This window comes from Coffea arabica, chromosome 6c (assembly GCF_036785885.1).
Source record: "Coffea arabica cultivar ET-39 chromosome 6c, Coffea Arabica ET-39 HiFi, whole genome shotgun sequence".
NCBI lineage: Eukaryota > Viridiplantae > Streptophyta > Magnoliopsida > Gentianales > Rubiaceae > Coffea > Coffea arabica.
The window spans coordinates 57,981,011-58,053,099 of record NC_092320.1 but is presented as its reverse complement, the minus strand read 5'-3'; the positions used below and the strand labels follow the sequence as shown (position 1 = coordinate 58,053,099).

Below are 72,089 nucleotides of genomic sequence, written 5' to 3'. Positions count from 1 at the left end.
ATAGGCTTGTAACCATACAAGGCCTGAAAGGGAGACATTTGCAAACTATTATGATGGTTAGTGTTGTACCACCACTCTGCTGCAGGGAGCCATTTTCTCCATTTCCCTAGTTGATACATACATATACTTCTCAGGTAGTTTTCCACACACCTATTCACCCTCTCAGTCTGCCCATCAGACTGAGGGTGATATGCAGATGAAAGATTTAGTTCTGTGCCTAGCATTTTGAACAGTTCTTGCCAGAACACACTAGTAAAGGCCTTGTCTCTATCATAGACAATGTGTGTTGGTAGGCCATGCAACCTAAAAATTTGATCAAAGAATGCCTCTGTTACACTTTTAGCGGTGTAGTGAGAGGTCATTGGAATAAAATGGGCATACTTAGTAAATCTGTCCACCACCACATAGATCACATTACAACCAAAGGACTTGGGTAACCCCTCAATGAAATCCATAGAAATTTGTTGCCACGCTTGGTCAGGTATGACCAGTGGCTGCAGCAAACCTGGATAGGGGCAATTTTCATTTTTACTCCTCCTGCAGACCTCACGGCTCCGTACATATTGCTCTATTTCCTTCTTCATTCTAGGCCAGTATAGATAACTCCTAATCCTCTGATAAGTACCATGATTCCCAGAGTGTCCCCCAAGACAAGAATCATGAAAATAGGAGATCAGCCTTTGCCTTAATCTAGAATCGGCTCCTACCCACACCCTTCCCTTGAATCTTAGAATCCCTTGGTTATAAGAGTAATCTGTAATGCATCAGCTCCCATAGCCAACTTCAGCAGAACTTCATTGGCCATCTCATCACCATTGTAGCTCTCAGCTACCATTGTCAACCACTGGGGCTTGATGGTAGTGATAGTATGCACAGGCATTTCTGCTGTATTCTCCAATTCTCCCATCCTTGATAAGGCATCAGCAACCACATTATCCTTCCCCCTTTTGTATTGAATCTCATAGTCCATCCCCATAAGTTTAACCAGCCATTTTTGTTGAGGAGAAGTGTTAATTTTCTGATCCAACAAGTATTTGAGACTCTCATGATCAGTCTTTATAATGAAATGGTGTCCCATCAAGTAATGTTTCCATTTGTGAAATGCAGTGATGAGTGATGGAAGTTCCTTCTCATAGGTAGATCTGGCCTGATTATTCTGTCCCAATACTTGACTGTAGTAGGCTATTGGCCTCCCTTGTTGCATTAGAACAACACCAATGGCTATCTGACTGGCATCAGTTGCCAACAGGAATGGCTTTTAGAAGTCAGGTAATGCCAACACTGGTGCTGCACTTATTGCCTGCTTCAATTGTTGAAATGCAGATTCTGCAGTAGTACTCCATGCAAATTGATCCTTTTTTAGCAATTCAGTAAGAGGCTTAGCAATCTCCCCATACCCCTTAACAAACCTCCTATAGTAACCTGTCAAGCCCAAGAATCCTCTAAGAGCCTTTAAACAGGTGGGAGTTGGCCAGGACAGCATTGCTTCCATCTTGGATGGATCAGTTTTCACCCCTTCACTAGTAATTATATGTCCAAGATACTCTACTTGGTTTTGACCAAAAGAGCATTTTGACATCTTTGCATACCGGGAGTGTTTTCTCTGGGTGTTCAAAGCTATGGATAAGTGGTGAAGGTGAGTCTTGTAGTCTGGACTATAGATTAAAATGTCATCAAAAAACACAAGGACAAATTTTATGATATAAGGCTCAAAGACCGAGTTCATGAGGGCTTGAAAGGTAGCTAGGGCGTTTGTTAGACCAAATGGCATTACTAGGTACTCATATAGACCAGAATGAGTTCTAAAAGCAGTTTTATGGATGTCATCAGGTTTCATTCTGATTTGATGATAGCCTGATCTTAGATCAATTTTAGACAAGATTCTGGCTCCATGTAACTCATCCAATAAATCATCTATAATAGGGATTGAAAATTTATCTTTAACAGTGAGGTTGTTCAGTTGCCTATAGTCAATACAAAGCCTCCAGCTCCCATCTTTCTTTTTCACTAAAACAGCAGGTGATGCAAAAGGGCTATGGCTAACTTGTATAAGGCCAGAGTTCAACATATCTTTCACTTGCCTGTCAATCTCATTTTTTTGTATATCGGGGTACCTGTAGGGAGAAATTTTGAAAGGTTGGGCACCTGGTTTAAGAGGGATTTGTTGATCATGGCATCTGTTTGGGGGAAGGGTGTTTGGTTCTGCAAAGACATCATCATAGTTGGCCAACAACTCAGTAAGAGAATCTGGTTCAGAAATTCCCTGTGAGTTGTGAATCTTCACCATGCAGGATTGCTGCAATGCCTTCCTGATCTTATGTCTGACATACTTGTGAGCTGAGGGACCTTGCTACATCCTTACGTTTGCATTGTTGGAGTCTCCTTTTAGCACCACTTGCTCCTCTCCTTTTTCAAATGACAGGTTCAACTTCTTGAAATCAAAAGTAATGGGACTATAGGACTTCATCCAATCGACTCCAAGGATCAGATCATAAGGCTCCAGCTCCAATACAAATACATCATGTGCAAATCTGTGGTCCTGCATGTTCCACCGCATCCCTAGAATCCACTGGTCACATGTCAACTCCTTGCCATCAGCTATCTTGACCTTGAAGGGCCTGTGGTTTTGTACAGTTTCTGGGTATTGCTGAGCCACAGTCCTCTTGATAAAGCAATTAGTACTTCCCTCATCTAACAGGATTGTCAAGTGATGGTTCTTATACTCCCCTTGCATTTTGATGATGCTTGAGGATAATTCCCTTGACATTGCATGCAAGGTTAGCATCACATCATGCTCTTGCTGGTTCCCCATGTATTCAATAACTTTCTTCTCTTCTGCTGTGTGATTTTCCTCGCCTTTTTCCTCCTCTCCTACTATCATTATGTGGATCCCCTTGCTTTTACAATTGTGTCCTGGACTAAATCTTTCCCCACACCTGAAACATAGGTTGTGATCCCTCCTGTACTGGAATTCAGTAGGGGAGATTTTCTTGAAAACTTGCTGTGAATTGGACTTCCTGCTAAGATCTGTTGGTGATGTTCCAACTTGTCTTACTCCCGAATCCTGAGCTCCATTCCCCCTCCTGTTAAGACCAAATGAGGTTGAGTGCAAGGCATTCTTGAGTATAGGCCTACTGGACTTGTGGACCAGCTCCAAGTGGTGTTCCTGCCATCTGGCCATCTCAAAGGCAGATTGTAGACTGTCTGGCCTGTGCATCTTCAAGGCAAATTTAATTTCCCCCTTTAATCCACTTAGGAAACTAGCAATGTAGTAGGATTCAGTCAGTTCTGGCATCTGAATCATTACAATAGACCTCAATTCCTCAAACTTCTCCTGATATGCCAAAACAGAGGAGGTTTGATTGAGTTTGCTGAACTCTTCCACTGCATCAGCCTCTCCCATAGTGTTGAATCTCCTACACACTTCTGATCCAAAATCCTTCCATTGGACTATTCCTCTTTGTTTTTTGAAATTCTGAAACCAGAGATCTGCCTTTCCTTCTAAGTGCAGTTCCACAAGGTCCGTCTGTTGATCCTCGGAAGTGCAAAATAGTTGGAAGATTTTTTCACACTTCCTGACCCACTCCTTGGAATTGTGGCCATCAAATCTAGGAAAATCTAACCTGGGGAACTGCCAAATTCGGAACTGCCAAATTCACCATGTCTAGAATTCGGAATTCCAGCATTTCGATTGTTAGGAATCTTTTCTGCAGAGTCATTAGGATTTCCCAAAATTCCCTTGTCACCTTGCAAACTTCTCAAAATCGAGCTGATCTGTTTACTCACAAAGCTTTTCAGCTCTGTGCTATTGGCTTCCAGTAAGGACCGCATCTCCCTTTGATTAACTTCCAACTTTTTCTCCATGACTTGCTTGTCTGCTACCATGGAGTTGAGGACCGCTTGAATTCTGGCATCTTGTTTCCTAAGCTGCTCCTCAAAGCTTTTCCTGCGAGTACCTTCTGCCATGCTGGATTGTGGAGTGAACTTCCAATCCAAGGACCGCAAGCTCTGATACCACTGTTGAAGATTGAAATCGAGGAACTGAACTATATCAATAGAGGGAAGATAGAAGAAGGGGAAATGGGGGAGAAATGAGGAAGAACTCAGAGGAAGAAGAGAGAAAAGACAATGAGGGAGTCTGAGATATTATTGAGAGAAGAATTTTGTAACAATCAATCTGATGATTCCTCCAATTGCAGATGAAATTCTTATACAAATCCTAGCTTCTAACTCAAGTAACAGATTACTAGCAGTTAACTAACTTTCCCGCCCAATTTCTTCATTCTGTTAGGACTATGCTTGGCCACGTGATTCCTCCATGTGCCCCCCATTCTCTTTCTACCTTCCCTGCTGACTCTTTCTGGTAGTCTGTTTAATAGCTCCATTGAATCCAGGCCATAACATGTACGCTGTCAATCAAGTACTGAATCGGCACTTCATGTCTTCCTTGATGGCCCTGTAGCCATTGCTATTTGGGACCATTTTTTCAACGTTTTTGGTCCAAAAAAACTAAAATTCTCTTGTGTTTCGGCTTTGCTGCTTCTCTGGTTTCTTTCGTTGCCCAAGCTTAACAGGAATCACATACGAGTTGCTTGTCCGATTATAATTCTTTAGTTTATTTGGAAAGGATGCAATGCAGCAAGGTTTTAAGGGGTAAATCACTTAGCTGCTCAAGTCATCTGGGAGGTGGAGAGTTTCTTAAATCGACTTGGTACAGCAAAGGTATTCAAAAATTCTTTTTTCCAAGGAGATACAGACGTTATATGGCCATCTTTAGCTCCTTCATCAACAATTTTGCATCGGCATGTTGCCGTATCTTGGGGTAGACCATCTCCGGGTTCTCTAAAGCTTAATAGAGATACAAGTGACGTGCAAAATGTGGCCGCTGGGGGTGGGCTGGTTAGGAATCATAAGGGTGAGATAATTTTTGCCTTTCCCTTTTATTTGGTTTGATTTTGTGTGGAGGTCATCATGCTACTTATACATGTAGACAAGTACAAAATGTGGATAATTATGATGAATTTGGGCATTGCAATCTTTATCTTGATCAATATGGTCCTAATTGGGACAATTCTTGTGATTATGGTTGGGATAATCAATGTACTACTAGTGATTCTTCATGTTTTTATGATTACCAACTCGAATGTGTCCAAAATGAAGCAAAACCATCTTGGGAATTGACAATAGAAAGATTAGCTAATGCATCTTTACCTTGTGAATTAGAAAGTGAACCATTAGTTAATGATTCTAATGCATCTTAGGAGCTAGCTATAGAAAAATGTTCTAATCACTTTGATTTAGCCATAGAAAAGCTAGCTAACACGACCTTCGATCGTTTTGCTAGGATTGAGAAAAGGTTAGATGAATTAGCTTCTCACTTCGGTAGAATACAAAAACAATTGCATGAGTTGTGTGAAGTTATTTCTTCTATGAGATGCATTATGACCCTAACTTGGATGGTGAGCATGTTGCAAGTGAAAGTGGATTGCATTTTGATGAAAATGATGAATTTCAATTGTGTTTCAATGAGAAAATGTCCATTTTACAAGATAATACCTTCATAACTAATCTTGAATCTCAAGAGGTGAGCCTTAATATACGTTTTAAAAGTATTATTGTCCAAGAAAGGCAAATGGACATTCCTTTGGTAAGTACTCAAGTGACACGCATTCAAGGTAATATCTACGACTCATTTGAGATAGATAAGCTACTTCCATTTCTCACATCATTAGAATACGTGGCTTTTGCTATTGAGCTACCATTTAATGATCCACCACATCCAAAAATGGTAGATTATTCTTTAACAAAACCTCCTTGAAAAAAAAATGATGAGGTGATATAGTCAAACTAATGACTATAAAGAAGCGCTTGTTGGGAGGCAACCCAACGGTTTCTAGATTTTTAGTAGGTTTTAGTTATTTGATTAGCATTTTTGTGTGTTTTGTATGTAGCAATGACAAAAAGTCATGTGAATTATTTCAAGTGCAAAAGAGATTATAAGGAGTGGATACCGACGTGAAAAAAGGAAGCTTAACCTTTATTTTTGAGTTTACAATGCTTAATTTCACGATATGAGGTTAAGTCAGTCATTTGCATGAAGTTGAAGTGCATTCAAGTGATTAAATGTGTTCATGACCTATTTGCACTCTTTTGAACCATTTGAGCACTATCATGTGCATTAGAAGTGTCGAGGGGACTATTTGATCCAAGAACCTCAACCCTCAATTTGTATTCTACATGTTTTTTATTTGTTTTGAGATGTTGAGATTCATGTTTAAGTCACTTTCCATGTGCGTGAAGTGTTGAATTTTTGAAAATTTCATTGTAGAGCACGAATTGGAGAGTGTGTTTCGAATTGGGGTCAAATTGAAAATTGTAGAAAGTTCTGCAATAAGTGCAAATTCAATGGATCCGAGCTCAGATCCGTACAGATCCAAGGCCTCGAATCTACTTCTGCAATCAGAGAACAATTCGAAATTTTTGATCTGAGTTCAGTCATAAGGATCCGACCTCGGATCCTTTCAAAAATAATTCAAAAACGAAGGCTCGGTTCACTTTTCCTTATTCTTCCCCCTCTTTCTCCTTCATTTTGTACTTGAGGGGACTTGATCATTGATGACAAAATGTATGAATGGAACTTACTTTGTTCATGATGATGGGCTTATTTGTGATACTAATGCATATACTTATTTAGCGAAGATTAGCTCATTTCATATTTTTATCCCTTGAACATTGTATGGTTCCACATGCTTAATCACTTTTCCCTTTTCCCTTGATTTGCATGCTCACTTCTTGATCATTGCAAGTTTGTACTCAATTGTTTTATTTTGATTTTGTCATTTGAAATGGTGCATTAATTGAATTCTCCTTTCTTGGCAAATAAGGTTGGAAATTCATCACTTGGCCATGGATTTGGATAGCGCAAGTTCAATAGGGGTGTACTACTTTCTCTTACTTTCGTTATTTTTCCTTTCTCACATTGCGGACAATGTGAAGCTTAAGTGTGGAGGAGGGAAATATTTGAACTTTCTTTCTAGTGCCATGTGATGATATTTTGTGGATTTAAATGTTTTAGAAATATTGGAATTATACTTGAAAAATTTGCCATGTGGAAAATTTTCTTGAATTTGGGTTTGTTGGCAGAGAGTTTCATCCAGTTATAAGGGGAAACTCTATCAAAAATTTTTTACAATCTTTTTCAATATTTCACTATAGCCCAAAATTTTTTGCAATTTTTGTCTTTGTTTTAAAAAGGACCAATTTGTTCCAACTTTAAGTATCTAATTCTTCCACTTGGTGAAACTTTATATGTATTTTGGAAGATTTAGTCCTCATTTAACTTGGAAATGGTTATTATGCAATTAAAATTTTTGCATTTTAGAAAGTATATTCAGTAAAGTAGGAAGAATTATGCCTATAATTTTTTATGTTGAATAAGATTTCTCCTCTTTACTTAATTTTGCAAGTGATTGATATAGTCAATAAAGTCTATATTTTTCCTTTGGTTATTCTTGTGTATTCGTTATGAGAGAATGTCTATTTATTGTCCTATACTTTAAAAGAAAACAAAAAAGAGAAGAAAAAAAAGAAAAAAAAGGAAAAAGAAAAAGAAAAAAAGAAGAATAAGAGTTTTGGTCTACTCCAATGATTCTTGTATCGAGTACCGGGGGGTTGGCATCTACAAATGTCGACATTCGCGTAAAAAGGTACTTGAATTAAGAGTATGCATAGCAACTTAGATACGTGAAATGTTGAGTAACCGGGGATTTTCTCCCAAAAGTGTCGATTTTTGCGTCGAAAGGCATTTTCACTATTTGAGTAAAAATCAAGTATGAATAAGTCCCTCTTAGTCATGAAAATTGAGGAAGAGATGATTTTGGGAAAAGGAAAGCTATAAATTGACTATGTGATTTACTTGTTTGTGAAATTAGGTTAGAGTGGGAGATTAAGTTTAACTTGTTAAAATTAGGGCATAATTATCTTTCCTTTACTTGATATTATGAGTATTTAGTATAGATTGAACAATTGCATAATGATTGTTTGCCAAGTTATGAAGAATTGAAATCGAAAAAGTGCATATACTGTTTCACCTCTTGAATCATTGTTGTTGGAGATGTGTTGATTGCTTGAGGACAAGCAATGGTTCAAGTGTGGGGGAGTTTGATAAGTGCATAGTTTGCATGTTTTTAGTATCTTTTGTTAGTTAGTTTTGGTGTGTTTTATTTAGTTTTATATCCAATTAACTAAGATTCTAGTGAAAATATGCATTTTATGGTTTAAAGTGTGAAAATTGCATTTTTATGGATTTTAATGGTAAAAACTTCATGTTTTGTAGTTTTATGATTCAATCATTAAATGGAGTGATTTGAGAAGATATTTGGATGATTGATGATGGTTTAAAGTGATAAAAGGAGAATATGAAGTGCAAGAGAAGAAATGCAATCAAGAATAAAAGGAAGCAAGTTTTCACAGCTTTGACACATTTTCATATTTCAACTATAACTTGAGCTACACTAATCAGATTGAGGAGATTCTTATACCATTTGAAGCTAAGAGATAGATCCACATTTGGTATGAAGACATCGAAATCCAGTTCTGTCATTTTCATTGTCAAAATGTCGAAATACAGAAGTACATTTTCATGGTCAAAAGCTGAAATAGAGCACTGACCAGTCGAGAGTATTTTGGTCATTCTCGATCCACAGAGCTCCAAATTGGATGATTCTTGATGCATTGGAAAGCTAACTCAAAGAACTACAATTTTCATGTTTTACACAAGAGCTAGTTCAGCCTCTAAAATCGAGAAAATATTAGTTGAAATTGGACAGAAAACAATGCAAGTAAATCTGAGTTCGGATCTGTACTAGATCTGACCTCGGATAAACTTTTGCAATCAGAGGCTACATCCGAGGGGAGGATCTGAGCTCGGATCTCGATGTTACAGGCCTCAGATCCTAATGTGCAGTGAAGATAAAAACGAAGAAAAATGAGATCCGAGGGGTATTTTGAGCGATCCGACCTCGGATCTGGCCCTCGGATCACCAATTTCGGACCTACAACTGGTGCTCTATTCACACAAACTTTTTAACCAATTTATCTGCAAGAAATCAGGCTGGAACTGAGCAAGCTAGTATAGAGAATTCAAGAAGCATCTTTTGGTGATTCCAAAAAGCAATTTACTTCAACTTTAACAACTCACTATGAGCTTGAATTCCTCTATTAATAGAAGCCTTGGAGAATATTTTCAGAATTTTGGAAGGCTAGAGAAACTCACAAAAAATGTAGCTTTTACTAGATTTTCCTTCGTTCATTGTAAGAGTAGTATAGTATAGGTAGTGTAGTTTTTCCTTCATGTATTTGTAGTTAGATTTGGATGAAGATTGGAGGAGCATAGATGGAGAGTTAGAGCTCATGTGACAAGGGTGATTTCTCTCCTATCACTTTCTCTTTTGTATTTGAATTCATATTTATCTATAGTACAAGTTTGGATTTGTGTTTTTATATGTATTTCTAAAGTTTATGCCTAGAGTTATGGTTGAACTTGCTATATCTTGTTAGTGATGTTTATTTAGTTATGTGATGATATTATTTTGAGCAAGTTATTTATCACTTTTGCTTTTCTAGTCATAATTAACCGGCCATTAATTGTGATTATCTAAAGGTGTTAAGTTTGCAATGAGAATTGGAATTTAACACTAGTTCAAGGAAGTGATAAACCTAGGGAGTACACTCACGAGAGTATAGGTGCACCTATGTGGCTTTAGTGACTTGTTTCATGTAATTTCATACAAAAAATGAGCTTGTAGTTAATTTCATAACCACAAGAGTAGGTATGGTTTAGTTACAAGTATAGTGGATTCACTACGAGAGTAGGTTTCATATACATTAGGAAATTACGCCATAACTAGCCAAGATAATAGCATTCACTTAACCGGTAACTTCATTTGCAAGAGTAGTAAGGAATTCCATACCCCTAGGAGCTTTCTAGTGTTATTTTCATTACTTTTATATTGATAGTAGTCTAGATAATAAAGGAGTTCGAAAAATGCCGGTAATTGCAATTTTCCTGTGGGATTGACCCTTAATACCCTATACTCAGCTTGCGATTCATATACTTGCGATAAATCGCATGTGGGGTATTTAGGAATTTATAAATGTAAAACTTGATTGTGGATGAGCAAACTGTATATGTATACCCCGCGCACGTCAACAAGAACTTCCATGTTCAGTTAAAGCCATTGTAGCTTTAGACTCAACGTCGTTTTTCAATTTTAGGACACAAGTTGTAAGGGAGTAAGTACTCCTTATTTAATATTCATCGTTTGCTTCTAGAGGTAAGGTTTGGTCCCTCTTTAGAATATTGTATTTTTCTCTTCCTTTTTTAATAAAATTGGGGATGGTTTTTGTGGAAAATATATATATATATATATATATATATATATATACACATGGTCCAAATTTTATGCTCAGGATTGATACTGATACTTTAGCCCTATATCCCTCAAGTTTTCAATGCACGTTCTTGTGCTTTATTTTCTGCCAACCAAGACTAGCTTGTAAAGGAAGATGGAGTACAATTTTTTAGATTTTTTCTTTGAGTTCATCGACTAATTGTTGACATCTCATAGTATTATTTTCTCATACCTATGATCTATTTCAGTTTCCTTGACTATTTACATCATCAGAAGCAAGACATATTTAATTCACTACAGACTGCGTTTCGGCTCAGACAGTTGTTGCCAAAAGGAGGAAGCCAAGGAGGCTAGCAAATAATTAAAGTTGTGTAACTAAGTTGAGACTTTACCGCGTCCAATATTTGTATTTCATAAACTTCTGGAATTTCAAAAAAAAAAAGCCAACGATAACCTGATACGTTGACATTTGAATCATTCTGCGGCATTTGTTTAATAATTCTTTCATCGGCTAACCTATTGCGTGCACTCTACGAATCTAATCCTAAGCAATTGAAGATAAAATATTGATAATATAGCTCTGTTTTGTAGACTCTTGAGAAGCATATCTGTTGATTCTTTCTTTCTCCAAAAATAAAAGATTCTTTCTGTCTTTCTTTCTTATTTTAAAACACATCATAAAAGTTCATGAATGAAATTTGTATTAATGGATAAATTTACACAGATATAACAATCTGAAAACCAAGAGACACCGTATACTTGAAAAATTAATGAAATTTTCACTGTAAAATTTCAAGAATATCTATGAATCTCTCCACCCGCTGGAATACTATTCTTTTTTTTCCCGCTGGAATGCTGTTCATATGTACCAATTCTTGGATGGAGTAAATTGTTGTGAGAAGTTTGTAATTTCCCAACTTGGGCCATTCAACATAGATCAGCTTTACAGAGGTAGGTACGGCTTTGTAGTGGGATTTAATTTCTTTTCTTGTTCAGTCAAACGACTCTTTGGGATTTTGTTAATAACAATATTGACTTATGGCCACTCAAGCAACAAGTACAATTCAAGAATATCCGTACAACAAATGAATAACCAGCTATTGTTGTTTTCTCATTACACAAACACAGGATTGAATTCTTTACAAAAATTAATTTAGATTTCACACGTCATTAATTTTGGTGGAGATTAATTAATTTCATAAGTGTTCTTATCATTAATTCATAAGTCTGCTATTGTCATTTTCAGGATTCGTTTTCCTTCATTGGATGGGATATGATAATTTCAGCCTGGCCATAACAATTTCAATAATTTCATAAAGTCCCACATCTACACGGAATATATATGTGGGGAAGATTGCGTGTGTGTGTGTATATATATATATATATATATAATGCAAAACCAACATTATTAATAAATTGGATGGAAATCGTACGGCACAATTTATTTGACCAAGTCCAGGGGTAATTCCAAAAAGATTCAGTTAGATTGATAGATTTAGTGCAGTTTGCCAAAGTATGTGTAACCTTATTTGCTTCTCTAGGAATCCATTGAACATCAACATGAATTTGTTCTAATAAAACCAATCGCACATCTTCAATGTTACCTATTGTTTTGAGCTGATATTCACTTCAGATAAGCATATTTTTAGTGTGTAATTTAGAATCAAAACTTTATGGAGTCAGTTAAGATGTTTCATCTTTTATTCCCAATATAGAAATTTTTTCCGATCGCATTTTATTTGTTTGGTATTCATGCTTCTTTTAGCCTATTCTTGTTTGTTGTAAATTTTGCAAAAGTTGATCATAGAATGTAATTATAGAGAAAAAAATCAGAATCAATTAATTTAAGTCCTAGGTATATTCTAGATTTTGACCTTTTTTGGTTTTTTAAAAAATTCTAAAATCTAGATGTAAAAGAAAATGAGAACGGCCCCTATAACCAAGATAATACAATCTTTTAATTACAGAATAATTATACCTATTTATGGCTTTGATTAATTTTAATTTTGTATTTATTTAGCATGTAGCCGTATTTATTATTCCTTTACATTTTCACAACTTCCAGTTTAAAAAAAATTACACTTGGGAACCTTTAATAGTGGTGGATTTAAAGTGGGGGCCCGTGCCCCACCAAAAACTCCTACAAACTCACTCTTTGAAAAAATTATGAATTTTTATAATGTGTTCCACTAGTTTTAAAATTACGTGTTGCCCTATTGTTGTCAAACAATGGAAAACAAATAAAGTACATGGTCTTCGGTTTTCTATTTAACTAAACTAAAGGAAGCTAAGCCAGAGTCAATGGAAACTTTTAAAAAATAGAAAGGAAAATAAAACGGTAAAATAACAAAATAACTCAGCAACAATTAGTGTCATGTTTTCACCTTTTGGATTTTCCAAAGAAAGAGTCATCTTTTCAAAATCAACACAACTTCATAAGCTATTCCCTTTTACCATTTGAGAAAATTACTTCTTTTTTTTTTTGCGTGCCACTAGACTCAAAGAATTTAAATGTGAGGGCCCAATTTAAGGTTCGTCCAAAATCACACATTTTTTTCTTAAAAGGTTGGACTTCCAAAAACAAAAAATTTCAAATTATGGCAAATAGGAAGTGCAAGATTTTCATGGCCAATTTTTATATTTCAATTACTGTTTATTTTTTTTGTTTGTCATCGAGAATATTGGTTGTCCTTATGACTTTCTTTTTTTTTTTTCATCAGACTTCTTTTTTAGCATCCAATTCTTTAGCAGATTTTTTTGGTGTTTATCAGAGTCCAAACATAATAATCACATGTACTCATAACAATTTGAAATTCCATTCTAAAAAACAATTGGATGCTAAAATAACTTCGACAGAGGTAGTCCAAGCTGGAATAATCACATGTACTCATCCCATTCCTGTACTGGAATTCAGTGGGGGAGATTTTCTTGAAAACTTGCTGTGAATTGGACTTTCCGCTGAGATCTATTGGTGATGTTCCAGCTTGTCTTACTCCCGAATCCTGAGCTCCATTCCCCCTCCTGTTAAGACCAAATGAGGTTGAGTGCAAGGCATTCTTGAGTATAGGCCTACTGGACTTGTGGACCAGTTCCAAGTGGTGTTCCTGCCATCTGGCCATCTCAAAGGTAGATTGTAGACTGTCTGGCCTATGCATCTTCAAGGCAGATTTAATTTCCCCCTTAATCCACTTAAGAAACTAGCAATGTAGTAGGATTCAGTCAGTTCTAGCATCTGGATCATTACAATAGACCTCAATTCCTCAAACTTCTCCTGATGAGCCAAAATAGAGGAGGTTTGATTGAGTTTGCTGAACTTTTCCACTGAATCAGCCTTTCCCATAGTGTTGAATCTCCTACATACTTCTGATCCAAAATCCTTCCATTGGACTATTCCTCTATCTTTTTTGAAATTCTGATACCAGAGATCTGCCTTTCCTTCTAAGTGCAGTTCCACAAGGTCCATCTGCTGATCCTCAGATGTGCGAAATAGTTGGAAGAATTTTTCACACTTCCTGACCCATTCCTTGGAATTGTGGCCATCAAATCTTGGGAAATCTATCCTGGGGACCCCCATGGGCTAGTGTTGTCCCTCTCCTTTCGAGGAACTGCCAAATTCACCATGTCTAGTATTTGGAATTCCAGCATTTCAATTGTTAGGAGTCCTTTCTGCAGAGCCATTAGGATTTCCCAAAATTCCCTTGTCACCTTGCAAACTTCTCAAAATCGAGCTGATTTGATTACTCACAAAGTTTTTCAGCTCTGTGCTATTGGCTTCCAGTAAGGACCGCATCTCCCTTTGATTAACTTCCAACTTTTCCTCCATGACTTGCTTGTCTGCTACTATGGAGTCGAGGACCGCTTGAATTCTGGCATCTTGTTTCCTGAACTGCTCCTCAAAGCTTTTCATGCGAGTACCTTCTGCCATGCTGGATTGTGGAGTGAACTTGCAATCCAAGGACCGCAAGCTCTGATACCACTGTTGAAGATTGAAATCAAGGAACTAAACTATATCAGCAGAGGGAAGATAGAAGAAGGGGAAAAGGGGGAGAAATAAGGAAGAACTCAGAGGAAGAAGAGAGAAAAAACAATGAGGGAGTCTGAGATATTATTGAGAGAAGAATTTTGTTACAATCAATTTGATGATTCCTCCAATTGCAGATGTAATTCTTATACAAATCCTAGCTTCTAACTCAAGCAACAGATTACCAGCAATTAACTAACTTTCCCGCCCAATTTCTTCCTTCTGTTAGGACCTTGCTTGGCCACGTGATTCCTCCATGTGCCCCTATTTCTCTTGCTACTTTCCCTGCTGACTCTTTCTGGTAGTTTGTTTAATAGCTCCATTGAATCCAGGTCATAACATGTACGCTGTCAATCAAGTACTGAATCGGCACTTCATGTCTTCCTTGATGGCCCTGTAGCCATTGCTATTTGGGACCATTTTTCAACGTTTTTGGTCCAAAAAAACTGAAATTCTCTTGTGTTTCGGCTTTGCTGCTTCTCTGGTTTCTTTCGTTGCCCAAGCTTAACGGGAATCACATACGAGTTGCTCTTCCGATTATAATTCTTTGGTTTATTTGGAAAGGATGCAATGCAGCGAGGTTTTAAGGGGTAAATCACTTAGCCGCTCAAGTCATCTCGGAGGTGGAGATTTTCTTAAATCAACTTGCTACAGCAAAGGTATTCAAAAATTTTTTTCCAAGGAGATACAGACGTTATATGGCCATCTTTAGCTCCTTCATCTACAAGTTTGCATCGGCATGTTGCCTTATCTTGGGGTAGACCATCTCCGGGTTCTCTAAAGCTTAATACAGATACAAGTGACGTGCAAAATGTGGCCGCTAGGGGTGGGCTGGTTAGGAATCATCAGGGGGAGGTAATTTTTGCTTTTTACAAGGAATTTGGTGACGTGAACGTCTTGACGGCAGAGAGCCTTTCCCTTTTATTTGGTTTGATTTTGTGTGTACAAAAGGCATGTTTGGTTTTGCTGTGGAAGTTGATTCGGTGGTGTTGGTGAAGTTGATTCTATCGAATTCTCTTGCCAAATGGCCACTATGCAATACACTGCGTCATATCAGGAAAATAATATCTCAAGCTTCAGCTGGGATTTCGCATGTCTTTAGAAAGGCGAATGGTGCTTGAAATTAGGGTCACAACGAATTTTTAACTCATCACAAGTGATAAGTGCATAGTTTACATGTTTTTAGTATCTTTTGTTAGTTAGTTTTGGTGTGTTTTATTTAGTTTTATAGCGAATTAACTAAGATTCTAGTGAAAATATGCATTTTATGGTTTAAAGTGTAAAAATTGCATTTCTATGGATTTTAATGGTAAAAGCTTCATGTTTTTGTAGTTTTATGATTCAATCATCAAATAGAGTGATTTGAGAAGATATTTGAATAATTGATGATGGTTTAAAGTGGTAAAAAGAGAATATGAAGTGGAAGAGAAGAAATGCAATCAAGAATAAAAGAAAGCAAGTTTTCACTGCTATGACACATTTTCATATTTCGGCTATATCTTGAGTTACAATAATCAAATTGAGGAGATTGTTATACCATTTGAAGCTAAGATATAGATCCACATTTGTATGAAGACATCGAAATCCGGTTCAGTCATTTTCATTGTTAAAATGTCGAAATATAAAAGTACATTTTCATGATCAAAAGCTGAAACAGAGCCCTGACCAGTTGAGGGTATTTTGGTCATTTCTAATCCACAAAGCTCCAAATTGGATGATTATTGATGCATTGGAAAGTTAACTCAAAGAGCTACAACGTTCAGCCTCTAACATCGAGAAAATATCAGTTAAAATTAGATAAAAAATAGAGCATGTAAATCCGAGTTCGGATCTGTACTGGATCCGACCTCGGATAAACTTCTGCAATCAGAGGCTACATCCGAGGGAAGGATCCGAGCTTGGATCTCTATGTTACAGGGCTCGGATCCTAATGTGTGACGCCCCCACTTCTCCCTAAGGTGAACCAAAGGGTATCTGCGGAACGCCTGCCCAACTCTCGCCAGGACTCAAGCAATTACTATTCAAGCTTAAAGCGATACTAGAAGTCAACAATCAGAAAATATACATACAAATAATGCGGACGCGTTCAAGTTTAACAATCTATAACAATCACCCAAACCTTACATCGGGTTTCCATAATACAGCCCAAAATATATAATATACAAAAGTCTAGATAAAGGAGTTGGAACCCTATTACATGAGTACACAAAAGAGAAAATTCCTTCGAATCTCATTTCAAGCCCAAACCTGTTAAGGAAAACAAATCTACAGGGTGAGCAAAACGCTCGTGAGGCCAAGAACACACATGCAAGCACATAGTCCAAGTAACAAGCCCAAATAACAGGTCAATTGATAAAGTACAAGTAATTGATAATTCCAATAAAATGTAAACAGAAACAATTCAAGGATATGGTAGCTCTCAGGAGCTAAGTTCCACTTGCTTTGTCATGGTCATTCGTATACCTTCCGCAATGACACTCCGTCAACCGTGTTGGTATTTCCAATCCGTAGATCACTACTTACTTCCATCCGTCCACCGCACATACCCCCACGTCATTTATAAGGCGATACTTCAACGAGTATGCCAAGCAAGATCTCTCTAATAGATCAAGCTTATCATGTAATTCTCATGACTCGCTAAGATTCCCGACCAAACCCATGCCGGCTCGAGTCCAAGGTTTGCCTATGAGTTTGGGCGTTCCCCAGTTAACATTTATAAGTCGAGGAGATTCACTCTAGCGACGTATGCAGCCATAGCATACCAGTACATTTCATTCATTCATTCAATACATTTCAGTCATTCATTTAAATCAATCATAATTCATTCGTTTCATTTTAGTCATCGGTCATTCATTTCAAATAAGAACGAGTGCGGTAAAGTGCACACTCCCCTTCATTTTTAAAATCTCCAAACAATTATAACAATTAAGCATGTATCAAGTATTCATACACTTGACACTCACCAAATAACAAGAGCAAGTAGATTCAATTGAAGTTCAAGCGTCCACCGTGGGGTCCTCTGGAAGGTCCTCGCATGCGCCTGAGCAAATAATAATAGACTATCATTTTTAAACCCCTACAATTAAAGAAGATCGTACCATAGTACAATCTTACAAAGTCTCATGAAACGAGTCTTATTTATCCTAAATCAAGGCTCTCAAGTGGGATTTCAGAGTACAAGAGAAATTTAGTTTTCATCTTGGAAATCAAGTATAAAACATTCAAGTACTATCGAAGGAATAAAGAATACTTGAAAAACTCCATTTCCTTGAAATTCGAAAAATTTCAGTTTTGATACGATATTTTGAAAAATCGTATCTCACATTCCACAAGTCGAAAATTGGAAAACTTGGTACCGTTGAAAACCTCTTCCAAGGTACTAAAAGTTCCTAGAATACACTTTTCTAAGATTCCAAATAGAAAACATTCAAAAATAAGCTCAAAGTCGCTATTTTGGTTCATAAGGCAGATTTAAGTTGGTTTTTTGCCAAGTTTGAAAATTCGGCAAAATTCACTTGATTGGAACTAGCCTTTGAAATTAGGAACTTTGTTAGAGTCGCAATCCAAGTTTAACTTCAAAATGGTATAAATATCACCTCAATCCAATATGTGTAGCTCCAGATATAGTCAAAATACGAAAATGTGTCAAAGTTATTTTCATTTGCATTTTTTCAATTCACTTCATTTCTTCTTTATCACTTAAATTCATCACCAATTATCCACTTTCCTCCTTAATTGACATCCTTTGGTGATTGAATCATTAATCCTGCATGGAAATGAAGTTTTTACCATTAAAATCAATAGAAATACAATGTTAGCCACTTTAACTTAAAATGTAGATTTTTACCAAAACCTTAGTTATTTTAGTTATAAAACTAAATAATCAAACCAAAATTAACTAATAAAATGCACTTAAAAATATGTAAAATAAACCCTTATCAACCCCGAATATTCCAAAAAAAAAAAGAAATTAATCATCAGACAGTACAACAACAGAACTATTGGACAATTTTACTTTGGAGCGTAAAAACCGATCAGTAGGGAGTGGCACACGCATACCTCTGCGCTTGGGTTGAGCCATCATTTGACCTCCCTCCTCTCCTTGCACCTTTTCCTGAACTCGCTGTATAATAGGGTCTAAGTTAAAGATATCTACCACCAAAGAGCCTACCTCCCGTGGCACAGCGCCAATCTCCCCCCGTGGAGATAAATTTCCAACGCTTTGCTCTACAGTCACCAACTCATCTTTTCCTACCACAGCACCCAGCTCATCGCACGCTTCACCACCCACCTCAGGAACAGCAGCCATGTCCGTCAGGGGAGGAGACGCCAACCTGGTGCGCAATGGACAGGACGATCAACACCAGAACTGCGCCCTCGTTGCAGCTCCTGGCCATGCATGTCAACCGCCCCTGCAGTAGGCCCTGTCGACACCCCTACACCAGCACTCGAAAGTGCCCCATCTGACTAGTAGCCTCCTCCGCGTCGATATCAGCATGCTCGATTGTCTCTTCCTTCAACATCTCCACATCTGTACGGGCGGCCTAGTTGTCGTCTTCCAGCTTCTGGCCAAGTTCCAAATTATCCAAAGCTTCTGACTGAGACCCTGACACTCAAAAGCCAAATGCTCCTTGTTGCCTTCAAGGATCCCATCCTGGTTGTCGCTCTGCAACTACGACAGAGGTGCACAAACAGGTAGTGCTACCCCTTTGTACTGCTGTTGAGGCTTCGTGTTCTGCTCAGTCAAGACCTCGTCAGTCCCCCTCTGTTCCGTAGCTACACCAACACCCTCCAAAGGCGCCGCAAAACTCCCAGGAACTTCCTTGTTTGCTCGCGACACCTCTGGCTGCCCCTTTGGTCGGAACTCTCGGGTTGTCGTAATCCTCAGCCCACGCCCATTAGCAGCTGTGTCCCTGTCCACTGCCACTACTTCTCGGCTCTCCGGGTGCTTAACCCGACACTCTGCTTCCTCATGACCTTGCCGAAAACAGTACCTGCAATATTGCAGCATCTTTTCCGGCTCCAACGCCTGCCAAAACCCATCTTCCTCCCCAGAACCAAAACCCACCCAGACTCTTCTCGGCAACGGCTTCATCAGGTCAACTTCCACGCAAACCCTCACAACACTCGGCCGAGCAAGCGACCTCGTGGCCACATCCACAAAGAGTGGCCATCCCAAAGGCGAGACAATATGGAATAGACACTCCTTGTGGAATAGATGTAACTGGAGCTTTGGTAAAGAGAACCACACAGGGACGCTGGAAGGCTCCTTGTCTATATGGAAAAACGTCGTCCATTTAAAAACCCACATCGGACAGCCCGGAACGTACCAGATATGACGGCCCCATATTCTGTGAAAATCATGTTCATCATTCAAGCGGATAATCACATGGCGGTAATCCAATAGACCCACCGAGAACGCCGCATGTAGATCCAACGTGTTGATGAATTTTCGTATCTCTTCCATAGCCGGCCGCCCTCTGGAAAATTTGCCCACTAATGCCAAGTGGAACAGCGCTGCAGCCTTGGCCAAATCTGCCAGTGAGAACACTACCGCAGGTTCCCCCCTGCGCGTTGTCCTGTCAGCATGCACATGAAGAGTTGACGGCTCCCTAGACATAAAGAGTGAAGAAAATGACTTTGCTTGGAAAGACGGCGCCGAGGCTGCTGGGTGCCCTTCAACAGAAGGCTGAAGGGCGGCCATGGCCGCCAAGAAAAGCAGCGGAAACCCTAGTAAAGAAGAAACTCTAGTGAAAAGAAAGGGGATTATTGACCACTTACAATGAGGGTGACTTTTAAAAATATAGGATAATTTTCCTCTATTTCAAAAATGTTACTTCAATAATATTTCTTAATTAATAAATTATTAACTTAAAGTTTTTGCATTTTAAGATTGAGTAACATAACATAGATGCAGCGAATGCAAAGTGATGATTAATTATATGCTTGTCTATAAATGAATAAAAATTCATTGTGCAACTAATAAATATAGACAAGTTCTGCCAATTTCTATTACCTTATAACTAACTTTCAATTCCTCATGCAGACACACGAATTTTTTGAACTATACAAATCTATATATTCTTACGTCCTATTTGTGTGCCCTTTTATATATATTGATTTTCTGCTTAGTATATATATTGACAGAAATATATATTTTTTGGAAAATATATATATCGATGAAAATTTTGTGTATCTAATAAATATAATCAATTGTACGGCTTTGTATTAACTTACATTAATACAACCAATTATTTTTAAAAAATAACATGATTTCCCTTTGTTTAAAAAATGTTACTTCGATAATATTTCTTAATCACTGAATTATTAACTTAAAGCTTTTGCATTTTAGAATTGAGTAACATAACATAGATGCGGTGAAATACAAAGTGATCATTAATTAGATATTTGTTTATAAATGAATAAAAATTCACCATGCAACTAGTAAATATAAACAAGTTCTGTCAATTCCTATTAGCTCATGACTAACTGGTATGAGAACAAAACAGAGTTTCCCTCCTTTTCAAAAATCTTTATTTATTGAATAATGTTTCTTAATCACAGAATTACTAATATAAGACTTTTCATTTTAGAATTAAACAAATAGTTGTTTTTCTATAGTAAATAAAAAATAGTTTGGCTAATGGGTACCATTGGCAATCGATAAGAGGGGTTCAGGCATTAATTTTTTTGAAAAAGTATAGTTAATTTGAGAAAGTATCACCATTCTTTTTTTTCTTTTTTTATAAGCAAAATTATTTAACTTACTTCTACTCCTACTCTATTCGGAAGAGCCTAAAGAAATTTATGGGGGGTTTGGGAGGGTGAAACATTAGACCAAACAAGTGCACTATTGCACTCTTTGAATTTTTTAAGAACAAGAATTGATAAGTGCATATTTTTGAGTATTTTAAGTGTGTTTATTATTTAGTTTTAGTCTGTTTTAGTCATGTTTATAGCTATTGAACTAGGTTTCTAGTGAAAATATGTATTTTGTGTTTAAAGTAGTAAAAGTTGCATTTCTATGAATTTTAATGGTGAAAATTTCATGTTTTTATAGGTTGAATGATTTAATCATCAATTGGAGTGAATTGAGAAGATAATTAGATGATTATTGATGACTTCCAGTGATTTAAAGAAGACATGAAGTGTAAAATATTCAAAAGAAGAAATGCATGTGAAGATAACTTTGACACCTTTTCGTATTTTGGCTGTATCTTGAGCTAAAAGCATCGGATTGAGATGATTATTGAAACATTTTGAAGTAAGAGATAGATTTACATTTGTTATGAAGACATCGAAGTCCAATTCAGTCATTTTCATTGTAAAAAAGTTGAAATACAGAAGTGCAATTCTATTGTCGAAAGCTGAAATAGAGTTTTGACCAGGTGAGGGTTTTTTTTATCATTTCTCAGTCTGCAGAGTTTCAAATTGGATGATTCTTGATGCATTGGAAAGCTAACTCAAAAAGCTACAATTATCATGTTTTGCACAAGAATTAGTTCAACCTCTATCATCAAGAAAAGATCAGTGGAAATTGGGAAAAATAGAGCAAGTAAATCTGAGTTCGGATCTGTACTAAACCTGACCTCGGATAAACTTCTGTAATCATAGGCTACATCCGAGAGGAGGATCCGAGCTCAGATCCCCATGTTACAAGCCTTGGATCCTAGTGTGCAGTGAAGATAAAATTGAAGAAAAATGAGAACCGAGGGGTATTTTGTGCTTTGTTTACGCAAGCTTTTTGACTAATTTATCTGCAAGAAATCCGGCTGGAACAGAGCAAGCGAGTATAGAGAATTCAAGAAGCATCTTTTAGTGATTCCAGGGAGCAATTTACATAAACTTTAACAACTCACCTTGAGCTGGAATTCCTCTAGCTGCAATGCAAGTTTAAATCCGATTTTTATACCCGTTAGCTGCAAGTATACAGATCGAAACTGTAATGTAGGGTATGTATCGGGTTGATCCCACGAGGAGCAATTTAAACAAGTACTAGACCCTTATTTCTCTCTATTATTTAGACTTACAATAAATCTGAGCAAGAAAATTATAATGCTATTGTCTACAAATCTGGTTTAATCAATGTTAAAAACAAATGGAGAAATTTCACTAAAGATTGAATCTAGGGATGTAGATTCCACTTATGGCATAAATAACACAAATAAATAGATTTACCTCTTGTTATTATTCTTGTTTAACCAGAGATTCATTTCCAAATTTACCAAGTCTCATTCTCATGATGAAATGGCCGAGACTAGTTCAGTTTTCCCTATTTTCATGGTGAAATACTACTACTACTCTGTTTTCTTTCATGAAATGTTAAGTAATCCACTTAAGTGTATCTCTATTTTCATGAACATACAACTTAAGCTCTACTCATGTGTTTCCATTGTTACTACCAATTCTCATTGAATAATAACAACTATAAACATGCTATTGGTGATCAATCAATAACAAGTAATCACAGCTACACAAGTAGACAAGTTAATGCAAGATATAACAAGTGTAAATCACATTCAATTAGTATTATTTAGCCATAAGTTTCAACTACTCTCTAGATTAAGGAGTTTAGCTACTTATGAATTATTTAACAATCAAAATCACAAGTTTATTAATTCAAAACATCATGAAGTACAAGTACAAGAAAGATAAAAGAAAACTTAGCCAATTGATGGTGAAACTCTCAAATTCTGCTATGTTCTTGTACAAGATGATTACAAGTGAAAACTCCAAATGTTTCTTCAAGAACCCCTATCTAGAGAGAAAGTTGTTACAAGAAGGAAAACTAGCTACATATCCTCTTTGCTTCTTCCTTGTGTTTCTGCATAAAAAGTGGTAGAAAGTCTACTCCTCTCACTTCATAATTTCCTCCACTCAGATTTTGTAAAAAGAAGTCAAAGATATAATATTTCCTTTTGTCTACAACTCATTTGGTCTTCTCTTTTGTTGCAGAAGCATGTGCCACCGATTTTTGTCTCTCAAAATAGCTGGAAAAGTTGTGAAAAAGGTAAAGAAAAACGGCTGTGCCACTTGCTGAAGAGAGAGACAGATCCGAACCTCAGATTCAAGGGTAAAAATGGATCCGAGCTCGGATCTTTGTGATCCGAGGCCTTTCTCTTATGGATCCGAGTTCAGATCGTTTGTACTCGGATACACTGCTCCAGAAATACAGACGAGGGCTCGAATCACTCCTTTACTCACACGGATCTGAGCTCGGATCCGTGCTGGTGTTTTTCCAGTTTTTCACTTCTTCTTCTTTCTCTTCATTTTTTTTTTGCTCCTAATTTCTTGTGTACTTTATCCTCTAGACAATTCTTACACTTCTTTCAGCTTGTGCATGAATTTCATACATCGATATCCTTCATTATTTCACAAAATTAACGCATTAATCCACTCTTTTATCAAGCTTTGAACACTTAAACAATATTTAAGCAATTATCACCAGAAGAGTTCAAATATGGCTTTAATCTTCTCAAAACATACCAAAAGTTCATGCCAAACTTGTACAAAATATACGTTAAATATTCTCTTATCAAATTCCCCCACACTTGAATCATTGCTTGTCCTCAAGCAATTGCACACATAGCTACCACAATGATCCAAGAGATAAAACAATATATATACTTTTGTCAAATTTAATTCCTCAACACCTAGAAACCAATTATTGTGCCATTTCTCAAATTATATTAAATACTCATAATATTCAATTAAATAAAAATAATTATGCCTTAATTTCAACAAATTTAACTCAATCTCTCATTTTATCCTAATTCCATAAATAAATAAGTCATATAGTCATTTCTATGGCCTTCCTCATCCATAACCATCAAAATTTTCATAACTAAGAGGGATTTATTCATACTTCATTTTACTTAAATAGTAGAAATGTCTTTTTACGCGAAAATCGACACGTTTAGATGAAGATTCCCGATTATTCAACATTTCACTTATTCAAATTGCTAAGCATACTCTTAATTCTAATACATTTTTATGCAAATGTCGATATTTGTAAATGCCAACCCCCGGTTACTCAGTATGTGAATCATTGGAGTAGAATTTTTTTTTTTAACAATTAATCTTCTTTTCCCTCTAAGCATAATCAAAGGAAGAATCTGGCCTTGTCTTGACTATATCAATCACTTACTTATAAAATTAAGTAAAAATGAAAAATATCATTAAACATGCAAAATTCTAAACATAATTTTCCTTACTTAACTAAATATACTTTCTAAAATATAAAAATCCTAATTGCATAATGACTAATATGAAAATTACAAAGTTTAAACTGAACACAATAAAAGAAAAATAAAGCAATCAATGAAAATGAATATCTTCATGGTTGCTCGGAACGAGGGTCTACTGCCTCCTCAGTTCCTTGAGGACCCTGTGATGTACCAATATGCCCCTCCTCCTGTTGACGCGTCGGAGTAGGTGACCGGCGGATATGGAAATGATTCTCGATCGCACGAAGACAGCGATCATATCTGTCGAGTCGCTCCGTCATCATCCGCTCGGTCTGGTCAATGCGCTCGACAACTCATGTCTCCATACAACAAATGGCATTGAGGAGCTCTTGCCACTTGGATAGCGGCGGAGGTGGTGGTCGTGGAATGGGAGGGGGAAGAGTCTGCTGTGCCTCCGTATCTTGAGCTTCCGCTTGTGGTTCAGTGTGAGGCGGAGGCTGAACAGAAGTCGAAGCCTCTCTAGTGTCTCGAACCAGAGCAGCTCCAAAATCAGTAGGGATACCCAAGAATTTGAGTATCGAGACACTGACCTCCTCGGTTGACCTAGTGACAATGGCCCGCTCGGTTCCAAGAGGAATCTTGAGCTTCTCAAAAAGAAGGGAGAGCAGTCGAGGAAATCAGAAACAGGTCTCGCCGGCCCTCATACAAGCTGTGGTCTGCATATAGCTGATGATGATGCTGGGTAGAGGAATACCGATCAACTGCGCACCCACCCCTTGCATCATCTTATCCAAGAAATAGAGGTCACTATTGCGGAGCTCCCATTTTCCACTCCTTTTGGGTATCACATTGAAGGCGAAGAGATAGAATATCAAGTGGTATCTAGGCTCGAAGGAGTCGGCATATACGGTGAGCTTCTTTGAACTTCCTCACTGATGGTATTGACCCTTTAAGCGTGCTACTGCTTCTTCCACCTGCCAAGGGTCACGTGCCTTGAACTCCTTGGTCAATTTGACATCAACTCCATCGTCCTTGAGTTTGGCAAATTTGGCTATTGTATCCCGATTGAGAGCCACTTTCTTGCCTCGAACCCACGAGACGATAAGGTTGCCACTGTGACTCTGTTTGTTTTCTAAATTGGCGTAGAACTCCTGGACCAGATTGGGGTAGTAATGCTTTGGCAAATTAAGGATAGTTTCCCATCCAAGTCGTTGAATGCCGTGGAGACCTTGTAGTGGTCATCTACCTCCGATGCCAAATGTTTTTCAATAATGATTTCTTTGTCCAAACCGGCCTCGTACCACTGTTGATTCTCGAGCGAGGTGAAACGAGTGGTATCGTAGTCAGGAAGTGGCTCGTCACGGCTAGTGGATGCTGTCTTATGCTGTGAGCGTGGAGGCGACTCAAGTGAAAGGGATTCCTCCACTGGTGACTCCTCAGGTGAGGGAGTGCGTTTCTCGTTTGAAGAGGGGAAAGGAGTGCGAATAATAGCCCTTCTTGTGCGAACCATGGTGTCTATATCAAGAACAAGATCAATGCACATTAAAAGCAATCTAAGTTCCTTGAAAATACATTTCAAAAATTGTTGGAAAGTAATTTGAAAAAAATTTCGGCAGAGTTTCCCCTTGTAAAAGGACGAAACTCCCTGCCAACAATCAACAAATTGAAGCAAATACTCTGCTTAACACATTCTCAAATCCACTTTTAACATTGAGAAGATATATTTTAAATAATGAAATTAACTCTCACATGATAAATCCAAATGTGTGAGATTTAAAACCAATTACAAGCATAGAATATTATCTCAAAGTAAAATGGACTATCAAAGACAATGTGCTATTAAGTTAAGCCTTAATCATCATTTGAACACAACATCTCCTCATGCATTACGAAAAACATCCTCAATTCAAACAATTCTCAGCTTTTGTCTATTTCCCTCAAAGCAATGCATAACAATCCACTATATTTACTACAATTTATCATCACTCTGCATAAAATGAACTTCATTTCAAACAATCAAATGCCACATGTACAAAGAAACAGGAAATTGCAAACAAAAGTAGAATGCGCTTTCATGAGAAAAATTATACAAAATTTATCATCATATTAACAAATTTCTCAATTCTAAGCAAACAAACATTTCTAATGACATATACTAGCACAATGTAGCAAAATTATAGCATTAAAATCCAACATATATGCATTTCCCAAATTTATCGAAAAATACAAAAATTGAAGAATTGAGAAATGTAAAATTTCAAAAAAAGTTGAAAATAGTTACCTCGAATGTGTAGAGTGATGATGGAAGGTGATAATGATGCAAAAATGGAAGAGAAACAAGCCCAAATTCAACCTCAAATTTGGAAAAAAATAGGTGCGGCCCGAAATTGTTTTGACGATCAAAATCCTCAAAATTGATGTTTTTGATTCGAAATTGTTGAGGGTTAATACTCACAAGAGGTTAGGGAAGGTTTTTATTGTGAAAAATTGGAAGTTTTATGGATGAAATGGAAGATTGGAGGAAGGGATTAGGGTTTAGGTGAGAAGAGGGAAAAGGAAATCTGGAAAATGAGGAACCGAGCCCTCGGTTTCATACATATCGCGAACCAATCCGAGCTTGGATCGGTTCTGGAAGTCCTCGAATCCGACAAGGCTTGGATCTATCTCACCAGAAACACAGACGATCCCTCGGATCCATCTGGGTTGAGATGGATTCGAGCTCGTATCTTATGGATCCGTGGTCAGATCCTTCTGGTTTGAAATGGATCCGAGCTCGGATCTGTCTTTCTCTGCACTAATTGCAGAATCTGCAATTTTTCCAAACTTTTTCTCCCTTTTCCAGCCAATTGCAAAACACACTTTGGACAAACTTTTTATCAATTCCAACCTCCCATGCACATGTAATATACCATAAACACAATATCCAATCTTTCAAAATACATCAAACACATCTATATTGCAAATCGAGGGGTGAGGTTCTTTGATCATTTTTGCATTTTTACACCAAAATGGCACTTTTGGGCATTAAATGCACATCAAATGAGTCCATGAGCATTTATAACCATGTTATCGCCAAAACTCACTTGAATATACTAAAAATGGAACATTATATGTATGCTTGGGGATTCTAAACACTTAAAGCACAATTTGATAAGAAAACCTCCCTTTTTACACTTGTTCTTCAATTGTACCTCCAAAATGATGATGAAACTCCGGTACCTCTTACAAACAAGTGAAATACATCTAATTAGTCAATTAAATCACACCAAAATATAAGAAATACATAAAAACACACAAATACAATATTATTATTGGGTTGCTTCCCAACAAGCGCTTTTGTTTATAATCGTTGGCTCGACTCTCCTACAGCTCTTTTAACTCTCCATTGTGTTTCCTAAGGAGTAAATTACTCCTTTAGGAACCTTTTCTCCGGTCAAATAGGGTTTCAATCTTTGACCATTTACTTTGAATGGGGAACAATTTTCTCCTTTTATTTCCACTGCTCCATAAGGAAACATGCTAACCACTTCAAATGGTCCGAACCATCGAGACTTAAGCTTCCAGGAAATAATTTAAGTCTTGAGTTAAACAATAACACCTTTTGCCCCTCTTCAAAATGCTTAGGAAGAATCTGTTTGCCATGCCAAAATTTCACTTTTTTTTTGTAAATCTTGGCATTCTCATACGAGGTCAACCTCGATTCCTCCAACTCACTTAGCTCGAGCATTTTCTTTTCACCTGCAGATTTAAAATCAAAATTAATAGCTTTAATGGCCCAATAGGCTTTATGTTCAATCTCTACAGGTAAGTGACAAGCTTTTCCATAGACTAAACGATACGGCGACATCCCTAAAAGAGTCTTAAATGCCGTTTAGTAAGCCCATAGTGTATCATCTAGTTTTGTAGCCCAATCCTTGCGTGATTTATTCACAGTTTTCTCCAAAATGAGTTTTATCTCACGATTAGCTAGCTTCGCTTGTCCGTTGGCTTGAGGATGGTACGGGAGTGATGTCTTATGCCTACAGCCATATTTAAACAATAAGGAATCCAATTGTTTGTTACAAAAATGTTTCCCTTCATCACTTACTATGGCCTTTGGTATACCAAACCTGCAAAAAATATTCTTTTTAAGGAACCGGATTACAACCTTAGAGTCATTAGTAGGTGAAACAATTGCTTCTACCCATTTAGAAACATAATCCACTGCTACTAAGATGTACTTATTATTAAAAGAACTTCGAAATAGTCCCATAAAATCTATACCCCATATATCAAATAACTCAACTTTTAAGAAGGTAGTTAGGGGCATCTCATTCTTGCGAGATATACTTCCAGTTCTTTGGCATGCATCACAACTTTTAACATATTGCCGAAGATCTCGGTACATATATAGTTGGCCAATAAAACCCTGATTGCCATACCTTTGCCACAGTCTTTGAAGTGCTAAAATGACTACCTGTTTCAAGGTTATGACAATGATATAAAATATTATGTACCTCATTCTCGGGAATACATCTACATACCATACCATCGGCACAATGTTTATATAGCAATGGTTCCTCCCAAAAGTAACTTTTGACATCATGTAAGAATTTCTTCTTTTGATGGTAATTAAATCCTCTCGGAATCTCTCCACTTACCAAATAATTAGCAATATCTCCATACCATGGAGAATTGATAATTGTTAGGACAAACTCATCCGAAAAATTCTCTTGAATAGGAACTTGATCCTTGACTGGAATATATTCTAAGCGTGATAGATGATCCGCTTCTAGATTCTCCGTTCCCTTTTTATCTTTTATCTCCACATCAAATTGCTGCAATAAAAGAATCCACCGAATTAGTCTAGGTTTTGCATCTTTCTTATGTAACAAATATTTAAGAGCCACATGGTCCGTATATATAATAACTTTAGATCCTACTAAATAAGATCTAAATTTATCCAAAGCAAATATCACTGCCAATAGCTCTTTTTCTGTCGTTGCATAATTGAGTTGTGCCTCATTTAGCAACTTGCTAGCATAGTAAATGACGTGCAATCGTCCTTCTTTCTTTTGTCCCAAAACTGCTCCCACCGCATAATCACTTGCATCACACATCAATTCAAATGGTAGTGACCAATCGGGCGAAGTTATGATTGGGATCGAAATCAATTCCTTCTTCAACCTTTCAAATGCAACCAAACAATTGTCATCAAATTGAAAAGGGGTATCTTTACATAATAAATCACATAATGGCATTACTATTTTAGAAAAATCTTTAATAAAACGCCTATAAAAGCCAGCATGTCTTAAAAAACTCCTTATCCCCTTGACATTGCTTGGGGATGGCAATTTTTCGATAACTTCTATTTTGGCTTTATCCACCTCAATTCCCATGGAGGACATCTTGTGTCCTAAGACAATTCCTTCTTTTACCATAAAATGGCATTTCTCCCAATTCAGTACAAGATTTGTTTCCTCGCATCTCTGCAAACTCAATTCCAAATTATGAAGACAATGGTCAAAATATGAACCATATACAGAAAAATCATGCATAAATATCTCCATAATTTTCTCAATATAATCTGAAAATATAGCCATTATGCAATGTTGAAAAGTCGCAGGTGCATTGCATAAACCAAATGGCATCATTCTAAAGGCAAAAGTGCCATAAGAACATGTAAATGTGGTCTTCTCTTGATCCTCTGGAGCTATAACTATTTGATTATATCCTAAAAAATCATCAAGAAAACAGTAAAATTCATATCCGGCTATTCGCTCCAATAATTGATCAAGAAATGGTAGGGGAAAATGATATTTTCTTGTTACCGTATTTAACTTACAATAATCAATACACACTCTCCAACCAACCACAAGTCTAGATGGAATCAATTCACCATTTTTACCCACGATTGTAGTTATTCCACCTTTCTTTGGTACCACATGAATTGGACTAATTCAAACACTATCGGAGATAGGAAAGACTATATCTGCATCAAGCCACTTAAGAATTTCATTTCTTACCACCTCTTTTATGTTTGGATTGAGTCTTCTTTGTGTTTCCACCACTGGTTTGCAATTGTCCTCCAATAAAATACGATGCATGCATATAGAAGGACTTATACCTTTAATGTCTGCAATTGTTCATCCCATTGCCTTCTTATGCTTCCTTAGAACTCTTAGCAACTTTGTACACTGCTCATCATCAAGGTCAGCACTAACAATTACAGGTAAAGTACTATTTTCTCCAAGAAATTCATACCTTAGATGAGTTGGAAGTGGTTTGAGCTCTAGTTTTGGAGGTTCAATTTCTGAAGGTGGTGAGAGCCCCTTTTCTTGGCCAAGACTTTCATACAAATTACCCCTTTTATAAGGTACTTGAAAATTCAAATACTTGGCCAATTCTTCAATCTCTCCCCAATCACCTTCTTGTTTACCTAAACTCATTAAACAATATTCAAGAGGATCAAAGTCAAAATTGACTTGGCTCATTTCTTGAGTTAGTTTATCAATTGTGCCAATAGAATATACATGATCTGTAAAAGAAGGGTATTTTTCCATTTCATGCAAATTAAACTCTACATCTTCTTCACCTGCTTGAAACTTCAGTTTGCCATTTTTAACATCAATAATAGTACCTGCAGTAGCTAAAAATGGTCTACCAAGAATAATTGGCATAGATACATCTTCTTCCATATCTAACACCACAAAATCCACTGGAATGATAAATTTTTGAACTTTTATTAATACATTCTCCAACACTCCCAATGGATATCTAATAGACCTGTCCACTAGTTGCAAAGTAATATTAGTGCGTTTAAGCTCATTCAAACCCAATTGTCTTGCCACTGTTAGAGGAATCAATGATACACTAGCACCAAGATCACACAATGCTTTAGAAAAATCAATGTTACCTATGGTACAAGGTATAGAGAAATTTCCTGGATCCTTCAATTTCGGTGGTAACTTATTTTGTATAATTGCACTACACTTCTCCGTTAATGATATTGTTTCGCAGTCTTCCAACTTCTTTTTTCTGGTCATGATTTCCTTGAGAAACTTTGCATAAGATGGAATCTGCAAAATAGCATCGGCAAAAAGAATGTTAATGTGCAATTATTTGAAAAGTTTAATAAAATTTTCAAAATCTCTATCAAACTTATTCTGCTTTAATCTTTGTGGAAATGGAACCGCAGGAGGTATTGGAATGGTAGCGGAAGATGATGGTTGATTTTCTCTTGGTTTCTCCCGGCTATTTTCTTCCACTATCGCCTCTTGGTTCCTCTGCTTTTCTTCTTATTTTTCATTCTCATCATTCTCAACTTCCACCACTGGAGGATCTTCTAATTACTTACCACTACGAAGAGTAATTGCTTTGACATGCTCCTTAGGATTTACCTCCGTTTTGCTAGGTAATTCTCTTTGATTTCGATTATTCAAAGAACTAGCAATTTAACCAATTTGGACCTCTACATTCTTGTACATTGTAGTGAATTGGTCCAATCTTCCTTCTACTCGCTCAAATCTGTTCGAAGTAACTTTTGCAAGTTTTTCCACTGCCAACTCCCAACCAGGTTTAGTTTCAGCTTGTTGTTGCTTTGATTGAAATCCCGGTGGATTGGCTGGCCTTGGTTGATTTCCTTGGTCCTTCCATCCAAAGTTTGGATCATTTCTCCACCCCGGATTGTAAGTATTTGAGTAGGAGTTATTTTGAGCATTATGATTGTAATTATTGACGAATTGTACCTGCTCAGAATCAACACACTCATTAGTATCATATTCACCTCCACATATAGAACAACACGCTACATGTGCATTAAATGAACTTGGACCAACTCCACCTTATCTATTTAACAATTTCATCACATTATTCATTTAAGCACTCAGCATATTGAGAGTGTCCATTTCTATCATACCTGCGTACCTCTCTCATTGGTCCATTGGTAGTTATTTGCTGCCATTTCTTCTATCAAATTCTGAGCTTCTTTGGGTGATTTACCCATTAAAGCTCCACCTGCAGTTGCATCGATCATAGTTTTAGGAGAAAAAACTAAACCATTATAGAAGGTTTGTATGATTAACCACTCCGGCAGTCCATGATGTGGACATTTCCGAAGCAAATCTCTAAACCTTTCCCATGCCTCATATAATGATTCACCTTCCAATTGGCTAAAACTAGTGATATCCATTCTTAGTTTAGCTGTCTTACCTGGTGGAAAATACTTATTCAAGAATGTTCTTGATAAATCATCACATCCGGTGAAAGTATTAGGAGCATGAGAGTGTAGCCAAAGTTTGGTCTTATCTCTCAATGAAAATGAGAACAATCTTAGCCTTATAGCATCATCAGTAACTCCATTCATTTTAATTGCATCACAAATTTCCAAAAATGTAGCTAAGTGTGAATTAGGATCTTTTACTGCATTACCTCCAAATTGAGATTGTTGAACCATTTGGATAAGTGATGGTTTAATCTCAAAATTATTAGCATTTACCGAAGGCCTTGCTATGCTCGTTTGAGATCCTTGTATTTCCGGTAGAGCAAATCGTAGAACTCACCTATTTGTTTCATTTGCTGCCATTTCTTCTTCAAATGGAAGCTCTATTAAGATTTCCTCTATTGGTTGCCAAATCTCTTGTTCCTCTTGCTGTGGTGTACTTCTTTTTTGTCTATGTAGTGTCCTCTCAATTTCTGGATCGAAAAGTGCAACTTCTCGAGACACCCGGTGCATACACTACAAATAGAAATAAGAGATATTATGCAACTTTAATTGTCAAAATTTGATTACAATGTAGGATTAAATATAATCAGCTCAACTAATAAAAATAAAGCTGTCTAAATTAATAAAGATTATTAGGCTCTAATATTGCTGTTCCTCGGCAACGACGCTAAAAACTTGACGGAATTTTTATATCAATGCAAATTTAAAATCCGATTTTTATGCCCGTTAGCTGAAAGTATATAGATCGAAACTGTAATATAGTGTATGTATCGGGTCGATCCCACGAGGAGTAATTTAAACAAGTACTAGACCCTTATTTCTCTTTATTATTTAGACTTACAATAAATCTGAGTAGGAAAATTATAATGCTATTGTCTACAAATCTGGTTTAATCAATGTTAAAAACAAATGGAGAAATTTCACTAAAGATTGAATCTAGGGATGTAGATTCTTCTTATGGCATAAACAACACAGATGAATGGATTTACCTCTTGTTATTATTCTTGTTTAACCAGAGATTCATTTCCAAATTTACCAAGTCTCATTCTCATGATGAAATGGCCTAGAGTAGTTCAGTTTTCCCTATTTTCATGGTGAAACACTACTACTACTCTATTTTCTTTCATGAAATGCTAAGTAATCCACTTAAGTGTATCTCTATTTTCATGAACATACAATTTAAGCTCTACTCATGTGTTTCCATTGTTACTACCAATTCTCATTGAATAATAACAACTATAAACATGCTATTGGTGATCAATCAATAACAAGTAATCACAGCTATACAAGTAGACAAGTTAATACAATATATAACAAGTGTAAATCATATTCAATCAGTATTATTTAGTCATAAGTTTCATCTACTCCCTAGATTAAGGAGTTTAGCTACTCATGAATGATTTAACAATCAAATTCACAAGTTTATTAATGCAAAACATCCTGAAGTACAAGTACAAGAAAGATAAAAGAAAGCTTAGCTAATTGATGGTGAAGCCCTCAAATTATGCTATGTTCTTGTACAAGATGATTACAAGTGAAAACTCCAAATGCTTCTTCAAGAACCTCTAGCTAGAGAGAAAGTTGTTACAAGAAGGAAAACTAGGTACGTATCCTCTTTGCTTCTTCCTTGTGTCTTTGCATAAAAAGTGGTAGAAAGTCTACTCCTCTCACTTCATAATTTCCTCCACTCAGATTTTGTAAAAAGAATTCAAAGATATGATGTTTCCTTTTGTCTACAACTCATTTGGTCTTCTCTTTTGTTACAGAAGCATGTGCCACTGATTTCTGTCTCTCAAAATAGCTGAAAAAGTTGTGAGAAAGGTAAAGAAAAATGGCTGTGCCACTTGCTGAAGAGAGAGACAGATCCGAATCTCGGATCCGAGGGTGAAAATGTATCCGATCTCGGATCTTTGTGATCCGAGGCCTTTCTCTTATGGATCTAAGTTCGGATCGTTTGTACTCGGATACACTGCTCCAGAAGTACAGACGAGGGATCGGATCGCCCCTTTACTCACATGGATCCGAGCTCGGATCCGTGCTGGTGTTTTTTCAGTTTTTCACTTCTTCTCCTTTCTCTTAATTTTTTTTTTGGTCCTAATTTCTTGTGTACTTTATCCTCTGGACAATCCTGACACTTCTTTCAGCTTGTGCATGAATTTCATATATCAATATCCTTCTTAATTTCACAAAATTAATGCATTAATCCACTCATTTATCAAGGTTTGAACACTTAAACAATATTTAAGCAATTATCACCAAAAGAGTTCAAATATGGCTTTAATCTTCTCAAAAATACCAAAAGTTCCTGCCAAACTTGTACAAAATATACGTTAAATATTTTCTTATCAATCTTAAGGTGTTAAGTTTGTAATAAATTGAAATTTAACACTAGTTTAAGGAAGTGATAAATCTAGAGAATACACTCACGAAAGTAGAGATGCACCTTTGTAGTTTAGTAACTTGTTTTATGTAATTTCATAGAAAGAATGAACTTGTAGTTAGTTTCATAACCACGAAAGTAAGTATGAATTAACTATTGGTATAGTTGGCACATCGGCGAAAGTGGATATCACGTATATTAGAAAATTATACCATAACTAGTCAAGTAAATGACATTCACTTAACCGATAATGTCATTTGCAAGAGTACTAAGAAATTCCATATCTCTAGAAACTTCCTATTGTTATTTTTATTATTTTTATCTCATGTTTATAGTGTAGATTTAATATCTAGTACTTGTGATAGTCTAAATAATAAAGCAGTTCGAAAAGCATCGGTAAATGACACTCTTTCTTGTAGGATCGACACTTAATACGTTTGTGCTAAATAAACGACTTGTATACTTGTTAAAAATCGTGTGTAGGGTATTTAGAATTTTATGAATGTAAAACTTAACTGTGGATGAGTTAATTGTTACATGTATATCCCGCGCTCATCAAAAATCACTATACTTCTTATGTGATGTCCTAGACGGGATTTGAACTTTTGACTTAGTGCATAGGAGAGTTTTAAAGAAGCTTTCCCTGACAATTGAAAAGTATCATAATTCAGAGGAATAATAAATATGAGTGTATGCATTTACATAATAACTTAGGTATGATTTAAATGTTTTAACAATTGCCTAATGAAATTCAATAATGAATTGTTCTGTTTGATGACACAACTATGAGATATTAATGTTGTAACATGAGACAGGGTTCTCGAACCTGCAGCCAAACTTGAAAATAAAGTGCCTGACTCTTAATTCTCATCAATTTCTCGAACCGAAGGACAATATTAGCTGTTTGGAAAAAAAAAAGGACAATATTAGCTGAACCAATTTTGAGTTATTTGGACAAAAATTTTTTTTTTTGAGTCTATATAGAGACATTTAATCCCGATTTGTCAGTCAATGACACTTGACCAGCTACATGGCCTTTAAGATGAACATAATTATAACTCTACTGATAACCAACAGAAACCATCTCTTCGATATGCCAAGACACATGCTTACAAAATTTCTACTTGAGTATTCAAAGAAATGACAAGATTTTTTTGTCCGTGAAATTAACTGGAGAATCAATCAAGTCCGGCATTAATTGATGGTGTATCTTTCATTTGCTGGTGACTTGGTCATTGTCATTGGCAGCTTGTCCATCCCTACTTGGGCCATTCAACATAGATCAGCTTTACCGAGGTAAGTACGGCTTTGTAGGGATACGGGGCAGGAGCGGTCCTTCTGAGGACCGCTCCTGAACGGTCCCCTCACAGAAAGAAAGGAATGGAGGAAAATAAGCCACGTCAACTGGTTGTTTTGAAGGAAAAAAACGTCACCGTTTGACGAAAGGAAAAAAATAAGATTGACGGACTCCGTTTCCTCTAAACGGAAGAATTGAAATTTTGAAAATGAAGTTCAAAATTTGAATTAGCCGCACAAACCAAAACCGAGAGAAGAAAGCAAGCTGGGTATGTCATTGTTGCTTGGCTGACGTGAAATTAGGTGGAGAGAGTTGGGTTATGGCATCAGAAGAAGAAGGAAGAAGGCAAACAGTTAGAATGCTGTAAAAGAAGGCCAACGATGTCTTCAGAAATTGTATGAGCAATGCGAGCAAGACAGCCGGCAAGGTAGAAGCGAATTAAAGAGGAAATTCATTATCTGACGTTGCCCACCATTTTTTTGTGCAACTTAATAGCAGAAGCAACTGTGCATAAGGGCATTCGGTGAAACAAAAAGCTCTCAACGGGCCAAGGTAACGTGATTTAACCATATCAACAACTTTGTGAATCTTATACCAGCAACTTTTCTGAATGTTAGATTCAGTAAAGACATAATATGAAGATAATAGAAGAATAGTCAATGTGTACTGTATGTATGTGTGAGAGCGTGCAGTTTTGCAGTGATGAACTATTTAACAAGTGAATGAATGTACATGCTGCTGTAGATAAGTTACAGGTTATAACCACCCTATTACAATCTTTGTGCATCCACTAGTTGGTCCATGGTCATCACGCAATCTTAGTTTGCCCCTCTGTTGAGTATGCAGTGTGTATAAAATGGAGGTCTGGGGTTTGACCTAGGAAAAGCAGAGGAAAAGATATATGTGAATAATAAATAGATGTACCTGGTTTTGTAAGTAAATTACATGATGTAAGAAATGTATTAGAATGAGTAAAAAATGCTTGTTTGGCCCTGAAAATGTAGAAATAGTAGAAAATGCACAGGAATTGGCTTAGGCGATTGTCAGTAACGAATTACATAACGTCCAATGAAACAAAGTACCTAGAACCTAAATATAATCACCAGAGTGGATGTACATATAGTTAAAATAGACTTACATGGAGTGAAAAACACATTACAGTCCGTATAACTTAGTGTACATGGAGTTATATTTGTACATAGATAATGCCATTGTATTAGAGTAAAAGTAACGTGATGTGAATCATTAATCATATCGATGGGAGTAATAATAGAATTTGGTATACGAGTAATGTGTGTAACATAACATATTATAAACGGTAATACACACTTATGTTGTCGTTTACATACATACTATTCATGAACTATTGTAAATTATGGTGTTGGATGCATAATTGGTAGGAGCAGAAGTAATGAATTGTAGAGAAATTGGCAGAAGATGGGACTCATGAGTTAGGAATGGAGTTCAACATGGAAGAGGATGCGTACAAGTTTTACAACAAATATGCCTTTAAAATGGGATTTAGTGTACGCAAAGACTATTTAAATAAACACAAAGACTATTTAATCTATTTTATGCGGTTGTCATTAACGAATGACATAAGTTCCAGTGAGCTAAAGAATCTAGAATCAAAATATAATGACCAGCGTGAATGTACATACAGTTAAAATAGACTTACATCGTGTGACCAATACATTACAATCCGTATAAGTTTGTGTACATGGAGTTGTATTTGTACACAGATTGTGTTAGAGTAAAAGTAAGGTGATGTGAATCATTAATCATATTGATAGCGTAATAATAGAATTTGGTATACGAGTAATGTATAATTCATAACACATTATGAATGGTAATATACATATATGTTGTCGTTTATGTACATACTATTCATGAAGTGTTGCAAATTAGGGTGTTTGATGCATAATTGGCAGGATCAGAAGTAATGGATTGCAGCAAATTGGCAGAAGATGGGACCCCTGAGTTAGGAATGGAGTTCAACAGCGAAGAGGATGCGTACCAGTTTTACAACAAATATGCCTTTAAAATGGGTTTTAGTGTACGTAAAGACTATCTGAATAAAGACAAAGACGGCGTGACCACGTCTAGGAGATATAGTTGCTGCAAGAAAGGTGTAAAGCGCAAGTACGAAGGTGATGTGATGCCAAAGAGGACACGAGCGCCGACGAAAATAGGGTGTGGAGCTAAAATGGTTATCGTGTTGTTTAGAGGAACAATGAAGTACCGTGTGCATGACCTTGTCTTAGAGCATAACCATGAGTTGCACATTGCTCAATATGCGCACATGATGCCATCACAAAGAAAAGTGAGCGAGACTCAAGGATTCCAAGCTGAAATAAGCGAGGACGCTGGGCTTTCATTGAAACAGAGTCATGAGCTTATGGGAAAGGAGGCAGGTGGGATGGGAAATGTGGGATATACTCGGGAAGACCTGAAACGATATCTTCGTACTCGACGGGAAAGGAGTTTGAAATATGGAGAAGTAGGTAGCATGCTGAATTATTTTCAAGAGCAAACACTCGAGAATCCATCGTTTTTTCATGCCGTACAGCTGGACTGTGAAGAGCAGATAACGAATATCTTTTGGGCTGATGCAGGAATGTTAATTGACTACAAATTTTTTGGAGACGTAGTCACATTCGACACAACCTACAAAACGAATAAAGAATACCGGCCACTTGGAGTGTTTGTGGGTTTTAACCAACATAAGCAAATTGTGATATTCGGTGCTGCCCTTATGTATGATGAGACTATAGATTCTTTCAAATGGGTGTTTGGTACATTTCTAGAAGCAATGTGCGGAAAGCGTCCAAGTACCATACTAACCGACCAAGATCATGCCATGGCAGCCGCTCTTTCAGTTGTTATGCCTGAAACATTTCACGATCTATGTACGTTTCAATAAGGCGTAATTTTATGAAACATCTTGGCAATCACTACAAGGAAAATAGTGATCTTCCATACATGTTTGGTGCATGCATGTATGAGTTTGAAGAAGTAGAACAATTCAATAGGGTGTGGAAGGCGATGGTGAAGAAACACAATCTTGAAAATAATGAATGGCTCTCCGGGTTGTATAGAATTCGTGATAAATGGGCAAGGTGCATGATGAAAGAAAGATGGACCGCGGGAATGCGAAGCACCCAACTTAGCGAAAGCCTAAATGCAGCAATTAAAAATCATTTGAAACTGGATCATGACCTTGTGCAGTTCTTTAGACATTTCAATCGGGTGGTTGATGAAAAGAGACATAATGAACTGATCGCAGAATATGAAATGAGGCAAAAACTCCCCATGGTCGGGTTAAGACAAACACCTATGCTTGTGCATGCATCAGAGACATATTCACCAACCGTGTTTGTTGCATTCCAAAATGAATATGGCGAGTCAACAGCTATGGTTATATTGAGACAACAAGATGCAGCGATGATTGTGGAGTTTGCGGTCATGAGGTATGATGGAGGACGTGAAAGAATAGTGGTATTCAATCGGAATGATCTAAGTGTACGTTATAGTTGCAAAAAATACGAGAATGAAGGCATTTTATGTGGGCACGCGTTGAAGGTGTTTGATACTGTGGGCATAAAAATAATTCCTCCTGAATACATTAAGAGTCGATGGACAAAAAGAGCTCGGGCTGGAGACTGTTTTGATCGGCGAGGACAGGAAGTTGTGGCTGATCCTAAAGTAATGATTTCAACTCGTTATCGGGAGCTCGCTCCAGCCATGATTAAGGTCGCAACTCGAGCAGCAATGTCGGAGGACACCAGCAAAGTAGCAATCACTGTCATATCCGATTTGTCAAAGAGAGTTGAGCTTCTCCTCTCAGAAAGCGAAGAGCAACCTTTGCAAAATCAAAAAAATCTGAATATGGAGGAACGGGATAAAATTGAAATTGTAAATGAAATGGGGGAGGCAGTAGTCGCAAAAGGCATTAAAAAACGAGGCGGTGGGAAGAAAAGTAGAGTGATGCGAAGTTGGGTCGATAAATTTGACAGAGTAAAAAGAAAATCTAGATTATCAAGGACTACACAGACTACGGTATGGATCAAATTTTGGTATTTAGGGAACATTTATGTTAAAACAAGTTATTGTTATACTATTAACCAAAGTTTAGGTAACATTTATTATGAAATAATATTATTGCCGTGTCAATACTGTAGGTCTCAGAATCGGAGCCGACATCCGTTTCATTTGAGGAATACATGTTTATGGGATGTCGTTCATCTACTGACTCTGTTTCGGTTAGTATAAAATGGAAACGACTGTTGCTTTTATTTGGATATTTCTAACAGCATAAACAGTTACATTGATGTTACATTGTGTGATAATGTTGTTACGACCGTCATCCCTCCTGATAGACGTATTTTGTTTGTCTTATACAATGATTTGGCCCATACGAAACTTGTAGACGCATTCAATGAGTCAGACAGTGAATGGCCCTCCAAATGCTGTTGCTCCCGATATCGATGAAAGTCAAACGGTATGCATACATTTAGTAGTTAAAATAAAAACCTTCTTGTTCATGTAGTAGAGTTACCTTTTTTTCTTTAATTGTAATGGTGGGCACCCGAAGGCTGTCAAATCATGCAAATTAGACAGTTAACGGCTAACGTATGCTCGCTTTAATAACGTATTATTTTTTATTATTCTAAGGTCCACCGTTTGGCTAATCAGGGGCCTCCTGCAAGTGTCCCTACAGAATGGATGCATCCCAGATTTTCTATTTTTTCCAAACATAACTCCGTCAGAGATGTCTTAATGGTCTGATATATCATTTTTATTATAATGTCTAGTCCAATTTAACTTTATAAGTGAGTTATATAGGCACTGGTAATGATTTGTTGACAGTCGATTACTTATACTATATAATGTAGGAGGAGCGTGGGGCAATTTCAACACACTGTGATGTTGATGCATATCATGTATTTGCACCATCACCTCAGGTGATAAATTTTTATCGTTACAGCACATATTTATGTAATGTTATTAATTCGAGACTTGGATATCGTATATCATTAATCGTATGTTTTATTAATAATATTTGCTGATTTGCCATCATTACGCATTTCAGGGAAGAAATAACACACAGGGATTGCAACTACGCGTTGACGTCGCCTCTCCCGAGAATGAGGTTGATGAATGATGTGTAACTATACTTTTTGAAAGAGACATTAAGTGGTTGTCCCAACCTGAGAATGCTGCATATGTACGTTACAAGTAGTTAATAAGCTGTTACAATTTATTGACGAGGTTGTACAGGCACCATTGATGTTTCACTATTTTCAAATTTAGACAAGTGGATTACAATTGTAATCCCATCTAGTGTTAGTAGTCATCAATAGTTTTTATTGGGTTGTATAAAATTGTTAGAAAATTATAAAGTTGATAGAAAATTGAAGTAATTACAATAGAATTGAACGTGTTTTTTGTGATCGGATATTTTTCATTAAATCGACCATAACAGTTGAATGGTTGTCGTAATATGTATACCATTCTACTACATTGAATTGCATACCTTAATAACGTATTTATTGCCATAGATCGCACCGCCAAAGGTACGATGTATAAGATAACACAATCTAAAGTATAAATTGTCTTGATTTTGTTACGATGATAAATTTGAATTATTATTGGGCTATTTTTATAAAAATATTATCATTTACGCCATTTATTTTGCATCGTTTGACGAATTTAGTGCACTATTGACATGATATATCACAGGCACATCAATTGGTATTACAAGTTTTTAGGTTAATTAAATTATGGTCAAGGCAGGTCACGATCACATGTTGGTAATAGGTGCGCATAAGAAAATGATTCCTTGGAGAACTAATTTGTAACGTTAAAATGAAGTTTTATAATGCAACAAAAAGGAAGAACGAACAGTACACAATGGGTTACAACCAGTTAGGGATATGTTACTGTTACGTAACAACCAGTTACGAGTGTTAAACAGGCATGATTAATATCCAAATATGGTAAGCAATTTGTTTGAGTAGAAATTATAATGAGTATAGTTGTATCGCTACCCAGATGAACATTGGACTACATCCCTTGTTATCAGTTGTATTCCATACAACACCTGGGAACGCCGTCATGCATTAGACAGTGGGGTGTACCTTTGAAAGTCATCGTCGCTTGATTCAGTAAAGTCAGATAGGTCCGGATCCGATATAAGCATGGGATCTGCTAAAATGTGTTGAACATCAAAATGTTTTCCAATACCATGTCTTTTTACGGCTTGGATCTCGTGGAACCTGTGAAGCCTACGCTCCATCTGCATAACTTCTCGCTGTAGTCTATGTAATACGCTTGCATCATTGGCTTGTGGTCCTATAACAAGATCTGCTGACCTTGTTCTCGGGACGCGGATGCCATGCCAGCGACAAAATACCTCTAATTCCATTCTTCGCTCACGAACAGGCTCCCATATGGGTTCATGGTCCATAACGAAATAGCCAGATGGTAGATGATCATTGACGGTATTTTTAAAAATGTGACCAGCTAGTCCCAGAGAGTTGTTGGTGTTAAGTGGAGCGTTCCTGAACTCGCGTTTGGTACCATATAAAATCCTCCCACCTGGTGTTTCATACTTGCTTATGGCATTTGTTGGATCCAACGATACTTTCCGTCTTTTTTGCCGAACATTTGATGGTGAGCTTGTCTGAGATCCTTCGTTTGTGGATTGCATGACTATGCTAATACTTACTGCTTTTTGGTTGGATGAAAGGAAGGATCTACTGATACAGAATTAGGTGGGAGAAAAAAAAAAGGTAGAAATTTTTAACAGAGTACCTATTTCAGATCATGCATAGTAAATGGTTTCTTCTGGCAACTTAACCAACTGCTTGCTATGTCATTTCATGTTGTTCTCCACGGGATCCTACTCCTGGGTGAGTAGATGAAGGCATGGCAACCACCTATTAACGAGAGAATAGACTCAACGTTTAGTCAAATGTATAGTGTGTGGATGAAATAATAGTTTAATTCGATTGGGTCATGACCTGTACTCCAACAACAATTGGGTCAGGGGAATACCCAAATAGTCGTCAGTCACCTTACTTTTCAAGTGTAACAAGAAGTTACCACCAGCATATGTACGTTACAGGACGTTAATAAGCTTTTATCGCTTATTGATGTGCTTGTACAGGAACCTTGTCATTTGCCCAGATGTTAAAATTTAGACAATTTGTTTACAATTGTATTAACGATGAGTATTATAGATAGTATTACAGGCACTTCAATAGGTATTACTCCTTCAGTACAGAAACGAACTTACAATTTGCGGCTTGCCTTGGTTCCACATGACCACATAATAAGTAACAGTTTCGCAGAAGAACATGATACTTCGTCAAACAAGTAATTTGAAAGTAGGGTATGTAATATTTAAAATGCAACAAATTTTGATTACTCCATGTGCATGTTGAGTTACAACCAGTTATGTATATGTTACAATTCATTACAACTAATGAATTTGCAATCGGCAGTTTTTCGTCTTATCTAGTTAAAACTACTGATATTACAACTAGAAATTCTCTGATATTACAACTAGTGATACTACAACTAGTTAATATTTGATGAACCTTTCCTCTTATCTCGTTTGCGCAATTGCACTTGGCACAAACATTAAGTCCTCCCCTCTAACACATAAAATTTCTTAGACACTTTAGTAAGTGTCTATTGAGAACATAGAGATAGTCGATTCGAACCCCAAAACAATTGATGTAGCGAGGCCTTCTCGAACATCTCATTAAATTAGCGAGATCTTCTCGAACATCTTGCAAGCAACTGGCTGCTATTTGGCACCCAAGAACTTGATTTCTGTGTGAACCCTCTATTGATGACACTGCAATTGAAGTTAGAGGAGGGTTGAAGAATACTAATAATAAATTTCATGCACGGGTTCATTGCCACCCTTCAGTAGAATGAAATGGGAAGTGTGAAGTTATTGAAAATGGAAAATGTTTGTGTAGTAATGAAAGGTGGACGGAAAAATTTGTGTTGTTGAGGGATATACTACTGCAACCGCACCCTTTTATAGTCCGCAGGACCCTCACAATGTGGTAAAATATCACCGGACAACGCATTCCAGGCCAAACAATTTTGTCGTGGCAGTGGAAGCTGTAGAGTTCGATGCATGCCATTGAATTGTGTCAAATCTGTTCACACAATAAAACAAATTATGCAGCTTTTGTCATGAAATGACCTGTACACCAATATTAAGGATCATGTGGATAAACAGTTACACATCAGTGACATGTACGTTTCACTATGTACAGATTGCGTTACAACCAGTTAGGTGTATGTTACAATTTATTATAACTAATGAATTTGCAATCAGGAGGTTTTCGTCTGCTCTATTTAAAACTGAATAATATTCCAACTAGATATTCCCCGATATTACAACTAGTGATAATACAGCTAGTTAATGTTCGATGGACCTTTCGTCTTCTGTTGTTTGTGGTATTGCCCTTGGCAGAAACGATAATTCCTCCCACTGACACATTAAATTTCTTAGACACTTTATTAAGTATGTATTGAGAATAGTTACGATGATCGTTTCGAACCCCAAAACATTGCGTAGCGAGACTTTCTCGAACATCTCATTAAAATAGTGAGATCTTCACGAACGCATATGAGGGCAACTAGTACATCACGGGAGAAGAGACTGTAGACCCACATGCAGTGCCTGAACCATGTCGGATAAGTTTTGTTACGTTTCCAGGCCAGATTTGTTGTACCGACAGTGAATATACGTGTTACGTGCTGTTGCCAATCGTTTACAGACTTCAACACATGTTTGCAGCTTTTATCATGTTTTGGTCCTGTCCACCAACTTTTAAGAGTCACGTGGATACAGAGTTACACCTTAAATTCATGTACATTTCACTGTGTGCATGCACAGTTACACTGTCACAGGGAAGTATGACAGCCCAAATTATGCAACAATTTCTTGGCCAAGAGTCAGATGTGTAACACTCTATGACCTTGGTCAGTGTATGACCCAAATTTACTACCTCTATGAGCAGTACGTACCTCCTTCTGCTCCAATGCTCTATAGGAGATTTCAAATTCGACCAGAAATTTTATGTATGTTGTAACTCAGAATGAACAAAGTGGTAAATAATAACTTACGAATTGTAACAATATATGAACAGTTTGTCAATCGTATGGACAAAATTTGTTGAACTATATTTTTAGTATCGATACATAAAATAATAAGTGTTACGTCGTGTCACTAATCAGCATCAGAAAATAAAATACCAATTGGGCAATTTTTATCATGGTAAGACCTGTATTGCAACATTAAGGGTACCGATGTGAATACTGAGTTACACATTAGTGACCTTAATTTCGACACTGTGCATACACAGTAATACACAAAATATTGTGCACAAAATCTCACAATGAATGTCAGTTTTTTGACCCAGAGTCAGATGTGTAAAACTGAATGGCCTTGGTCATTCAATGACCCACAATGTGATAGTACCTGAATAAGCACCTCCTTCTGCTCCTGATGCTTTATTAAAGATTTTCAATTTTACAACTAATTCACTGAATGTTGTAACTTAGGACGAATAAAGCTGTAAGTAAGAACATACGAATTGTAACAATTTACAATTAAGGTAACCATTTGTGCATCATTATACAATTAATAGTTTCAATTAGTTGGAGTCATTAACACAAAACAATTGAACAACACAGGTGATTTCAGATAAAAGAGCAATCATATAACTCCACAAAAAACTAATAGTGTGACTTCACCAGTTTCATACAACTATACGACTGCATCTATTGTTTACTCTAGCTTCTAGATCACCTGCCAAAATGGAAAGTCAACAGTACAAGGATGTCAGTGTAACTTTGCCTATGAAGGATACATCTCCGACAAACTACAGGCGAAGTTTATATCATATGGGGCGAAAAATTGAAAGTGCTGTCAGCGAAAAATTGCTATTAGGAGCAACAGAAAGGCGACCGCTACCGATATCATCATGAAGGTTTTCATTTGTCGAATATCTTGTTCGATTCGATGCACATGATACGGGAAAGAGTTTGGTTCATTTTGCACTGTTCCGGGACTGTCGAAGGAGCTTTCTCTACTTATTGCTTGTCGATTCGGTGAGGGAGGGCAGTAGTTAGCCTGAACTTGCTCATGATTCCTCCCTATTGGATGACACCAAGCGAAAAAAGCACAAGTTTTTCCTTCACAATAGAAGTACAGCAACCCCTTCGTTGGTTTCTGTGACTCCACGATCTTCAGCCCAGCCCTTTTTCCGCAGTGGCAGTACCGATATTGGTACCTTAACTCAGTAGATCCGCCACCAAAATTGCTCGATGAAGACATTTGAACGATCTAAAACTCCTTTTGGGTCACATAAGCTTTAGTGTTTTAACCTTCTGTTGAATTAATGGTTGTGTGTCGATCATGAGCTAACACGGACGTACACATAGGTGGGAGTTAATATGTGGCAAGAAACGATATAAGCTAGTAACTAAATTCTGGAGAATTAGTAAGTATAGAATAAGTAACATGTTTTTTGAAAACATACACAAAACCCAAAACATGTAATTGACTGTTACAATTGGGTTTACGTATCACTAATCCAATAAATAAATTGATAATCAAACTTTTTGAATAAATGTAATAAACTACTGACCCGATTCGACACATGCATGCCATTTTCGAGTGTCTTCAAATAAACTATTTTATTTTCATGCCATTCGTCATTTGTCACAATAACTATTTTGTAACAACCTATAAGCACACTGTAGCATGCAATCATCAAACATGGAGTTTTGTATTAATTTTCACACTCTAACTTCCCATTGAAGCATTTTGTAATAGTCTTTAATAACATTCAACTTCCCAATAACTATTTTGTAACAACCTACAAATACTTCGTAACTAACAATTTTCAAATATGGAGTTTTGTAAAAATTTTCAAACTATCCCCTTGCGAGTAACTGTTTTGTAACGGTTTTCGAACATACTGTAACTTCCCAATAACTATTTTGTAACAATTTACAAACACTTCGTAACCAACAGACTTCAAATATGGACTTTTGTATTAATTTTCAAACTGCAACTTTCCAACTAACTATTTTGTAATAGTTAGCGAGCACACTGTAACTTTTAAAAAACTATTTTGTAACAACCTACAAACACTTTGTAATTAACAGTTTTCAAATATGGAGTTTTATATTAATTTTCAAACTGCAACTTCCCAACTAACTATTCTGTAACATTCTACGAACACACTATAACTTTCCCAAAACTATTTTGTAACAACGTACAAACACATCGTAACTAACAGTTTTCAAATATGAAGTTTTGTATTAATTTTCAAACTGTAACTTCCCAAATAACTATTTTGTTACAGTCATACAAAACACTGTAACTTCCCAATAATTCTTGACTAACAACCTACAAACACTTTGTAACTACCAGCAGTTATATATGAAGTTTTGTATTAATTTTCAAACTGTAACTTTTCAATAACTAATTTTGCAACAAACTAATTGGGCGCTTGTTCTATAGTTACACATTGTTCAATGTAGGTTCTAGTATAGTTGGCACAGAGTCACGACGAGCATCTTTGAACCATAGATTCACGACACAATTGAACCAATTAATGCTCCGTTAATGTTATTACTGACATTATTCTAGTGTCAATAGAAAATCTGAATTAAATTCAGAATTTATGGCCACAAATGATAAATAAACAGCACCACGATACAAATTGCTAATCAGTATTGATGCTAATGTCTCCAGAAAAACAAAACTACTGTCTCAAAAGAAAGGTCCTTCTGAGTAGACTCCATAATAAAATTAGTTACAGCAATCCAAAAGCTGTAATACACATGTAATAATATACAAAAGCACGTCAAATGCAATTTTGTGAATTTCCTTCTCTCCCAGTCATGAATACTTATAAATCAGGCATTACCAACATTCAACTGCGCCCGTTTAGGTACTTGCAGGTTTGCGAAGCTGTCCGGAAACTTTGAGTTCTCCGCTGAGTTACACAATCGAGCTGTGTACAGCACTCGATACTTGCCAACATTTTCCTATCAGCACAAGAGGTAGGAATTAGCATAGTTGAGTGCCGAGGTAACAAGCATTAAATCAATTTCAGATGGATTGTAGGGAGAAAAGGGATATCAATTGTAATACCTCTGTAAGCCGAACAGCCAACCTTCCGCTCCAATGCTCTAGGAATGTCATAACGAAAACACCACTGTCACACCTGGTCACGTTGTCTTCTCATTAGTCAGTTATGGTATATATGTTGGACAAAAAACTTAGTACACGCTCTAACAATAATGACGGGAGAAGTCAAACTATTTACACTTTGTTGGGTGAGTGATGAGGGACATCGGCAACAGAAAATCCGAAACTGGAGAAGTCAATTTCCTTGCCAAACTTTGCCGCCACGACCAAACCCAGTGAACGTTTCTATATCACCAAAGATTATGTAAAACTGATTACAATCCACTAATGTGTCACTGTCATGTCGTGTAATGCATTTAGCAATTTGTCCAACATACCAGTCGATTCAGTACACTAATGTCTTTGCTCTTTGCTTGACTGCTATCAGGGTCTAGCACGTGCACTTCTTTCTCTGAGACACCAAAGCTGTAGACAAACCAAGACCCCTCTATGCATACTGGCACAAGTATCTGCGCCAAATGAGGTATGAAAAAGGTCAGACAGGTCATTCTACATAACCGAGTATGACTATGTTTTGAATGTTTAACAGTCACATAAGAAGTTTTGGATTAAAACTGATAATTGCATACCCAATCACAATTTGCAGGATCAACCCCCGTATTGTTATTGCGAACCTTGAAGAGCTTTAGAAGCTTAGCAGATAAGCTGGCATCAGAGAGCTTGTCGAATTTTCCCATTTTTAAAATTCCTTCCTGCAACCAATAACATAGCCGAGTGAAAGGTGCATAGAAGACATTAATAATGGTGCGTTGGATCGTAATACCAATTCAGATATGATGATGAGCATCTTTAACACAACTGTAGGATGCAGTCCAAATTTCAAACTCACAACTGCAACAGGTTCTACGATGTAGCGTTCAAGCTTCCTAATTTTGGCAGTTCTTCCACCCCAATTCATGAGACGGGCAAACATATCAATCACCTAATCAATGGCAAATGGTGATCAAAACATATAATTGAGTGTTGCTTGGGTGAGTTTACGTATGACTATTCCAATCAATAGATACATAATCAAACTTTTTGACTAAAAGTAATGAACTACTGACCCGATTAGACACATGCATGCCATTTTCCATTGTCTTCAAGTCAAGCCGAGTCAGCGAAAATTGATACATTTGAACAAGTATGTCCCTATCACATCCAGGACACAATTAAACGATTTACTAATAATTATTACTCCTACTCCAAAACACGAAAATCTGACTAATGTATATGAACTCCAATCTCATCCATATTCAATCTGTTTTTCTATGCCATCTTCTTATGAACCACACGCGTACTTATTGTAGTGAATGGATCACAAGATCGAATTAATAGTTTTGTCAAGAATCTTACTTGGGATTTTGGTCCGGATCCCATGCATATGCAGCCACATTTTTTTCGTATAGGCTAACTGTCACAGGTGCTGGTAGAATGAACTCTGCTGACCGCAGAACAGTGCTCTTCTTTGTTGCACGTGTAGACTTGTGCTTCACCTCAACGTCAAGGCCTCCTACAAAAGACAAATAACATGCATTTCATATGACATTCATTTGTTGTCGTCTAACAAATTATAAGGTATTTTGCTTCATTCTTCAGACACAATGCAATTAGCAGTCATCAAACACCAATCGATTATTTTTCAAATGCAATGTAACTGTCCTAAGAACTATTTGTACAACTCTTCAAACACACTGTAACTAACACTTTTCAAACAGTTGTGATAAATTTTCAAACACACTAACTTCTCAATAACTAATTTGTAACAGACTTCAATCACACCATAACAGTATGCTAAACTAACTGTTTCTAAGAGTTTTCAAATGCACTTTGACCAATAAATAAGTGAGTATCAACCTACAAACACACATTTAAACAGCAATCATTTAATATGGAGTTATGTTTGAATTTTGGAAACTGTAACTTATCTATTAATTATAATGACTAACAGTCTCCAATAACATTCAACTTTCGTCTAAATAATCACTCATGTAACAAGTTACAAACACTTCGTAACTAAAATTCTTCAATTACATCACCTGCATTAATTATGAAATAGCTTTCCGGTAACTATTGTACAATAATGTAAAATAAATTCCGTGACTAACGATCCGCGAATATGGAGTTGTGTATTCAATAGAGCAAACTGTAACTTTCAGGTTACTATTTCGTGACAAACTTCAAGCACACTGTAAACATTCTTCAAACATACTAATTTTTAATCTATAAGTTTCCACATTTTTTGGTAACAATTTTTAAACACACTGTAACTTTTCAATAACTATTTTGTAACATTTTTCCACTGCAATGTAACTAACATTTTTCGAAACACACTAACTTCTTAACATGAATAAAGTCATACTTTCATAATATGCCTAATTACGTTTGTTACATCAACTTCATATGTGTTTCATATCGGACAGGGTATGACAGTATGCTTAACAAGTTTTCGATGATGACAAGCCAGAGTTCAGACCCGTGTACGTAGCATCATGATGGTATAAACACAGTTACCGTATATGATAATAGATGTTACAGTCATACTACATGAATTACAACCTTATGAATAATAACAGTATACCAACCTTTCCGCTTTCGACCATATGATCGCAACTTTCGTGGCATTTCTTGCTCAAGCAGATGTGACGTCGATGCACTGGCGTGCAAAGGTGGTTGCACCGTACATTGACCCTCTTCGGCAGGTTCTATGACGTTTGACCTGTATTGCTCCTGCTCTTGCTCTTGAAGCTGTATAATGCTTCCTTGCGCAGTTGTTGTCATGGTGGTCCCTTGTTCCAATCCGCGACTGATGTTATCGGGTACGACTGATGAGGTAGGAATTGGATTCTCCACGTCCATTACATCTTCATTCAGCTCTGGATCTTGGATACCTTCAATATTTGTCCTCGTATTGGCATCGTCTTTCTCGGCCTGCGCTGCATTATGCTCGTCTTCATCAGACCCTTCCGCATCAATTTCTTCAGCATCATCATCCTCGTCGTCTGCCCCTTCTTCGGCAGATTGAAATTCCGGCTCTTCTTCGGTATCAGGACTCTTGTGCATTGTATAGTCCTCCTGTACAGGTTTTTTTCCTTTGTCCAATGCTTCAGTCCCAGAAGTGGAAGCTTTTGCTCTCGGCTGAGAGGAGAGGATTTCTGCAATCTTCAATATCCTTCGTTGGCTACTAACAGCAATGTTATACAGCTCATTTAGCTCAGCCTGCAGTTAGATGATGAAATTATCAATCCATAAATGAGCCACATGCTCTCAACAATTTCATACAATACAGGCATATACAATAGTACATTTACGCAAAGGTTCTTAATTTAACATTTGAATTGCGGCCATAGGTTCTATAACTGTAACTTATATACTAAAAAATAAAATGGTCACCCGGGATCATTGAAACTTCATACATTTATAACATGATTGGCCAAGAGATCACTATATTTCTGTATTTCCATTCATGTGACTTAATTTTTAATAACTCTCTAGACAGGGATGTAATATTGGGATTGGTATCACATATTAACATGATACTACAACATGAATGAAGTTGATAGGCCTATCAATAACCAATAACGTTGCTTACAATATGCAGTAATTACGTCTAATCAAACAACAAATTTCATTAAATCATGGAACAGACCCACTTACACCGATATCGGCGTGCCCGCTGTTCATCAGCATTCCTACCAAATCAGGGGGTAGTTCAGTACTCTGCCCATCATATTCATTATCTTCCGGATCATATTGTCCAATCTTTAACAACAAATTAAACCAACCATTTCAATAGAAAAGCCACGCAATACATAGACCACTACCTTTTATATGAAATGAGATCAATAATATATAACATTTTACCAGTTTTCCTTTTCCATAAGCTCCAAGATTTTTAATCTCAAGTGCATCCCTTTCAGAGATCAGAGCATCTGTCCATGCCTTAGCTCGCGGAGTAGTCCTCGACACTTTATGCTTCAGTATTTGTACCCGATCAAGATAATGAATCTGCAATACAATACAGTAATTAATTCAACTGTAGATAAACTTGACCACACTGTTAAAACATCATCGTAGACGCATTCATTTGAGCATAATCTAATCAATCCATCGCACTGAATTTGATAAAATGTGAAAATACAGACAGTAGTTATGAAGGCACGCAAAACTAATTGACTCTCTGGTGCACTGTGTAACAATTAGAGCATATTTTCGTCATGACTACAACTATCTAATCTTACCAGCAGAACGAAGATACAACCGCCAACGTATTGGTGCTGCTTTTCACTTTTCTTTTGCACCTCTAGCACCTTATTGCATAGTACGATCCTCACATACTCAGCCCAGTTCAATCTGGCTACCCTATCAACCAATTGCGTACAGTTCCAAACCTTTATTTTGTGCTCGGCTCTAGTGGTTGGAGCCAGTAGACATCCACAAGAAAATGCCACGAATAGTCTTAAGAATTCTTCCCCTGCATTCATGGCTACCAACTCATTTGGGAGCTCATTCCATTTGTATGTCCTACGACTTGGTCCAGTTCCCCCAACCTCGGTTGTATCGGTGTCTTCAACTGGAACGGGACCTTCGTTCGGGATCCCCAGGATTAAACTGATATCCTTTGACGTTAAAGGTAGCACACCATCTCCATGTACATTTAAACTGCTCAATGTCGGATTAAAGTTGTCAACAAGCCAGGTAGCTATGCCACTAGGAATCCAGTGACACTGTATGTCTAGCAGCCCTCCAAATCCTATGTCTCTAATCTGCTGCTTCTTAGTTTCATCGATTCGTGAAACTAAACTTGACATCTGCTTTGGCGAGCATCGGATAGTGTACTTCTGATTCTACACCATTTTTTAGATATATGCATTAGACTAATATAAGTTTCATTAAATGTTTGATGAATCATGCCGTGTATTTACCTTGATTTGAACCCGTGCTTTTCGCAATATCGGCTTTCCTAGACGTTCCATTTCTTTCTCATACTCTTCTTTCTCTTTCAAATATTCCTCCTTTCGCTTCCTCATTTCTTCCTCACTCAACTTATTATATGCTGCCCGGGCAATGTCATTGTACTGCATTGAATAAATAAAATCAAAAAACACGTTAGACTAAACACAAAATAATTGCTCGTTTCACTATTTTTCCCTTAGGCACCCCATCAGTTCAATGATTCTTCAGTTTATTTTGCTAGGACAGCATACCTCGGTCAGCTTAACACCCTTCGCCGAAACCGTGTGTTGATACTCTTTCCTGTCCACATTCAAAACTCCAAAGTTATATGTGCTATTTAGTACCATTATTTTTCCCTCATATTCAATAATCTTACCTGAACTTCATCCATGGATTCAATGGTGGGACTGGTTCTGCGACCTCGCTTGTTCCCGCTGTAATCAGTTCTTCCTCCCCACCTAAACGATCATTCCTTTTACTGCTTCTTTTCCTTCCCATCCTGCCCCTGAACAGTCAACATTGTAATGCTGAATAATGATGCCAAGTCTAACCTGCCAAGACCTTACGCAAGCATTGGCCACTTACCTATTCGATGAAGTGGGTGCTGCACCGTGTTCTGTACCACCACTTGTTTCGGCGAGTTCTTCTCTGTCTGCTTCCTGAAGTGTGCTTCCTGCTCGCGTTCTTGCCATTGTAAACTAATGTTTTTAACAAACATATTGCACTTCAGTTCCAAAATTTTTTTTCCAGCCACAGTCATAACATATCATGAAGTACTGCTAAACATAATATATGAGCATCAAATATTAGTCACGCTAGTTATAGTACAACCTGTAACATTTTTTCTCACACTCAGTAACTCATTCTTCACAGTTTGTTATTTATTCCAACTGCCACTAATCTACATAATCTGTTGTTCTACCTATCAGATTGTACTTCATCCATCAATTTCTTCTTCTATTTATTATGCTACTGTACAATACCAATGCAGTAGAATAAGGGGCCATCCAAATTTATAGTATCTTCATGAAATTCTATAGACCAGTTCTATTATTGTAACTTCTGATCTATTACGTGTAACAACTATCAAAGATGATGTCCAACCACAACAATTATTGTACAAGTAATCTTCCTTTTCACAATTTGTTTGTCTCAATACCAAATTTTCTGGTTAATTATCCCTCATTTAGTCATTTCATAATCTATTCCCCTGCCTATCAAGTTCAATTCAATCACATTCTCCTTTATTTATCACCCTCTTCAACAATATGAATGAAGCAACAAACCCGTTAAACAATTTTACGTCATTGTTCATCCAATTTTACAGTGCACTTCTCCTAGTGTCACTATTAAATGACTGCGTGTAATGACTATCCAACATGATGTGCACCTACAATAACTAGTAAGATTCTTAACCGTTATTCCACACTAACTATGCTAAACCTCATGATTTGTTATTCCGTCTGTCTCACATTGCCAACTTATAACCTACTCTCGTACTCATTCACTTCCAACCTAGAAACTTGTCTCTCTTTATGCAAGTAAACCAATAACCTGTAACATCAATGTAAAAGAAAATATGAGAAGCACAACTGAGTACAAAACATTAAAACTCTGTTATTTCTCTGTACCTGTTAAACCACAACATGTAACAATTATCCAACACTGTGTTAATGCACACGCCCTAATACAATAAACTTACACCAATCAAGACACAAATACGACATCTCAATTTCAAAATAACATTTTCATTAGCAAGTATGAGACGCACAACTCAGTACAAAACATTTGAACTCTATTATTTCTATGTACCTATCCAACCACAACATGTAACAATTATCCAACACTGTGTTCCTGCACACGAACTAATACAATAAACTTACACCATTCAAGACCCAAATACGACATCTCAATTTCAAAATAACATTTTCATTAGCAAGTATGAGACGCACAACTCAGTACAAAACATTTGAACTCTATTATTTCTATGTACCTGTTCAACCACAACATGTAACAATTATCCAACACTGTGTTCGTGCACACGAACTAATACAATAAACTTACACCATTCAAGACCCAAAAACGCCATCCCAATTTCATGATAACATTTTTTCAATTATAATCTGCATCCATTTTTTCAATACTAACTATCGAACCCATGCACACATTTTCTCAAGCAGTTGTGCCGCACGATTTCCCCCTTCTTTCCCACTCTCACTCTGTCATGCTCAAAAACTAACTCATAATACTCCTATCATGCTGCACTTACTCATTACTATACACAAAATTGTGCTCACGTGATATCCCTCTAAGCGATCATCCTACTGTACGCCAACAACATCCACAAGTAAGGTCCTTCAACAAGCATGTCAAATCACACATGTTACTGCATCATCGTAGGCCTCAAAAAAATTTGAATACCTGACTGATTTTCGGTCGTTCACTACTCCCGCGCCTACGATCTTCCGCTCTTCAACCTTGGGCTCACCTTTCTTCTTCTTATAATAAATCCGAATCACCAGAAATTTGTCCACCACTCCACCACTTCTTGCTTCTCCTTGCTATTTTTTCAGTATCCAATGTTACACTTCCACAGCTTTTCGCAATGTCACGCCGGAGAGTGTTGCCAATCTCGTATTTTCCCCTCTTATTTCTCCCTTCGTGGCTTTTCGCATGCAACTGCTTCGTCTGGTTTGGGTGGGAGTCTAAGTGCGGCTTTTCATTTTCAACCTTTCGATTTGGGCGGGACTTTGCTTACTAGTGGTCATAACGTTCCGTTTCTTGCCGTTACGGTCAGCAGAGCATAACCATTTTTTTTACTGTCTCACTTAATAAAACGACGTCGTTTTGGGCCAAACTGAAGCCTTTTGACGTGGTTTATTTCTGGCCTTACCTTTCTTTCTGTGAGGGGACCGTTCAGGAGCGGTCCTTCTGAAATTTTTTCCGATCGCATTTTATTTTTTTTGGTATTCATGCTTCTTTGAGCCTATTCTTGTTTGTTGTAAATTTTGCAAAAGTTGATCAAAGAATGTAATTATAGAGAAAAAAAAATCAGAATCAATTAAGTTAAGTCTTAGGTATATTCTAGATTTTGACCTTTTGGGTTTTTAAAAAAAATCTAAAATCTAGATGTAATAGAAAATGAGAACAGTCCCTATAACCAAGATAATACAATCTTTTAATTATAGAATAGTATACCTATTTATGGTTTTTTTAATTTAATTTTTGTATTTATTTAGCATGCAGTCGTATTTATTATTCCTTTACATTTTCACAACGTCCAGTTTTTTTTTAAAAAAAAATTAGACTTGGGAACCTTTAATAGTGGTGGATTTAAAGTGGGGGCCCGTGCCCCACCAAAAACTTCTACAAACTCACTTTTTATAATGTGTTCCACAAGTCTTAAAATTACCTGTCGCCCTATTGGAAAACTAAAGGAAGCTAAGCCAGAGTCAATGGAAACTTTTAAAAAAATAAAAAATAAAGAGGTAAATAAAATAGTAAAATAACTGAGCAACTAGTACTTTTATTCTTCCTCCATCCTTTTCGAGTGTCCTGTTTTCACCATCTGGATAATCCAAACAAAGAATCATCTTTTCAAAATCAACACAACTTCTTAAGCTATTCCATTTTACCATTTGAAAAACTTACTTTTTTTCGTGCCACTAGACTCAGAGAATTTAAATGTGAGGGCCAAGTTTAAGGTTCATCCAAAATCACCACATTCAAACTTAATAAATACATTTTTTCTTAAAAAGTTGAATTTCCAGAAACAAAAAATCTCAATTATGGTACATAGGGAGTGCAAGATTTTCATGGCCAATTTTTATATTTCAATTACTGCTTTTTTTTTTGTTTGTCATAGAGAATATTGGTTGTGCTTATGACTTTATTTTTTTTTCATTGGACTTGTTTTTTAGCATCCAATTCTTTAGCAGATAATTTTTCATGTTCATCAGAGTTCAAACATAATAATCACATGTACGGAGGAGGGAGTGTAAGCAAGAGATCTCGTGTTCGAATACTTTCACTTACACTAAAAAAAAAAAAATCACGTGTACACATAACAAGTTGAAATCTCAGAAAGTGACCCTTATACTTGGACAGAGGTTGTTAAATGAATACAAGACAGATGGTGACAGGTACACACGGATAGACTGATTAAGTTATCACTGAACACTGATATTTCAATGATAACACAGACAGCACCGTACGTTATTGGCGGCACATATGCAATTCTAGCGAATTGGTGGCCTTTATATTTCATTACAAAGTACGGTGCAAATTGAAGCAAATAGTAGGCTTTCAACATTTGTAGAAACAGTAGCAAGCAAGATGCTTATGATGATGATCATGATCGCCAGCCCAAGTCCAAATACATTTTCCGGAGTAAGCATGCTCTGTATACTTGCAATAATTGTAGCACCTGTCAGGGTAACAATACCCGGACAAGTACTTGGCAGGCCTCTTGCAAAATGTAGCTTCAGCCATTGGCATCTCTGTATGAAACAACGCAAAAGAGAGAGCAAAACATGTAGAGTTAGTCCAAAGTTTATAGTATATATCAGGGATCTAGCCCGTCCACCAAAGGGATAGGTGTTTGTTAGTACTATAGGGTATGGTTCTTCTATGTCATTTTTTGTGTTAATCTTTATCCCATTTTCTATTTTTATGCCACATGTATTGTTACTTGCAACACTATACATGTATACTTGCAGTATAATTATATGTGACGAGAAATTAGAAAGTGAGAGATAAAATTCAAGAGCAGAATACAGGGCAAAACTTTAAGTAAAAACATTTATTAAAGGGCATATGGTGCATATGTATACAAATTAGTTCGTAAAATTTGATTGTGAGTGTGCATATATATGATACACACTTATAACTATTCTAATTCATTGCTAGTGACAACCATTTCTGTTTGTTATACTTGAAGTTCTCTAACTAAGAGAGAGGTAGAGACAAATAATTAAAACTTTGGGAATGTACAAATATACGCCATTCTATGCATGTGTTCACCATTTAAGACTATAGAAGTGTAAACTCTCTTACTAAAGACTAGCTACAACTTACCATTTGGTAGGAGGAGGAGGAAGCAGATGAGCAGGGCAAAGAAGGTTGCGCAGCAAAATTGAGATTTAGCCATCTCCGATATCTTATGTTAGCTATGCTTGTGAGAAAACAAGTAAATGATGATAGCTATTTATAGCAAGAGACAGTGAATTTTCCAAAACCTAATCGTTAGTTGCGTTGAAACTTCTTATCGCTGAGTTGTTAAGAGAAAGCGACAAATATCAAAGAATTAAGAAAAAGTCTAAGTCAGAATTAGCTTACGAAAGGAGTTTAAACAAAGCATCAACACCATTAAGATTTGAAATTTTTAAGTCCAGCAATTTCTGACCTCTTTTAGTAGAAAAGAAAATGACCATTAGCATAATGTCACTAAGTATAAAATCATCTCGTTGCTGGATTGTTGGTTACATCATTCTCATATACAATCGATGAACGGAAAAACTCACCATGCATGCTACCTAAAAATCTGTGCCTTGAGAAGAATAATGCTTAAATGAAAGCACATTTTGTACAAGAAAAAGTTTGGTATGATGAGTTTTCTTCTTCTTCTTCTTCTTCCTTTTTTTTTTTTTTAATTTTGGTACATCAATTTAGAATTTATAAGCCACAAGGCAGAAAGGACGGCAGCAATGGATACTTGAACCCCATATCCCTCGTGTTTTCGATGCACATTCTTGTGCTTTATTTTCTCACAACCAAGACTAGCTAGTAAAGGAAGATGGAATATAAGTTTTTAGAATTTTTCTTTTACCAATGATCCACTTAATTTTTTCTTGAGATTTAACCATGTCCATTATTTGAATTTTACAAAGCGCGTGGAACAAAAAAAAATCAAGGATGATAAGAATTTAAAGCGGGACATACATAGCGAGCTTTTCAACCACTTGATATACGTTGAAATTTGAATCATTCATATCCGTGGAAGATCAAGCAAAACGAAATATACGAATTGAATAAGATGCTTGATAAGAAGTTCAGCAAACATCACTTATCCAAGGACATAATTAATAGCATTAAGACCGGCACAAACATTGAATAGATCAAAAGACAGCTTAATTTCCTACCGTCTTAATAAAATACATTGATTTATTTGAGGATTACTATATACGTGAAGACTTGAAATCTTCTAGCAAGTGGGCTATACACTTTGCATGGATTACTGATCAAGTTGTAGTGAGGATGTTGATAGATCATTTTCTTCATCAATCCATGCATGAAGAAACCACGTCAGCTCATCTAAGATATTTAGTAAACTTGAAAAAGGTGAATTGAGTATAGGAACAACAGTTGTGTGTATGTGCTAAATAATCAATTGGTTTGTTTAATGACATAAATATTAATGCTGTAGCATGGGACAGAATTGTCGAACATACAACTAAACTTGAAAGTACAGTGGCTGATTCTTAGCATCAATTGGTCGAACTAGAGGACCACATGGGCTGAACCAATTTGGACCCTTGAGTCCTAAATAGAGACATTCAATCCCAATTTGCCACTTAAAGACACCTAACAAAATAGTTATGATATATATATTTTTTAGGTAAATACCTAGGACCTGTAACTGATGAAAGCACCTAAAAATTCTACTAATATGCCAAGACACATGCCCACAAGATTTCTACTCGAGTAAGTTTACTTCTATTTATGAATATCTTGAATGATTGATTTTGTTGTTAGCCTCAGATTGATCTTTTGGGAACATTTTTTTTTTGCATAAAAATTGAATTTCATTAAAGAAATTGTTGAAAATTGTCTAGCATAATTTATTTTACATCACAGAAATTTGCACTAATGGTAGGATAAAATGCAAGAAATAACAGATCTAAAATGAAAAATTACGAATAGATCTGAAAAAGATAAGAAATTTGAAAACGTTTTCTAATAAATTAAATCACTGCAATAATCATCAAATCTACTAATCAACTGGTTTAATAAGTTCAAATAATGATGATGAGATTTATTGATATAGACTCAAGATCCAAAAGAATTCCAGATTTGATAACAAAATTTGAAATAAATTTAAATCTAATAACAAAAAAGAAAAGAACTACTTTCACTAAGAACTCCTAGGGGACTAGAAAAATCTCACTAGGAATTTTTTGAAGAAATAAAGAATCACAATAAGAAATCATAGGTGAGGCTTTATTTTTTTAGAAAAAAGGTAAAAATGGAATATGGAAAAGAAGGCATTTTGAGAAGAGAATAAGAAGTAGAGAGAAGTTGGAGAGGAGGAGAGGTAGAGAGAAGAATTTGGGAACAAGTTGATCCCTCTTTTTGTTCAAGATGCATTCTAATATTTGATGATTTGAGTTGGAGGATAATTCATCTTTGCTATCAGAGGGACTATGAAAAGAGGTAGGGGCAAAATATGAGCCAAGTTAATAATTGTGGGGAACTAAATTTGGACATCCTTCGCAGCATAGTGTTATTCTAAATCGTTGTTAGTGTCCTGTTAAGGATTAACGCATACTTTTGTCTTCCTTCGAAAGAATCGTTTTCTAATTTCAGCCCATAATTTTCATGGTTTATTGCACGTAATTACTTTAGTTCAATGTCTTTCCCTTCTTCAAACGCCTTGTGTTCGTAAAATATGCCATTACTTGTTACTAAAAATTAAACTACAGGAAAACTCTTTAAAATTTTGTTTCTTGAGAAAGATCTTGTGAGATCTGGTGCTTATTTCATCAATTACTTGAAGGCTTACCACTGAAGAATCTTGTTTTGATCGATTGTTTGTGAGATTAGTCTACTCACTGCACTCAAATCTTTTCTACTGTTAGATTCAGGGTTCAAATATCATGCCCGCCAATTGGAGGTGGAAAAGGTGTGGAGAGAGATGGAAAAAAAAATCTTGCGTAACTTTGACATGTATTAGAGTTTTTGGAACTTTGAATATTTTTTTTTAATTAGTTGATTCTGACTCTAAGAGTTTGGTTACGTCATTATGGATTTTAGCTCTCCAATGCAAAAGAAAAAGAAAAAAGAAATAGTATAGTATAAGTCATATCACTGGTAATCTTGAAAACCTAGTTTGGTAAATAATTGGAAATAGTTCTTAACCCTGATATAATAACTTTTATTTGATCCCGTCTCGATTATCTTCAGGAGACAAAGTCGCAGACAATATAATATTAGAGGTAGCCTGCCAACTACACCAAACCTGTACGCTAATTAGTAATAAGTTTGGATAGTTGACTAATGGCATAATGTCCTTGATTTCGATCCACGCATGTATTATATTAGCTCTACCAAATCAAACTTTGCATCCATAGTAATGTTCACACTACACCAATACGCAACACACATCAGGCTGTTATAATAAATGAGAGTCAAATTATCAAGTTGCGTGAAACATTTATAACAAGAAACAGACACTTTCTCTCGTAGAGTTTTCTAACGAAGTCTCTTCTATTCTAAGAATTTCTAATGAGAGTTTTGTTAGTTTATATTTCTCTTATTGATCTAGATTTTCTCAGATTTTATTGTCATATTGAGATTCCTTAATTAATCATGTCAGATTTCACATTAACATTTGGATTTGAATTAGTTTATTAGCAGATTTAGGAGAAAGTAAGTGGTGCAATTGGAAGCATACATAGATGATCATGGGACTACAAGCCCTTTATCTTTTAAAGATTTTCTGAATTTCACAGTATAATATTCTCTTGACTTTTCACATCTGTAGTATCTAATTTTGTTCTTCAAATCTATTTGTATTCGTGTATAGTTGATGTAATTTCTATTATATAGTACAGATTTAATGAATGATGATATTTTATATATAAAAAAAAACACTTTCTCTAGTTTTGCTCTAAAAGGATGCCTCGAGATACTATTAGAGTAAAACTGAAATATTGCAGCCGGATGTAAATATTAGGTGACGCCTCCTTGTGTAAATGCCATTCTTGGAAACAAAATTTTCATCCTTTTAATTCAAAAGCACACGGAGTAATTAGGTATTAATCTTCAACTTCCATATTCAAATTTTAATTGCCTGTGTGCAAGACATAATATATGCCACTAAAAAAGTCGTTCAGATAAAATTATTCTTCCCCAACGTTTCTTTGTCAAGTAATCTTCCTTGTAGCTTCAGCATGATTATAATATATAAGTCAATATATCTTTGATAGTGCCATTTCTTTAGAAATAGTTTCTTACTGCTCGCATGATTGTTGAAAATTTCAGAGAAAATAGCACAATAGTATGGTATGAGCAAATTTCCAAGGAATGGCACGATTGTACGTATGCATACATAAAAAACAAAAGGATGAGGAATTTTTTTGTATTTCCTTTCTTTGTTTCCTCCTTTGTAACTCGTAAGTGAAACAAAGCATGGCGGAGTCACGACCAAAATGGTGGAGTCATGACCAAAATCACGAGGGACAATTGTTTATTGTTGGGCAATATAAGGATTGAATTGAGAGTCAACAATATTGATGGTAGTTGGAATTGGTCAAGGCTCAATTGCTTTTCTCATGTTTGAGGGTAATTTAGGTGTGGGGGGAATTGATAGGATATTAATTGTTAGTTATTTTATTATTAATTTCCCCTTTGTCCTTGCCAAATAGTATTTTAAATGGTTGATATATACTTATATTTGGTATTTGGACCTATCTACAGGAAATGGAATGAGAAAGTGCTAAAAAAGGGGACCTGTTGGAGAAAGTTGCCACACATGTGAGAGACTCCAAACAAGCTTCACAAAGCAGACGGATGGCATTTCCTTTTTGCTGATTAGGAGTTGAAGTGTTTGAGGAGCAAGAGGAAACGAAAAGAGAAAAATTCGGCTGGAGCTTACTTGTAGGAATTGGACTCTCACTTTGTGCGGGGACCACGGAGAGAAGAAAGGCATTAGTCATTTGAATTGAAAGGAAACAAACGTGCAAAGGGTTGTTTTTGTTCCTTATTCGTGGGGACCACTGGATAGATAGCTTTAGTCATTTCCTTTTGGCTATATAAGGACAATCGTAAGAAAGGCTACGGGGAGTTTTTAGCATAGTTTAGTTTTATTCTTTCTTGGTTCCTTTGATGGCCTGGACCTCAATTAAATTACGTGGAGATTTTCTCATGAGGCGTGGCTAAATTCTCATCTAGTCGAAGGCCAACTTGAAGGTGCGGTTCCAAATATCTGTGAGATCGAATTAATTTTAATTATTTCTTTTATTCATTGGTATTTGTACGTTTCCTGATTTAATTGCTTATGTTTGTTATGTTATTTGAATGTCAAGGGTCCGATATTCGAATTAACCTGATAATCTAATGCCATATTAATTGATTGAATCCGTAATTGTTCAATTGATTAATACCAGTGGCGACTAGCGTGATTGGTTTCATGTTAGGAAAACATATGATCTAACTTAAACAAACCCTCGTAGCGTATTTGTTGGTTAGGGTTGGGCTTTTCTAATTATTAATGCAATCGAGTAATTAAATCTTACGGTCGTACCTAGGGTTATTTCTTGATTAGAAAAATAGTTAACAGTCGTACATTAACTATCGAGAAATTAAGGAAAGACTGGTTGTTCATCGCGTGTATGACAACTATAACCAATCTATTAATGAGTAATTGAATTATCTTTGCATCGATGATCAGTTGAATGGACCGTGTCTGAAAAGTTGCACCTTTGGTTAGAGTCGTATTGTTTATTGATTATTTCCTATTTATTTCTTTTAGTTGTTTCATTAGTTAGTTAATTAGTAATTTTATATTCTCCAAAAACCCCTATACTTCGAACTCTGAAAGAAATAAGTTATCCCCAGTCCCTGTGGATTTGACCATGCTCACCGCCATATACAAAATTTGTATTTTTCTCGAATAGGTAATTATTATTGCACAGGCTCGACATCTTGTCAATTTTTGGCGCCGTTGCGGGGGACTTGTGCCTGATTAATTTGTTTCTTTTTTAGTTCATCTTGTTTTCATTTTTTTATTTATTTTTCTCTTATTTTTTTAATATAGTTTATGACTGCCAACATTCCGTATTTTGATGATAGACTGGACTTTATTCCTGAATGGGGTTATGAGACTCGTATTTTTCCTAATGATCAATGGGCCGGTGCAAATTGTGGAACTTGTTTTGCCTCAAGCTATTCAACCCACACATGCCCCGCATTTCAAGATAATCTAAGTGCTCCAATTGATACTTTTGGAGATTTTTTACCTCAATTTCAAACGTGGTATGACCCTTACTCAAACAGGTATGATCAAGGAAGGTGGGATAATTTCAATTTTCATTATGCGACCAGACCAATGGATTTCAACAGCAAGAGTCTCAACAACCATCATCCGTATCAGGTATGTCTCTTGAAGAAATGATTGAATTACTAACTGCTAATACATATCAATTTCAACAGGAGACACAAGCGATGGCGGATCAAGTGCAACTATTGACATTCGGGATGGTGGATCAAGTGCATCGATTGGCATCCAGGATAACGCAATTAGCTTCTTACGTGAGTGAAAAATTGCCCTCACAAACCAACATCGACCTTGAAGAAGATAAGAGTGCAATTATCCTGACAAGGGATATGGAGCTACAAGAGTCTCAAGAAAATGGATCTAAAGATGCAACTGAAAAGGAAGTTGAAGTGCAAGAAATGAGACCCTAACATCAACTCGTTCAAGTAAATGAATCCAGTGAACAATCTCCAAATGCGGTGACATCTCCTCCATTCCTTAATCAATATTCTCTTGACTCTTATTTTTCAATTCCTGTTAATGAGATTGACTTTATTATACCAGAAAATTTTAAATTTCATGACAGGAATAAATTAAGAGTGGCGATGGCAAAATATCTTGAACCGATAAATGCATGTGATGGAGGAGTGAGTGGAGAATTCAAATCATTGTTGACCTGTTTGGCCCCATCTACTAGTCCATGGAAGATCGTAACTCGTGTATTCAAGAATTACTCTATTTACGAGGGCTATCAGGATTATATAGAGGATGAAGCACTGAAACGAGCCACAAGATTTTATCCTCCCTGAACAAATATGACAATATCTAGTCAAAGACATTAAAGAAAGGCGCTCTTTTGGGAGGCAATCCGAATATTGGTTTTATTGTTTTTAGTTGTTGATTTCGTTCGTTTTGTCATTTTCCCGTTGGGTAGTATCAATATTAATATTTTCCTCAACTGTGACCAGGTTTTGCAATCTTGGCGTGCCCACGCGGTATTTGTGTCTCCCGAGATCAGTGGACGTTTACCAATTTTGGCGTGCCCGCGAAGTGTTTGGCGACCCAAAAACTTTTAATAATAATAATAATAAAAAGTTATAATAAAAAGAAAAAAATTTTTTAATTCAAAAAAAATTTTCAAATTTGGACAATTTATGCTCGAAATTTTTGAAAGAAATATACATGAAGGAAAAAACCAAAAAAAAAGGGAAAACAAAAGACACAAAAAAAATCTATTTTATTTTTCTTTTTCTCTTTCTTTTTTTCTTCTTTCTTTCCTTCTTTTCTTTCTTTCTTTCTTTCTTCCTTCTTCCCTGTTGCTTTCCCTTTCTCCCCTTTTACTTTCTTCTTCACCTAACATCCCTAGCGCGTCGCCGCTGCCGCCACCCCCAAGCTCCACTTCGCCGCACCACCATCTCGCCACTCTCTCGACCAACCGTCGCAGCCGCCGGCGCTCCCCTGCCCACGGCCGTCCACCCACAGCGCGCTGAGTTCCTCCGCAGCCGTAGCTCCTCCTGTGCCGCACGATCAGCTTCACGGACGCCGCCACCTCCATCGGCAACTAGGCCTCCATCTCCCTCGCGCGTCTCTACCAGCCGCGCCATCGTCCTCGCACGCCTCTTCCTCCCTCGCCACTCTACCAGTCGCAGCCGACAGCAGCCGACAGTCGAACGCCACCACCAGCTCTCCTTCGCATGCTGGCCGCCGTTGCTGCTGTCCGCCACCTCCTTGCCGTGCGTTACCATTTGACAGGTGGAGGTATTAATTTTCTACCCTTGTTTTGGTATTTTCCCTGCACTTTCAAGTGTTGGGTTTTGTTTTTTTTCGTAGCTGAATTGGACATTTTCTGGGTTCAATTTTAAGGGTGAAATTACATTTACTTGCTGCTTCGTTTGGGGTCTTTTCTGGCATCGATTACATTGTTGAGCTTTCATTTGGTTTTGCCTACTTGAGGCCTCTATTTTCATCAGTGGGAATCATATTTGAGTTGGCTATTTGATTTAGTTTGTCCCTGTGCATTCACCAGTGGTACTGGCGATAGTAGCTGTTTTAACTTTTGTTAGTTCCGTGCACCATTGGTTGCACTTTCTAAGAGGTTTTTGTGGCTGATTTACTTTTGCTTTGATTAAATTTTTGTTGTGCACCAGTGGTACTGGTTGGGGTAGTATAACTACATTTGTTGATACTTGGTTCTAATTGGCGGGCTACTTGATTGCAAACTGCCAAACATTTTGATCTAGTTGTAGTCCAAATTTTGAACTACTTTTGCTGGTTGTGTCGGTTTCTTGGGTCATTTGCTACTTTTGGTAGGTTCCATTGGGTGTTTGCCTGTTCAATTGGAGACAGTTGTTGAGATTTTGGGTGGCATTGTGTCCCAGTGCTGAAATTTGTTCTTTTGATTAGCTAGTGGCACCACTCTCATTTCGTTAGACTTGTTGTTTTGGTGCATTGTTGGGAGCTGTGCTCTGGTATTGTGGGGTACTTTCTGCGTCCATTTATTGAATTGGAAGGCTACTGTGTCCCTTCCTTTGCTTATTACTGATCTATTGTGCCTAATTGACTTGCTTGGGGTACTCTGCCTCTTAAATTCATGTCCTACATCTTTGGAGCATTTGTTGCACTTTTGGACTGCATTGATTCTGAAATTGACTACATTGGGACCGTAAGTGCTTATTGATTGCCATTGCTATAAGTGTTGGGGTATTTGTATGTCCTCTGGGTGGTTGAATTGTGCATTTTATTCGTTGGGTTGGCTTTAAAATTGTTATTGCTTTGAATTTCCGGCTTCCATTATTTGTTGGCAATTGTAGTCTCTTGTTGCTTAGAGTGATATCTCGAGTCCATGGTGAAGCCATGAATGGCACCAGCTCCAGATGCGAGTTGATCCACAATTTCCACCTGAACCGCCCCTATTTTGATGACTTCAGGGAAGTACCGTTGCCCCTCTCCTTCCTTCTGCTTTTATATTATCACATTGAGGGCAATGTGTGAATTAGGTGTGGGGGGGGGATCGTTGTGGTGCTAGTATTTTTGTTTTTAGTTTCTATGGGCTTTTCCTTTATTTTTAGTTAGTTTTTGCCTATCTTTCATTTATTTTCTTTTCTTTTTCTTTCTAGTGATCAGTTTTATATGAATACCAAGTTTTGATGCTGGATTGTTGTCCTAATTCTGCTATTGCCAAATTTTAGTAATAAAAGGGTATCAAGTTGATGTGGTTGAGTTCAGAAACATCTCTTTGGTGAATATCAATAATTGCTTAACTTTTCTAATTTTTAGTTAACTTTTCTAGGCATAGGGAATGATTGTTGGCATTTTTCATGTGAATTGGTCCAGTTATTAATTTTAGTTCTTCATGTTTGGAAATTTGAGGCTGGCTGCTGTTATTTTTAGTTATTGTGTTATATGGTTGTAAATAAGAGTTTGTGACTCCCGCACTTCTCCCTAAGGCGAACCAAAGGGTATCCGCGGGACGCCTGCCTAGCTCTCGCCAGGACTCAAGCAATTCCATTCAACTTATAGCCGGACCACACAATACAAACCGATAACTTAGATACAATAAATGAGCAAGCGTTCAAATTTAATGATAGTCATCCATTCTCCAAACCACACGTTTGTATACAAAATACATTTCGTCCAAAAGTTACATTTCCATACCAAAAGTACAATCCCAAAATCAAAGACATAACAAAAAGTAATAGCAAACCCTAAAACAAAAGTACATCAGGAGGGCTTCTCCATTTTACCTCCGAGTTCACACCTGTTAAGAAAAACAAATTTACAGGGTGAGCAAAAACGCTCGTGAGGCCAAGAACACACATGCAGACACGTAGTCCAGATAACAACCAAATAACAATTCAAGTAATAGCTTGCAAGTAATTAATAATGCCAACAAAATGTAACCAGAAACAATTCAAGGATATGGAAGCTCTCAGGAGCTAAGTTCCACATTTTACCGATGTCATTTGTATATCTCCCCGTGATGACTCTCCATCAACCGGGTTGATATTTTCATATCCGTAGTTCACCACTTACTTCTCATCCGTCCACCATACACCGCTTCGGGCCCGCACGACACTTATAAGGCGATACTTCACGAGTATGCCAAGCGAGATCTCTCAAATAGATCAAACTTATCATGTAATTCTCATGGCTCACCAAGGTTCCCGACCAGGCCCATGCCGGCTCGAGTTCCAAGGTCGGCCTATGAGTTTGGGCGTCCCCCATGTATCATGTAAATGTCGAGGAGATTCACTCCATCGACGTATGCAATCATAGCATACCATGTCATATATTCAAGCATTTGACAGGTTTAAACATGTATTTCAGGTCATATAAACCAGGCAAAGCATGTCAGGCATGAGTCATTTGTTTCAAATGAGGACGAGTGCGATTAAGTACACACTCGACTCCATTTTTTTTTTCAAAATCAGATAGGCTAAACATGTAATCAGGTAAGTCAAGCATGAATCAAGCCTTTAGAGTTCAAGTAGGCATACACTTGACACTCACCAGTTATGCAAGCAAGTAGGTTGGAGAGAGAGTTCAAACTTTCACGGTAGGGTCCTCTTGGAGGTCCTCGTGTGTGCCTGAACATCGAATATTAGATAATTACTATAGGTCCCCAAGTGGTGAGAAAGATTGGACACGAGTAAGGTTCGGAAATATTTGAAAACTTCGTTTGACCTGTCTTTGAAGTTGGATTCTCAAAAGGGTGCAGGACTCAAGTAAAAATCGGATTATTATCCTTAAAATCATTGGTTGGAATCGAGTACGAGCAAAACAATCGCAAAACGAACGATCGAAATCGAAAGAGGGCAGGCCACGTCACAATCCGGCCGGATTTCTGGCCGGATTGGAGGCAGTGGCTAACCTCCCTTTTTTGTCAAATTTCACCACCAATCCGGCCGATAATCCGGCCAGAAACTGGCCGGATTCTGGTAGAATCCTTTGAAATTTCAGAATTTTCGATTTTTGGTCAAATCTTTGAAAAATCATAACTTCTTTTCTACTAGTCGAAACTTGATAAATTTCGTACCGTTGGAATCGTCTTTCCAAGTACTAAAAGTCCTTAGAAGACACTGTTCCATGAATCTAAGTGTAAGGTATTCAAAAATGAGCCTAAAGTTGCTGTTCTAGATTACCAGGATTGAGCCGGGGTTGGTTTTTCGCTAACTTTGGAAATTCGGCAAAAATCACTCGTTGCAAACCGGCCCTTGAAACTTATAACTAAATTAGAAGTGCAAGTAAATTTTTGGACAGAACAAGCGGCTCAAGAATCGGAGTTTCGAGTACCAAGATATGGTAGCTCAAAGTTGGGAAAAATTCAAGACTGTTACAAAATTTCCAGATTTGGTTCCGACTTTGGACCTTTTATTAAGTGTCGAAACGGACTTGGATTGACACCAAATTTTGCAGTATAATACTTCCATATAAAGGGTATCTCTCTATCAAATTTCATGGAAAAATACCCTCGGAAAGGTGGTTAATCAATCAACCAAAGTTTGGAAAAATCCTTAAGGCAATCTGTCCAAATCTAAGATTTTCAAAAATGAGGCAGTCGCCGTATTTTGATCATAACTCCCTCAATTTAACTCAGAATTAGGAATGGTTGATAGTGTTAGAAAATACATTCATAGGGATAAAATTTCACAGAAGAAATAGTTTCAAGTTTCAGCATGCAACTGGTTCGAAATTAAGCCTAAAGTTGCAGCATCATCAAATCATTTTGGCAGAACGGAGAAACGGGACAGCTGAATTCAGATGAATGGTACGGTTCACACACATGGAACCAGAATGTGCATTATACACCGTTGGAAACATGGGAATATCTAGTTTCAAATGCCGCTAACGGCACTCGATTTCGACATCGGAGTACGGAGTTATGGATGAAACACGAACACTGGTCTGGTTACGACGGCAACCATTTCCAGATTACTAGCTTTGGAAAATAAATTCTTTTGATCCACCAAAACTCAATATTTTTCAACGAAATTTTGTACACAACTTCTACAACATGTAAACAACACAGTCAAGCCATTAAATCCTCAAATATCTGCAGTAAAGTGGCCGAACAAACAGGGGCAAAATGGTCAAACTTGGCCATTGCACTCAACGTGAGTTTCCAGCAGTTTTCCTTCAACAAATCACTAACTTAAACACTGACCCGATATCATAAACTTCATCAAGCACAAAATCAGCAACAACCCAAGAGTGGGAATTCATAGAGCCCACTTTTTTCCAACAATACAAGCTACTAAAGTGAAGATTTCAGCTCAAATGCATAAATCAACCTCCATAAGACAAGTTTAAGGTAGTTGATCATTACCTACTTTGATGGTTGTTCAAATCAGAAAATTTTGGTCCCTTTGAAGCCTGAAGAAAACCGTGAAGCTCCTCCCTTTTTCAGCTTAAAGTGTTGTCCAAGTGTAGAGTTAAGTGTATGTGAAGTTTTGGTTGAATCTATGGAGGTTTTGGTAGTGATTTGGTGAATTTGTAGAAGGAATGGTAAAGCTGTTACGGAAGCTATCCGTCCATTGCAGCTAGAAGAAATGAGATGCGGTTCTGGTTTCCTTTGCGTACAAAAGACGCTTGACGTCTAATATTTTAAATACGTCAAATCAATTACAACTAGTGCCCTACGCGCGCGTTTTGTGTTCGATTTCTCTTACGTTTGTTGCACTAGTGCACTAAACCTCTAGGGCACTTACATTCATATAAATATTATTCATTCTTAATTGTCCCAAAATAATGGTCCAAAGTCCCTCAATTAAGCGCGCACGTGAAAACACGTATTTCTAATTTAGGCGCAATAAAATTGAAACCTTTGAGAAATTCTTATAACGATCGTACCACTAGCTATTACTTGTGTGTTTAAACCTAAAATTGTCTATTTTAGGACCATTGTATATGTCTCAAATTTTTGAGTTTATTGTACTCCCAATTGGCTAAAGTGTTTAGACACGTTTTCACTTTTTCGCTAAACAAGCTTATAAGAAAATATTTGTTTATTTATCTATTTTTATTTATTTTTTATTTATTTATTTTTAAAATGAGACACTTTAGAAATATAACGAAACTATAAAACCATGTACTTAGGTCTGAAAAGGCTAGAAAATATTATTCGTGGCAAAAATCCAAATAAATA

At 36.8% G+C, this 72,089-nt stretch overlaps 2 protein-coding genes, 2 long non-coding RNA genes and 1 other non-coding gene across 5 annotated transcripts; 3 read left to right on the top strand and 2 right to left on the bottom strand.

The window, feature by feature from the left end:
• Positions 1–32,692: 32,692 nt before the first annotated feature.
• LOC113702563 (small nucleolar RNA R71) lies at positions 32,693–32,799 on the top strand. Its single transcript, XR_003451201.1, has one exon. It is a non-coding gene; the product is annotated as a small nucleolar RNA R71 (small nucleolar RNA).
• Positions 32,800–38,442: 5,643 nt separating this feature from the next.
• LOC140008836 (protein FAR1-RELATED SEQUENCE 5-like) lies at positions 38,443–39,423 on the top strand. The gene has a single exon (XM_072053729.1). The coding sequence runs from the start codon at positions 38,443–38,445 to the stop codon at positions 39,421–39,423; it is 981 nt and encodes a 326-aa protein (XP_071909830.1).
• A 122-nt stretch (positions 39,424–39,545) lies between these two features.
• LOC113719042 (protein FAR1-RELATED SEQUENCE 5-like) lies at positions 39,546–40,831 on the top strand. The gene is made up of 3 exons (XM_072053728.1): positions 39,546–40,559; positions 40,682–40,762; positions 40,814–40,831. Exons 1-3 carry the CDS (start codon positions 39,546–39,548, stop codon positions 40,829–40,831), a joined length of 1,113 nt encoding a protein of 370 aa, XP_071909829.1.
• Positions 40,832–48,445: 7,614 nt separating this feature from the next.
• On the bottom strand, positions 48,446–48,972 carry LOC140008201 (uncharacterized). Its single transcript, XR_011815584.1, has 3 exons — positions 48,875–48,972; positions 48,700–48,772; positions 48,446–48,593 (listed from the first exon to the last, which is right to left on the bottom strand). It is a non-coding gene; the product is annotated as an uncharacterized lncRNA (long non-coding RNA).
• An 8,796-nt stretch (positions 48,973–57,768) lies between these two features.
• On the bottom strand, positions 57,769–58,903 carry LOC140008928 (uncharacterized). Its single transcript, XR_011816244.1, has 2 exons — positions 58,768–58,903; positions 57,769–58,190 (listed from the first exon to the last, which is right to left on the bottom strand). It is a non-coding gene; the product is annotated as an uncharacterized lncRNA (long non-coding RNA).
• Positions 58,904–72,089: the final 13,186 nt, after the last annotated feature.

Bases quoted from the DNA above. Each gene is read 5' to 3' on its own strand.
- LOC140008836 (XM_072053729.1), top strand. From the start codon at position 38,443: ATGGATTGCAGCAAATTGGCAGAAGATGGGACCCCTGAGTTAGGAATG.
- LOC113719042 (XM_072053728.1), top strand. From the start codon at position 39,546: ATGGTGAAGAAACACAATCTTGAAAATAATGAATGGCTCTCCGGGTTG. The intron at 40,560-40,681 runs GTATGGATCAAA...TCAATACTGTAG, and splicing joins CAAGGACTACACAGACTACG to GTCTCAGAATCGGAGCCGAC.